The sequence below is a fragment of the Pelophylax lessonae genome (genome assembly GCF_965119305.1).
Source record: "Pelophylax lessonae genome assembly, chromosome: 1".
NCBI classification, from domain to species: Eukaryota; Metazoa; Chordata; class Amphibia; order Anura; family Ranidae; genus Pelophylax; species Pelophylax lessonae.
Window position 1 is genome coordinate 723617113 of NC_138768.1, and position 72089 is coordinate 723689201.

Consider the following 72089-nt stretch of genomic DNA (forward strand, 5'->3'; position numbering starts at 1 on the left):
CTAGTCTCCAACTTCAGCTTAGATGTCCTACTGGAGGTGAGCCCCTTTTGTATGCCCACCCTACCTCTATCTTGAACCCATTGACTCGGTTGATATTCGTTAGTGTTATATGTATTAAGCACATCAGAAGTCTAGATGATGGGGAGGCTGCAGTCCTGGTGGAGCCAGGGAGGTAGGCCACTTCTCATTATTTACTGGCTTTTAACGCTCCTGAACCTAGCTCTTAACACTGAGCTATTTGTGACACACTCTTATGGCTGTGTGTTGAGTTATTTTGAGGGGACAGCAAATTTACACTGTTATATAAGCTGTACACTCACTACTTTACATTGCAGCAAAGTGTCATTTCTTCAGCGTTGTCACATGAAAAGGTATAATTGAATATTTACAAAAACGTGAGGAGGGTACTCACTTTTGTGAGATACTGTATATTCTAGATCTGTCGATTGCCATATCTATATATACATTTAAGTGGATGTTATGCAATATTAAGTATTGTGTAATATCATGGTTTAGCTAGACTAAATAGATGCCACTAATCTCCTTACTGTCTTGCCTCTATCTCAACACTTTTAGTCCTGATGCTCTTCTTGGATCAGTTACCCTTTGTCTAGCTCCAACCCAATGGTAGCTAATTGCTTCTGCTGACCTCTCCGGTCCCCCCCCTTTTTTTTTCTTCTTTCTCCCCCTCCCTCTCTCCCCCCATCCTTTCCCTAACCACCCGATTTTGCCCTACATAACTGTGAGATAGATTTCTAAATGTCCTCTAGATTCCACATTCTCACTGACTTACCTTCTCTTGTCATCATGGCCAATCTAAAACCAATCCATATACCTACTACCCTAAAATTTATATCTATGAATGCTAAAGGACTAAATATCCCTGAAAAGCAATCTCAGTTCCTAGCAGAATTTCATAGACAGAAAGCTCAGGTAGTACTAGTCCAAGAGACGTATTTTAAAACAGGTCATATTCCAAATTTCTCCAACAAATTTTTTTCCGGTTGTTTACCATGCTACCTGGCTGATGCAAAGACTAAAGGTGTTTTGATTTTACTTGCCAAAAATGTGGATTTTCAATTACAAGACATTAAAGAGATCCTGACAGTAGATACCGGTTTGTAAGTGGAAAATTCGGTACACACCCTTGACTATTGTTAACCTCTATTGACCAAACAATAACCAGGTCACATTCTTTCGATCCTCTGGGATCTTGATGTTAGGCAGAGACTTAAACATCCCCCTTAACCCGCTGCTAGACACTTCATCGGGATTTTCTGTCCTGCCATACAGAGCACTCCGCCAAATAAATATACAACTACAGAGGCTCCAACTCCATGACTCCTGGAGGATCTTAAAGACCAGAGAAAAAGATTTTACTTTCTTTTCACCTCCACACGAAAAACTCTCTAGAATAGATTATTTATTTATCTCCCAACCAGACTTCCCCTACCTCTCATCAGTTACCATTAAACCCATGGTCTTGTCCGACCATCATCCGATAACTTTAACATTGACTATCCCTGAACACAATACAAGATGTAAAATTTGGAGACTGATTTCATCTCTTCTCAGGGACATGACTGCTGTCTCCTGAATTGCAACTAAACTGAAGGATTACTTCATCATTAATGACACTCCTGACATGGATCCTCTAACACAATGGGAAGCGCACAAATGTGTTACAGGGGAGAATTTCTATCCCTGTCTGCGGCACTGAAAAAGTCTCACCAAACCTTAGTCAATTATTTTTTCTCTCGTATCAGCTTATTAGAGAAAGCCCACAAACAATCCCTCGCGTCATCCACCCTACAAGAATTGACCAAGACCGGATCACAACTGTTTGATGTCCTTGGTAAGAGAACCCACCGACAATTTATGTTACTGTCAGAACTATTGGGGCTAAAAAGGAATCATATAAGACCCATATATATTATTTTATACATATTGTTATATTGGGCAGCCTGGCAGCCATTTTGTAATGAGGTGAATGTAAGTTTGTTGCCCTTGGGTAAGGATTCTTATAGAAAATCTTAGTGTCTCAGCAAAGACGTTTCAAGCTAATAAATTGAAGTCGCCCCTGACATCACACAAAGATAAGGTCTAGCCATGGTGGTGCCAGGCTGGGTTGTAATGAGAGTGATGTCATTTTTGTCTGGATTTTAACAATGAACAAGAGATCAGAATGTTTAAATTTTTTTAAGGCTCATTTAAAAATCTGCTTGAGGAAACATTATTATTATTTGTAGTAATTAATTTAGCAACAATATTATTATGTCATTGTATTATATGAAGCACATACACAGGTCTACTTAATTGAATAAGTTCTAGGAACGTTTTATAAATATATTTACCTTTTATAATATCCCAACGATATTCATTATATATTGGGGGGAGGTAGTCCTTGAATTATATGTGTATTATCATTGATATAGTAAGTATGAGCCTTAAATATATAAATAAGGGTTATATGTATACCATTTTTTTTTTTTTTTGTGTAAAGAGCTAAGTACTAATTCCACTTAAATTTCTTCAGTTATAAGGAATGTATAAAGAATATATATATATCTTGGTAGAGTCTGTATTCTTGACAGGAAGGTAACATGGGGGGTAAACATCCATAAGATTTAAGCTTTTCTCCAAGGCTAAGGTCAGAAGGTTATCTTTGATAAAATAGTTTAATTAAATTCAATCTACCAAACTTTTATACAGGCAAATAGTGCCCCCTACTGATATGGCAAAGTTAGAGCCATTTATAGAATAAGCCCCTATCTGATGTATTTTCATGTGGAAAACAAAATCCACGCCCGCATTCCCATAGGATAAATGCTCTGATGAGATTCTGACACACTGATGGGAGAGATTGGAAACTAAGGCAAGCTATTCAAAGTGACATCTCAGACAACTGACAGATGTTATTTGGTAAAGTATACATTTCTATATTTTCTTTAGGAAATTTGCTTGCCATATAAATCTGACTTAACCATTATTATCCTTATAGCATCAAGATTTGAATTTAGATCATTCTAACTGCAGTATGACTGGTCTATTTTTTTTATCTTGGGAATTTTAGGCTGATTTTAGCCCATAGTAAATGGCAGAGTTGAATAAAGTACTCGAAATCCATACTTGAGTAAAAGCACAAGTGCTCGATCAAAAAGTGACTTGAGTAGAAGTACTAAAGTATTCAACATTTTTTGTACTTAAGTATTGCAAGTCGTTTTTTTTTTTAAATTTTGCTACTCAAGTACTGAAAGTAAAAGTACAAGTACTGTGTTATGTAGTTATTAAAGAAAGAAGTCAAAAGTTTGAACATCATATTTTTTTTTATTATTTCAAATGCAGCTTTTATTTATACATACAGTAGCATTTATTTTTGTATGCACTGATAATACACACGTTTTGAACTTCATGAAACCTGCCATCTACTGTTCTGGCAGTGGTAATTTCTATAATTGTAACGAGTAACTATGCAGCACAAAAAAAAAATATCGGAGTAGAAGTATTGAAATCATTGAAAAAATGTAGTGAAGTAAAAATAGAAGTAGGAGAAAAAAATTCTACTCTAGGAAAGTACAGATACCACCTTTCGGTACTTAAGTACAGTAGTGAAGTAGTTCTACTTAGTTACTATACATCTCTGGTAAATGGGGCAGTTGCGATGTATTCTTAAAATAAATTAACTTAATAGAAGTTTTTTTTTACCAAAAACTATCTGGACTTCTAGCAAGTCTTGGTGCATTGTGTAACAATTTTTGTCCATGCATTTTTTTAAACATTGAGTTGTGAACATCTGTTGGCTGAGAGAAGTCACATGTCAATTCTGTCAGATTTTGTTTCCATATTTTGTGAGCTGATGGAAAGCTATTAATCACATTCCAGAAGTTATGGGTTTTTGTTACCTTGATATTCTGTAATAATATCCTTTAATTGCATTTATCACATTACCTGTGTGATACATATTATTGAGTTTTGTTCCACATTTTGCGTTTATTACCAGTCATCTTTTTGACATTATTCTGCACTGATTTTATTTAATAAATATATATATATATTTGCACAAAATTGTATTCCTCTTATCTTCAGCATGAAGCAATTGCTAAACAATTTGAAGAATAATACAAATCTCTTTACAACCTTAGAGACAAACCTTAACCTGCACCATCGCCTCAGACGAGAAAAATGCAGCTCAACACCATTTTTTCTCAATTCAGTTCTTCATTGAGCCCCCTATGTCTGAAGCACTAAAACTCGAGACCCCTAATATGGGGGAGGAGTTGGATAGGGCGATCAAGGAAATGAAACCATGAAAAAGTCCCAGCCCTGATGGTCTTACGCTTCAGTACTACTGAACATTTTCAGATGTTCTAAAGCCTCCCTTTTTGCACGCCTTCTGCAGCCTTGCAGACTCCCCTCTTAACCTCCCTGGTGGTCTAATTATGTCAGGATTTCTGTGCTAAAAGTGGTACATTGTTTTGCATAGAAATCTGTTGTTTTACATTTTAAAACTCACCTTCCCCTGCGATCCCCTGCCGTCCTCCCCTGCTGTCCTTCCGCTGTCCTCCTGATGTGTGCTCGGCGGATGCCGAAACCTGCCTTCTGGTTCCCTTCCCTGCGAGCATTGCAAATTCAAAAGTGTAAATACACTAAATGACGTGATACAAAGCTGGGATCCTAACGGATTACACTGTATCATGCCATTTCACCACAGGATTGCACCTGGTGACTTTTTCAGTGCCCTGCCTGTGCTTTTCCAGTGCTTTATGCCTGGAAAATAGAGAATGACCATGGCGTACAAAAAGCGTTCTTTTTGCGCAAAAGTGCTTTTAGACTAACTGGAAAACAGCGACAGCGAAACTGAGTTACTTGAAGAACTGAGCGATATTGATTTGTGGGAAAATTTGTCAGTGACGACAGCGACGATTTTGATGTCTCTTTCTGGGACATAGCTCCGTTGGAAATTCTGAAGAATCATTTGATATACTTCCCAAATTCCACAAGCTATGTGTCAAAAAGAGACATCAGAATTGTCGCTGTCTTCACTTTCCATACCCGATGATGAATTTTCCCACGAATCGCTATCACTCAGTTCTACAAGTAACTCAGTTTCGCTGTCGCTGTTTTCCAGTTTGTCTAAAAGTGCTTTTGCGCAAAAAAAAGATTTTTAGACGCCATGTTTTTTTTAAATTTTCCAGGCACAAAGCACTGGAAAGACAGGGCACTGGAAAAGTCACCAGATGCAATCCTGTGCTGAAATGGCATGATACAGTGGGATCCATTAGGATCACAGCTTTGTATCATGTCATTTGTGTATTTACATTTTTGAATTTGCCACCAGTTCCGCCCCCCTGCATCGCAACGCTCGCAGGGAGGAAACTGGAAGGCAAGTGCCGGCAATTGGCCTTGCACAGAGCGGGGAGAGACTGTGAGGAGGACAGGGAGGAGGACAGGGAGGATGGCGGGGAGGACGGCGGGGGAGCTCAGGGAAGGTGAGTAACGTTCTGGGGTAATCCCAAGTGTGGCTCGGGGGTTACACTCGGGAATACCGCCAGGGTGGTTAAGGCCCCCCTCTCATCTGGAGGCTCGTATCACTGTAATACCAAAAGACAGGAAAGAAGATTCGCTGGTCACCAACTATCACCCTATCTCCCTACTCAAGTTGAACGTAAAACTCTATGCAAAGATACTAGCTACCTGCCTGCTCCCCTACTTGCCTTCCCTTGTCTCTCTTGACCAAGTTGGCTTTGTCTCGGGAAGAGAAGCAAGGAATAACACTATAAAAGCCCTAAACATTCACCATTGGCTTACTTTGCAAAACAAAGCAGGTTTCTTCCTATCGTTGGACGCCGAGAGAGTGCTGGATAGAGTAGCTTGGGACTACTTGGCAGCAACTCTAGAGGTGATTGAACTCTTGGCTCAGATGTCGCCTAGCAGCTGAGCGATGTGGGTCCGCATCAATAGCCACCTATCGGGTGCCTTTCACTTGTCCAATGGTACAAGACAAGACTGCCTTTTATCCCCTATCCTTTTTTTACTCTCACTTGAGCCGCTCTTGAACATGCTTTGTTCCAACCTGAACATCCATGGGATTTCGATTTATGACTCAACATATAAGTTTGCTGCTTTTGCAGATGACATGCTTTTGTTTCTCTCCCAGCCCCATTTCTCTCTACCAAACCTCCTGAGAGACTTAGATCAATTCAGGTCATTATCGAATTTAAAGATCAACTATGCTAAATCTCATGATCTAAACATTTCGCTCTCCAATGATTGTCGAACACTGTCAGAATAATTTTCCTTTTCTATGGGACTCAGAAACACTAACCTACCTGGTATTAAAATACCACATAAACTATCAGATTTATACCAAAGAAACCATCAAAATATTTTGAGTAATGTCTGTAAAGAAATGCGATCTTGTCATTCTCCTAATGTCTTTTGGTTTGGAAGGGCTGCCCTTATTAAAATGTCAATACTCCCTCGACTTTTGTATATCTTCCAAACTATCCCTATCCGGATACCTCCAACATTCTTCTCTTCTTTTAGAACAGAATGTATGCAACTTACTATATTTGAAATAAAAAAAAAAAAACTGAATAAATTATGCATGGTTAATCGCTCCCAAACACAAAGACAGCTAGGGATTCCCAGATCTCTATGGTTATCATGTGGCCTGTCTCTTAGCCAGACTAGTAGACTGGAATGTGCACACCACAATCAATCGTTTATTGGACCCGGTGGTGCAAATGCACACAAGTTGACATGCAGCAAAGTCCCTTGATGTCACTGCACCTCTAAATCCTGCGTTTCCCTCCTGGTATGTCACCTTCTTTTTTTACGGCAGAGCTGGCCCCACCGCGACGTTCTGGCCAAACACTCTGGCCTAACTTTTCATAAAGGATCTTTACTCTCACAAGATGCCATTGACAAATTGATGAGCCCCTACATGATACCCCTTTGGACATATCTTCAATTTCGTCACTTCTTGACATCAATGGGCCCCATAGCTTCCTTGTCAAGATCTCTTAATTTAATCAAGTCCATTTGGGTTAGCTCCCATTCGCAACAACACATGATATCCACTATTTATGGTTCGCTCATAGACTTGTCCTCCATTTCTAATGCCCCGTTTTGCCGGGTCTGGGCACAAGAATTGAACTTTACCCTCTCTGACAAAGAATGGGAGAACATATGTTCCCTGATACATCAGGGCTCAGTAAATGTAACAATTCAGGAAAATGGATATAAAATCCTTTCTCGGTGGAGCAGAACTCCATCAAGGATCCCTAAATTCTTCCCAATGGTCTCCATTCTTTGCTGGAGATGTGGCACAGAAGTTGGCACCATGCTGTATGTGTGATGGTTGTGCCCCACCCTCACACCCTTTTGGAAACAGGTACAAAGCATAATTTACAAAGTTACCTCCCACAACTTAAAATACACCCCGGCACAGTTGTTATTGAACCACTCCTCTCTACCATGAAACGCCTATAAGAAATCTTTGGCCATGTACATGGTAAACACTGACAAATTATGTGTTCCGCATCACTAGCTCTCTGCAGTAACTCCATCACTATCAGAATGGTTTCATAGAATTACCCATATAGAGGAGATGGAGGAACCTATATAGATTTCTCTGGATAAGATGTCCGAATTCACTAAAACTTAGTATAACTGGTTAAGGTACAAAGAGTCCCTGGAATATAGGATACTTGTAGGTTAATAAATGTAAATACTTGATCAGGAATTAAACTCTGTTAGGCCTCCTAATCTGGATCTAACCTTTGTAATTGAAAATCCCTTCCTGGACAATCCTCAATAATAATAATAGACCAACGAAGACAAGGCACCCAACTTTCCAATCCACCTTGCCATACTTGCGTCCCACTCCCCCACCCCCCCAGCTTCCGCCACCTCTTCACCAGTCTACCTCCCCCTCCCCCCTTTTTTTTTATTTCTTCCCCCTCCTTCCTTCCCTTTTTTTTCTCTCTCCATTCTTCTCCCTCTTTGCCCCCTTTTGTTCTTCTTTCTTCTCTCTTGTAACCTCTCCACCCTGGATTTTCCTTATTTTTTGTCCTTATACTGCATAAGCCTTGATTATGGTTGCCTGGTTGGCACTTTTGAAAGAGTTATCATTTTCTATAATGGTCAAGCTCATTTCTCAGCCTGTACGAATGTAGAAATAGTGCATGACAAGACTTTAATTCTTACTTATCCAAGTCTTTGCTACCTGTCTATTTGTTTTTTATGCAATAAAAACTTTTATGGGAAAAAAAAGCCTTCTGTGTGCAGCAGCCTCCCCAGGACCCCCTAATACTTACCTGAGTCCATCTCTGTCCACTAGAGACTCGGCTGCTTGGGACTCCCCTCCTCATTGGCTGAGACAGCAGAGCAGCACCATTGGCTCCCACTGCTGTCAATAAAAGTCAGTGAGCCAATGAGGAGAGAAGAGGGCCAGGCCCCGTCTCAATCTCTAAATGAACACAGGGAGGTGCGATTCGACTCAGGTCACAGCTGCTTGCTGTGGGGGCACTCAGCAGGAGGGAGGGGCGAGGAGCACAGAAGAGGGACTCAAGAAGAGGAGGAATCCGGGCTGCTTTGTGCAAAACTACTGCACAGGGCAGGTAGGTATAACATGTTTGTTATTTTTAATGAAAAGAAAAAAAATAGACTTTAGTATTACTTTTACCTTTTTTTCAATCTTGTTTTATCTTAAGTTTTTAGCATGCAAAATTGGAAAACAAAAAAACAAAAACATATTTATTTGTAAATAATGTGGTCATGTTTTGTAGAAACACTATTTCAGTTTCATTATAATTTGGACAAATTATGGAATACTAAATATACTCAAACAGTGTTGCGCCAGATAAAATAATGTGTATAAGTATAAATCATAAAAATCACAATCCATAAATCACCATGCCTTCCATATAGTGCTAACAAAAGTCCTTGAATAGTGCAGATTATATAATGTGCAGATAAAAGTGACCAAAACAGTCCATTATATAGATCCCATAAAACAACTTGTAATATGACACCTCCATGCTCGTGTGGACACCCCCACCACCAGCTAAAGTGGCCTCTCATCTGACTCTTAGACCCAAGAGTCACCCCGGTTCTTACACAGCTGTTCCCACACTAGGATAAATAGATAAAAATGGTGGTTCCCAAAGGAAAGTGCTTTCAGGTTCCTGGCTCCACTCTCATACAGTCAGATGTACATATGAAGGTAAACAGAACAAAATCTAGTGCTCTCCGCTTGGTAATACAAGAAATTTATTTAAAGAGCTGCACTTACATTAGAAGGCACTCAGCAGTGCATGCATGTAATACAGTTGCGTATTGCTAGAGAAGTAATGTGACGTCTGATATGCAGGCTCCGCCCCCTATACGCGTTAAGTCAATGCACTCGGCATCGACTTCCTCAGTTTATTTAAAATCATGTAATACACCATATATTTTTCATCTACAGTAATCTAGAATCTAGCGAGGAAAGGATCGCTGCTACTCCAGACCAGCCCAGGTGAATAAACAATAAAGAGCGGCTTCAGCCCACATGTCTCCACCAAACCTTACACCCTGATGCTTTTTGCCCTTCCCACTGGGGCTTAGTAATAGACCCTATGAGTGGGGCGAAATGCATTACGGTGTGTGGTTTGGTGGAGACATGTAGGCTGAGGCTGCTCCTTATCGTTTATTTTTATTACCTGGACTCGATTGATATTAGGAGAAGCCTGAACCCCATGTTCTGGGACACAGGGATATGCTTTCATCTCTACTTTAAACCAATCAAAAAGGTCACACTGGTAAAAATTAGGGATGCTATGAAAGAAGTGTCCTCCAATAACCTGTTTAAGGTATGATATTGCTAACGATAAGGAGGCATTTCCAGCCCACTGAATTCCTCCTGCCCACGCTGGAGCCACGAGGCCACATGCAGCCCTTTGGCGCTTGTTATGCTGCTATTAAACCCTGGACATCATCAGGGTTTTTTTTTATAATAAAAGCACTGTAATGCCAGTGATCTCCAACAGTTTCATGTAACAAGTCTAACAGTCTCTTGAAGCATGTCTCTCTAACCACAACTGTAGCATATCTGCAATCTCTGACCATCTTCTGTCGCATTATGTATGCTGCATGTTGTATGCAGCCCCTATGGTAATGTTAGGGAAAATAGTTACTGATACCATACCTAAAGTTGATAACCATTGCTCAGTTCACTTGTACTTCTTTGAATCGTATTGCGTCCCGCAATTTTTTTTGCGCGATATTACCGCGATTCGGCAGGCGGAAATCGCGGCAACATCGCTCAGCGTTTGGGGGTCTATTGCAAATCAACGGGCAACGCACAGGCGTCCCGCGATTTGCAATAATCTCCGGATTGCGGGCGGAACTGCGGAGGTTCTGCCCGTGATCCATACGCTAACATGTGAACGGAGCCTAAAGGTTAGTCACACATCCCCAGATTTTCTGAAGTTATATGAATTTTGTTTGCAATAACTGGACTATGTACAACCAAATCTTATTATTGTTATTGATAATATTAACAGATATTGGTAAGTCCAAAAAGAAACTGCCACACAATCCAAAAATCACAATTGCTTTTATATAGTTAGAATATTGTTAGTTAATTTTCAACTTTGTTTCTGTGGTTATGTTGCTAACCTTTCAAGGCTTACTTTATAAATGTAACCTTTAAATGTATTTGTCACAGTAATTTCTGCATTTCTCTATGCTCAGAAAGTAGAAACACATTATTATTTTGTTCTCAATAATTGCAAACAAAGTTGACCTTATTATACGTTGCTTGATATTGTATACATATGTAAACTAACACTGACATAATGCTTTCATTATGCAAACATTAACTAACGATGTGCACTGTGACCCTTTAATTGCTGTGCTTTGTCTCGTCATAGTCATTGTCTTCTATTTTATCTGGTTATGTTAATTATTCTTGATTTATACGCTGAACTTATCTTTTAATAAAGAGATACCAGTTTGGTTTCTTGCTGTTTTGATAGCGAGACTTTATCTTCTGTTGTAATATTTATCAGATTGAAGACATTTCATGAATCCCTATATTCACCAGAGGAAAAAAAAAAGTACAGTATATGTGAAGAGCAATTTTACAGGATGTTTGCATGACAAGAAGCAATAATTCTGCACTCAAAATGATTCTGTATGATGCAATGTGAAGTCCTTAAAATGACCCAGTCACCAGGTTACACTTTGCAGGCTAAATATATCAATAGAATGTATGAAAATAGCACTTACTCAAGCACCTATTATTCTGCTAATTTGCTTCTCCGTTTGTGAATGAATGGCTCTAAAGTTCTCCTAAATCTCTAACCCTTACATTAATGTTGGAGGCTTTCTTAATCGGAGAGCAGTAACCGCCCTGCTGGTATTCTGCTGTAATCACAGTGCAGAGGCTGTATGCAGAGTCATGCCTAAACACATTCCGAATGATAGCAGAGACTTTATGATGTTTAGGAGCTTTCTGACTAACAAAGACAACACCAAGAAGCACATTGTGTCATCACTCCAAATCTCAAATCTCACAGTTGCAGGTGCTGCACCTTGGATGATCTTACACTGCAGAAGCACAATTATAAAGCAGTAGTAATCCAAGACAAAAGGTTAATTTCCCATGTATTGTTTAGGCACAATTAAAGTGTTACTAAACCCAGAAGCCTGCATTCACTATATCTGGTCTCCCTCAGTACACAGAACATGGAAATGCAATTATGTTAGTAAATATAAACTGCTAAATACCTTTTCTCATCAGCAGTATATAGCAGTCTTATGACTTTTATCAGTGTCTGGTTGAAGCCTGAAGGAGGAGTTTTCATACTGCACAGGCTGTCCTATCAGGATGCAGGACCCCTGACCCTCTGTCTGGACAGTGCTGATTGGCCCTTTGCTTATCACATGCACTCTCCCAAGAAGAAGAAACTCTCTAGCATTACACACCAAACTGAGCATGTGACGCTTGACTCCAGTAACTCCGTCTTATCCTGACATTTTATGGGGACAATGTAAGAAGAGGAGGATCTGTGCATACTGGATCAAACAGCCTTTGTACACAATGCAGAAGATTAACCCCTAAGGTTCCACATGAGTATAACAAGCATGCTTTACTGCATATATAGACTGATTTTACTGTTGTGGGTTCAGTAACACTCTAACAATGTATACAGAGTATAGACCATGTTTTATTCCTAGAAGTTGTAGTAATGGAATCTATGAATGGCATAGCTGAGTAGAAAGGACTGGCATAGTCAGGCACTCTTGATTAGTACCTCTCAAAGCTCCCTAAGGACAGTCATAGATGGAGTGAATTTCAATAAACTTAGGTACATTCAGCTTGGGAACATTCAGCCTGGCCATACTTGGTTTGAACCTTCAATGGTCGGGTTTTTAACGCCCACTGCACTGGAAGATTTGTTACATAGTTACATAGTAGTTAAGGTTGAATAAAGACAACAGTCCATCCAGTTCAACCTGTGTCGGCGTGCGTGGACGTATTCATTTCCCATACCCCCAAATGTTTTTATCCTTGAGATGTACGGTACGTCCAAGAGTCTTTTAAAAGTAGCCATACTCCCTGCAGTAACTACCATTTGTGGTAGAGAATTCCACAGTCTTGTAGCCCTTACTGTAAAGAACCCCCTGCATAGTCTGAGGTTAAATCGATTCTCCTCTAATCGCATTGTATGTCCTCGTGTCATCATACATTCTTTGCGACTGAATAGTTTTTTTTCTATGTTGATATAACCATTGAGGTATTTATAAATTGCTATCATGTCCCCTCTCAGGCGTCTCTTCTCCAGAGAGAATAAATCAAGTGCTTGTAAGCGCTCTTCATAATTTAGGTCCTCCAATCCCCTAATTCGTTTAGTTGCCCTTCTCTGGACTCTCTCCAGCTCCAACACATCCCTCCTGAGGACTGGCGACCAGAACAGGACAAAATACTCCAGATGCGGTCGGACCACAGTTTTATAAAGTGGCAGAATTAATTATAGCTTTGTCTCTGAGAAACATCCCCTTCCTTATGCATGCCAATATTCTGCCGACTTTGGCAGCTGCAGCTTGACATTGCATGCTATTACTAAGTTTATCTTCTACTAAGACTCCCAGATCTTTCTCCATTTTTGATTCCCCCAGGTGTATTGTGCTTTTATGTTTTTTGTCCCCAAATGCAAAACCTTACACTTCTCCACATTAAACCTCATTTGCCATGTAGTTGCTCACTCTGCAATTTTTTGTTAAAGGAACCATGGTGCTAAGCAGAAGGAACTCTCCCTACACACACCAAAGTGTCATAAAGCAGATTTCACTCTGCCTTCTAGAGAGATAAATATTGAGTTTTTTCATTATTTCATTACAAGGGCAGCTGGCTTTTTTTGGAGGTGACAGGGTGGTTATAAATGTCAGCTCCTCTTAGGATAAATATATTTTTAATCATTAACATTATTCATTTACATGCATGCATAACTATTCACACATTCAGTTATCAATGATGCTGTTTTGAAGGCAGACACACAAAGTCAGAGCTCAAATTTATAACACTCATTAATTATTATGCGTTATAGCAGCTATTAAAGTGGTGTAGAAGGATATTAGATGATAGCAGAAGATGAAACAGAACATAACTAGAAGAGTGGGGGCATCACAATTTAATGAGGTCCTCTATGAACAGCATATGTGTATGTCTATTTTTGGTAATTTAACTAAACAGAGCTTTAAAAGAAAAAAGTTGTGTGGAAATTAAGAAATATGGGCCTTACTGAACATATGATCAGAAATATATGTATGGATCAGGTCAATTGCAGTTTACATTATGCAAGCATTGTAACACATACGTTTGTAATACAGGAATGATCACATTGCCTTTACTGTGATTATTAAAGAAGTGAAAACGTATTGTGTGCGCTGTGTACATAAGCTGAAAAGATATTGAAAAATGTAGAAAATGTATCCTGTTTACAGAATGGAAAATTACAAACATATATAACACAGCATGGCTTTATTAGGTACATGTAATAAAATAAATGGATATGCTACTTTCTCTTATACAGTTAGAAAAAAGCCCAACCAGAGGAGATCATATTCCAGGCCTCGCACTGACAAAGGGAGATTGATTGTGTGATGCTGAAGTGGGAGAAAATGTGGGTTCTAGTGATCACCAATGTCTTTGATTATGTATTAGAACAAAATCTGAAAAATCATACAAAAAAGAAACATTTTTCATTTCAAAAGGACACATTTTACCAAAATGGGGAATTTCTAAAAAAAAATAATGAAAAGATTGGAGTAAAAAAATAGGAGTCAGTAATCAGTGGACATTATTAAAGTCCACCATCCTGAATGCTAATAGATTACGTATCAAGCAAATTAAAGTAAAGAAGAAAAAAATCAACATATGAGAGATACAAGAGAAAAAAGGGTACCTGACAGAGAAGTGTATAAAACAGACAAAGCATAGAAGTGTATAAAACAGATAAAGATAAAAAAAAAAAAAAAAAAAAAAAAAAGCATGACGGACAGTACTCAATTGTGAATGTTGACTTCCATATCCAGTGCTTGAACAAAGCAAAATTAAGGAATGTGGATCCCCAGAAAGCTGATTATAGTACCTCATCTATTACAAGGACATGGCATTACTTTTTTTTTAGCTGGATGACAGAGTCTCTTTAAAAGAGAAGTATGGGGTTTGTGGTTATTGCATATTTATACTTACCTAGGTGGATGCAGCATCGGTACGATGCTGCATCTGCCCCCCGTCGCCTCTGCACTGAAAACCGAGTGGTCGAACACCGCCGACCGATCGGTTCTGGCAGCTCCCCGAGCACGACTCCATGGTCGTGATGACTGACTTCTGTGATGTCACTAGAGAGCGGACTTCAGCCCGCTCTCTGCTGAAAATGGGTAACTCCTGTGATCCATAGGAGATATACAGCCATATACAGCCAAACAAGCTTTGGCTGTACATCTCCTTTAATCAAGTTATTTTTTAATTAAGAAGTCATTATAAATACCTGAATTTATTTATATTAGCTCCATATAGTTTGCTGCACACCAGTATTCAGGCTGAGAGGAGATGGGCCGGCACTGTCAGACTGTTGCAGTGTACATTGTCAAACACAGAAGGTTTGGCTACAGAAGGTTCGTGCAGAGGGATGACATTTTTATTGTTATGCGGCTCCTAAAATGTCCAGTCATCAGGCTGGGGTAAAGAGATGACAATGAAGCAAATCGTAGCCATTTTTTCCTCTTTTGGGCTTTAGTCAAAGGAGGGATTAACAATGTTTTTGAAAAAAAAAAAACAATGTCTGGGGGAAAGGGAATTGAAGTGTACATGTGAAGAACACTTTCTGCTATGACAGTAGACCATACTGTAAAAGTCCAGCATAGTCATTTTTTGGCCTTTTCACTTTAAAACAGAACTTCACCTTCTCAATCAATGCTGAGTATTTGTATTTCCTCTCATGCTAGCATTAGTCAATACATAGGAATGTATATTATATTTACTTGTTTTAAACTTTTTTTTTTTTTTTTACATTTCTTCAGTTACTTCCTGCTTCCAGGCCTAGGCAAATGATGAGTTTCCAGGATGTAAATGAATCATATTTAAGATGTCCATGGCTGGAATTGCTAGGGGGGTGTTTATCAAAGTGATTTCTCAGCAAAATAAAGCATGGAGACATGGATGGAGGGGCGAGTTTGCTTTGAATATTACAAATGAATTCAATAGTGTTTTCTATTTGTGGTTTTAAGATGCATTGCAGTTCCACTTTAAAGAATCATATTTATTGGCATATAACATGCACTTTTCCCCCTGAAAACTGAGTGCAAATAATGTGTGCGTGTTATCTGCCGATATTTTCTATTGGGCTGCCTCGGAGAGAAAGGGGGGGGCGAGCACCGCCGAATTACACAGAGCGGGGATCTCTCGCCTGCTCTGTGGCCGCTGTTTTACGAAGTCCTGCCTCCTAGACCGGGTCCTATAATAGACAGCACACTGGTCCAATGCCGAGACATGTGCTGTCTATCATAGAAGCCGGTCCAGGAGGCGGGACTTCTTATAACAGCTGCAGCCGAGGAAGTGGGAGATCCCTGCTCTGTTTAATCAGGCAGCTCTAATCTCCTGAGGCTGCCAATGGGCACCAATCAGGCTGCAATGATGGGCAATGGTGAGGCTGCAGATGGGCACTGATCAGGCTGCAATGATGAACAATGATGAGGCTGCAGATGGGCACTGATCAGGCTGCAATGATGGACAATGGTGAGGCTGCAAATGGACACTGATCAGGCTGCAATAATGGGCAATGGTGAAGCTGCAGATGGTCACTGATCAGCCTGCAATGGTGGGCAATTATGAAGCTGCAGATGGGCATCGATCAGGCTGCAATGATGGGCAATTATGAGGCTGCAGATGGGCACTGATCAGGCGGCAATAATGATCAATGGTGAGGCTGCAGATTGGCACTGACCAGGCTGCATTGATGGGCAATGGTGAAGCTGCATTGATAGGCACTGATCAGGCTATATTGATTGGCACTTGTGAGGCTACATTGATGGGCACTTGTGAGGCTGCATTGATGGGCACTGGTGAGGCTGCAATGATGGGCACTGACCCTTATTTTGCTTCAAAGTTATTTTCTAAAATTTAAGTTGTGTTCCTGAAACTTCCCTCTTAAAATGAAGGTGCGTGTTATATGCCTTTGCCTGTTATACGGTATATCTATAGTTAGAGCACACATTTTATATTTTATAACATCAGCATTGTAATAACAACACAATTTTTTTTTAATATTGATAATCCATTATAAACTTACTTGAAAATTCTTCTTTTTCAGGCCTAGGCAAATGATGAGTTTTTAGGAGGGGAAGAGGTACTTTCCCAGCTTAGAAAATCCACCTGTCTGCATTCTTGAGCTAAGGACAGGTGGATTCCAGGATTTTAATGAATCAAATTCAAGATCTCCATGGCTAGAAATGCTAGGGAGGTGTTTATCAAAATGATTTCTCAGCAAAATAAAGCATCGAGACATGGATAGATGGGCAAGTTTGCTTTGAATATTAAAAATTAATTCAATAATGTTTTCCATTTGTGGTGTTAAGATGCATTGCAGTTCCTATTTAAAGTATTGTATTTATTAACATATAACATGCACTTTTCCCCCTGAAAACAGAGCGCAAATAATGTGTGCGTGTTATACGCCGATATTTTCTATCAGGCTGCCTCGGAGAAGGAGACGATTGCTGATTACACAGAGCGGGGATCTCCCGCTTGCTCGGCGGTCACTGTTATACATAGTCCTGCCTCCTGGACCGGCTCCTATAATAGACAGCACACTGGTCCAATGTCGAGACATGTGCTGCAGGCAGTCCAGGAGGCGGGATTTCATATAACAGCAGCATCTGAGGAAGCTGGAGATCCCTGCTCTGTTTAATCTGGCAGCTCTAATCTCCCGAGGCTGCAGAGGGGCACTGATCAGGCTTCAATGATGGGTAATGTGAGGCTAAAGATGGGCACTGATCAGGCTGCAATGATGGGCAATGGTGAAGCTGCACATGGGAACTGATAAGGCTACAATGATGGGCAATGGTGAAGCTGCACATGGGCACTGATCAGGCTGCAACGATGGGCAATGGTGAGGCTGAAGATGGGCACTGATCAGGCTACAGTGATGAGCAATGGAGAGGCTACAGATGGGCACTGATCAGGCTGCATTGATGGGCAATGGTTAGGCTGCAGAAGGACACTAATCAGGCTGCATTGATGGGTAATGGTGAGGCTGCAGATGGGCACTGATCAAGCTGCAATGATGAACAATGGTGAGGCTGCAGATGGGCACTGATCAGGCTGCAATAATAGGCAATGGGGAAGCTGCAGATGGGCACTGATCAGGCTGCATTGATGGGCAATGGTGAGGCTGTAGATAGGCACTGATCAGGCTGCAATGATGAGAAATTGTGAGGCTGCAGATTGGCAGTGGTCAGGCTGCATTGATAGGCAATGGTGAAGCTGCATTGATAGGCACTAATCAGGCTACATTGATGGGCACTGGTGAGACTGCATTGATGGGCACTGGTGAGGCTGCATTGATGGGCACTGACCCTTATTTTGCTTCAAAGTTCTAAAATGTAGGTTTTTTTTCCTGAAACTTCCCTCTTAAAATTAATGTGCGTGTTATATGCCTGTGCGTGTTATACGGGATATCTAAAGTTAGAACACACACTTCCATTTTATAACATCAGCATTGTAATAACAACACAACATTTTTTTTATTATTGATAATCCATTATAATCTTAGTTGAAAATTCTCCTCTTGTTGTAAGTGCTGCCGGTCTGCTGGCCATCTCTTTCCACAACTTCCTCTATTCCCTGCATGCTTTGAAGCTTCTTCTCTGCTCACTCTAAATTGACTTTCAATTTCTAAGGACTAAATGTCACATGGTACTTTTCTGCCTTCAAATTTGCATTCCTCTACTGACTCTGCTTCCTGAAACTCCTCGTTTCAGCACCTCTGTAATTCAGAAGGCAGGCATATTCTATGACACAGCAGTGCCTACCCACAGGGCATAGTAAATATGTGTCACAAAATTCAAGGAAATAAACGTGTGAGATTCTTCAACTAGTATATTTTCAAATTTCAAGATCACTCAGATTAATAGAAGTAAGCTAGGGATAATTTAAATACAAGGTGGAAATGAATATATTATTTTATATTTTTTACCATAGATATACAGTACTTTCATGCATTTGCCAAATGTCTCTTATGCATCAATAACAGATATAAATATTAATTATCAATGTAAGTTGTAAGAACATGCTGATATTCACAGTACCAAGTATAGTTCCATATAGGCTTTAATTGTTCGAATGTATTTTCTGAAATGTCAGACAAATTTCTTGTTACTTTTCTTGTTTGTTTAAATAAAATTCTAGGCTGGAATTTTCATATTTGTTTTATTCTTTGCCTAAAGCAATGAAATTTTACAAGTATTTTAGCTCAATACTTTTGTTAAATAAATAATGTATTCCCTCACATAAACTATTGAACATCATATTCACACTGCAGTGTTGTAGATCCACAAACTGCGTGGTATGTCATTAATACAGAAAGGAGTTAAAAATAGCACATTGTACAATAATAATTTCTGCTCTCCTCGATTAATTATGAAATTATAAATTGACTTTTTGATTATAAAATGACTTTCCTGATTTTATTTACAGTCAACTCTTAGAAACAAACGTGAATAGAAAAAAATACTTCTATTTGATATTCTAGTCCCTGCTGTGGCAAAGCAAAAGAAATTATTAAATATGGATTGGTGGGAATTTGAATTCCAGTTGCTCTCTATATAATATCTGTTTCATTTTTTTTCCTTGACAGTAATTGCAACTTTAGTGTTGAAATAATTTTATTGAGAATTATGTTTACCTTGTAATAAATATATTAGTGATTTTAAAGGGGTTGCCCGCTTCTTCTAATTTGCTTTTGCTATTTAGACTTTCTATGAACCAAAGAAAAGGCACATGCCATGAATTATCCAAATATTGGTCCCACTGCAGCTGCAGAGTCTAAAATTCTGACCTGTATTATATGTGATTAGACAAGTATTAGAGGAAGAATTACAGGTGTCTGAATTTCCCCCTTGGATGAGGAGCTAAATGAAATGAAGCTAACGACCTTCATTTTGTAGCTAGGTGCAAAAATTTAAATTGTATCTTATTTACTTCATTTTAGTCTGTTATTTTTACATTTTGGTACATTTGGCAGCAATTATAACAAATGCATATAGATCCTGCAAAAAAAACCCTATGCACAATACAGTCTCATCTCAAGTAATGTTATCGGCCCTACCAGCACTGTGGACTACAGAACATCCTAACATATGTTCTAAAGGTGAGGGAGGGTGGTGGTGTGGGGGATTCATTATTTTTTTACCTACTTTCTGAACTAAAGGAACACCTGTGCTCACTAACCTGTGTAAGAAAGATGTATATTATTTTCTATTTCCAGGCAGCTCTGTTCTGGTCACGTGATCTCCCCATGTCAACTAATGATGGCTGCAGGGGAGAGGAGAGAGAGCTTTACAACAGCTGAAACCTGAGAGCATGATAGCACCCATAGGCTCCAAAGGCCCATTCATTATTGGCGCTCCCCTCCCTCTTTTGTAGCCGCCACTGGCAGACACAGGGGAGCTGGACTACATAACTGGACCAGAGCGGCCTGAAAATAGGTAAGGAAATACATCTTTCTTTCACATGTTAGTGAGCATAAGTGTTAGGAGGGGGGAGAGAGCATGTTTCAGATTAGTTAGGTGTAGTCTGGAATTCCCCTTTGAGGAAAAAAGCCTGAAAAAGAAAACTAATGCAGCAACCATATTTAACTGCTTTTCACCCTGCTGCTATCTATAAACAGCTAGTCAGGAGCTCCATCAATCTGGAAGGACATAACCATAAATCCTCCCACCCACAAGCTTCATACACAGTCATTGGGGCACGTAGTGGAAGAACCTGTGATTGTTGTGACCCTTGAACACTGCACATAACAGATTAAGGCACAGGGCCAATGAAATTAAATTCCCCCTAGTGCAACTGCCCCATCAGAGCAGCCATCTGCAGTGCCCTAATTGCAGCCACCAGTGCAGCCATCTATCAGTGCCCGGATTGCAGCCACACAGTTAACCGTCACACCAGTGCAGCCATCGGCAGTGCCCTGATTGCAACCTCACCACTGCAATTGTCTCAACAGTGCAGCCACCTGCAGTGCCCTGATTTCTGCCGCCAGTGCAGCCATCTACAGTGCCCTGATTACAGCCACACAGTGTAAATGTCTCACCAGTGCAGCCATCTACAGTGCTCTTATTGCAGCTACACAGTGTAAATGTCTCACCTGTGCAGCCATCTACAGTGCCCTGATTGCAGCTACACAGTGTAAATCTCTAACCAGTGCACACATCTACAGTGCCCTAATTGCAGCCACCATTGTAGCCATCTATTAGTGCCTTGATTGCAGCCACACAGTTAACTGCCACACCAGTGCATCCATCTGCAGTGCCCTGATTGCCACCACCAGTGCAGTCATCTATCAGTGCCCTGACTGCAGCCTCGCCACTGCTAAGGTCACACCAGAGCAGCCATCTGCAGAGCCCTGATTGCTGCCACCAGTGCAACCATCTACAGTGCCCTGATTGCAGCCAAACAGTGTAAATGATAAAGAGAGGTGACCAGCGCTACGGATTTCAAATTATGAAATGGGGGGTGAAGAAAACAAACGCAAACAAAGTAATAAAGGTGTAAGCTGCCCCAATCAAACCTTAGATGAAGGTGAAAGTGATAAATAAAAGTGTGATGATTGGTGTTGGCGCTACCTTTGCAAATGCCCCAAATAACGTGAGTGGGGATAAAAAGTTGTGATAACCCACAAATAGTGAAGTGTGCCAAAAAATATTGTAAGTGATAGTCAAAATGCATATACGAATATTTATTCACATAAGGATCAAAATTAAGTCACAAACAGTGCAATAAACAAATACCGTGAGTGTAATAAACCCACTACCACAAATTGTGTGAAATGAACTTAGTGGTAAATAAATAAACGTGCCACACAAAGTGTGATAATAAACTGAGAAAGACTTTTTGTGTGTAAAGTCCGTAGTGGCCACTGGGTGGCGTTTTGTAAATACAACCTGTATGATGATGAGGGGTTCCCCTTCGTAATATGATGCAATCAATAGCCGGTGGCGGAAGGCCTAGATGCTCACAGAAGAAGAAACCCCATGGTGAATAGTAAAATCATACAGAACAGAAAACAAGGCGTAGATAACTCACTCGTGAGATGATCGAGATCAGAATGCAGTGTGCGCCGGGATGCTTCCGCGTTCCACGGCCGACAACCGGAAGTGACGCATGACGTCGGAGACTCCGCCCTACGCGTTTCGTCACAATGACGTCAACTGGAGCGGCGTCAACTAAGCGTACTCCCGGACTTCTTATAGCCGCCCGTATCCAAGCAACGGAGGGGACGGAACAACACCGCCATCTTGCTACTCCCGCTCCGGAAGCCATATTGCTCCACCACTGGCCTCTTACTATGGATGTGCAGGGGAACGGCCATACTTCATCATATCTGATCAACCGAGTGTATTACGAGCCTAAAATATTTTAACCATTTCTTTATTAATAACATTAAAAAAGTCTCGTAAAAAAAACAATTAAAAATAAAAATTAAAATGTAAAAATATAGGTTTATATTCCGGTTGTCACTATCCCCTCATATTATATCAAAGAATACAAAAATATTATTTCAAAAGAATTTTTTTCAATATGGTTGATATTCAGCCTTCTCATCCAGCATCTTTTTTTATATATAAAACAATCTCCCTAAGTCACCCTTTCCCTATATTCACCAAAAAATGTAAAAAAACTTTCTGTAATTTTTGTGCCTTCCCATCCAACATCATATTCATAGGCACAATTGCACATTTACACATATTCTTGCTTCCTTACGTTTATTATCACACTTTGTGTGGCACGTTTATTTATTTACCACTAAGTTCATTTCACACAATTTGTGGTAGTGGGTTTATTACACTCACGGTATTTGTTTATTGCACTGTTTGTGACTTAATTTTGATCCTTATGTGAATAAATATTCGTATATGCATTTTGACTATCACTTACAATATTTTTTGGCACACTTCACTATTTGTGGGTTATCACAACTTTTTATCCCCACTCACGTTATTTGGGGCATTTGCAAAGGTAGCGCCAACACCAATCATCAAACAGTGTAAATGTCTCACCAGTGCAGCCATCTACAGTGCCCTGATTGCTGCCACCAGTGCTGTTATCTATCAGTGCCCTGATTGGAGCCACACTAGTGCAACTGTCACTCCAGTGCAACCATCTGCTGTTTCCCTTAAATAGATAGATAAGCAGGAACTGTATGTCTTTTCCTCTATCCATGAAGACACCTCAGTGGAATTCCAATGAAGGCATGGTGCAGTCTAAAAAAAACTTGAGTGCATATATGACTGCAATCAGTTCCTAGGAGGTGTAGAATATAACAACCAAATGATGCAGCAATGCCTAGCCACCAGGAGATCAATCCATTTGTACAAAAAAGTGTCCATATACCTATTACAACTAGCCATATACAAGTTCCGTGTCATCAGTCATAAGTCCACAGAAAGGTCTGGCACCTTCCTACACTATCAAGAGAGATTGTAACAGCTCTTATGTATCATGGAGGCCCAGCATGGGGCCAGAAGAGAACTGTATGGGGGGGGGGGGCAGGAGAGAAATTGATAAGCGCTATCAATTTCTCTCCTGGCCCCCTATACTATTTTCGTTTGGCCCCCTGAACTATTCTCTCCTGCCCCCCATACTATTCTCTCCTGTCCCCCCCATACTATTCTCTCCTGGCCCCCCTGGCATCTGTAGTGGTTTACTGTGAACCTCATGCAAAGTAGCTCAGGGAAGCTGCTGGATTGCAATCACAATCTGCCATTCATCACAATCGCAATCGTATCTCGCGTGCCGATTCTCGTCCCTCCCTCCTCTCCCGTCCGTCTTAAAGGATTCAGCAGGTTGTTTTGATATTCCCAAAACCTCATAGAGGGAGATAGAGAGGTAGGGGAAGGATACAGAGGAAATAGAAGAGGAGGTTCAGGAGAGAGAAATGAGGGATGCTTCAAATGTGGGGAATTAGGACACTTGAGGAACCAATGTCCACAGTCCGTGGGGTGTACTTCAGGATTATATCCTGGAAACAACCCCCTACATTTTACTATAAGGGACTTATTAGGCAAATTAGAGAGCAGAATAGAGGTAGACCCTAAAGGTGGCATACACATGGAATCACCGTATTGATTTCTAGCAGCTGGTGATGGGCAGGTATGGGCAAAGGACAAGTTAGACATAGGGTTCATTGCATGCACACCTTATAAAGCTACACCGAAGCCCTACACTATTCCTGTGTACCAGAAACAATACCCTTTGTCAAAAGAGAAAAAAGAGCGAATTAGGGCAATAATTGAATCCTTTTTAGCACAAGGTATATTAAGGCCTGTGATATCTCCCTACAATACACCAATAAATCCAGTGAAGAAGCCTGGTGGCTCTTATAGATTTACCCAAGATCTTAGGACTATTAATAACTTGATAGTCCCAGTTGCACCGATTGTCCCAGATGTACCATCATTCATTACCTCTATTTCCTGTACCACTTAGTACTACACTGTGCTAGACTTGTCAAACGTCTTTTATTCCATCCCAGTGGAAGAGGAGACACAACTAATACCGAGTTTCATGTACGACTCAAGGCTACATAGACTCACCTGCGGTGTACTCTATGGCCCTCCGTGCAACCTTACAGGGTTGGCCCCCACCTCATGGTTCATGTTGCTCCAGTATGTGAATGATATTCTTTTGTGCAGCCCAAGCAGAGAGGCATGTAGGCAGGATAGTAGATCTCTCTTAGAATACCTGTGTAATGAAGCACACATGGTGGCAATACACAGAATGCAATATTGCCAGACATCTGTTCAGTATCTGGGTTTCATGTTAACAAAACACACACGCAAAGTGAGTCAGTCTAGGATCCAAGCCATTCTGGGTCTTCCCCGCCCAGCCACTGGGAAAGACACGCAATCCTTTCTTGGTATGATAAACTACTGTAGGCAATGGATACCTGACTGTTCTTACTATGATCACATACTCAGAGCAGCAACTAGGGTTGAGGCACCTCAACGAACTTATGCCTCGTTTCCACTGAGCGGAACGGTTCAGGTCGGTACAGTTTGGAAGGGTTAGAATGGTCCGGTCTATTCAGGTGAGCGTTTCCACTGCAAGTCGGGCCACCAGGAACCATGCGGGGTTTACACCAAATTAGGTGTTTGTTTTGCTCTTTCATTTGACGTGAACATTGAAGTTTTCCTGTCCGCCAATCAGTGGAATCTATCGTGTGACACCAGTAGCTCCGCCCTAACCGTACCGTACCATTTCCTATGGCCCTACATCTGAAGCAGGACCAGGAATGGTGCGGTTTGGTTCTGTTATATGGGCCACTTTCATAATGGAAACACTCAAATTAGCGTACCGAACCGACCCGAACCGATCCGCTCAGTGGAAACGAGGCATTAGTGGATCCAAGAGCTAACAGATGCCTTTAAAACCTTAAAGTACTCTTTAGTTTCCTCTCCTGTGCTGGGCTTACCTTGTTATACATCACATTTTCATGTGTATGCTCGAGATAATTGTACAACCATGGCAGTGGTGGTCGCCCAGGAATACTGGGGGGCTATGAGACTTGTAGCCTATTTTTTCAGAGTAGTTCCTCTACCGATACAAGGCATGCCGGCATGTCTACACGTACTTGCTGTTTGCGCAATGGGGGTGGAAACATCTATGTCAGTAACACTGAGACATGAAACTATTTTACATACTACTCATCATGTACTACATGTAATAAACAATTGGCTACTCAAACATGATGGCCCAACGAGCATCTGGTTATAAAGTTATTTTGACTTCAACCAGTAACTTGTCTATTAAATATGCTTCCCCAACTTCAGGCCCCATAGCTATTCTTAATGGAATGCTGGGTGTTAAGAATGAAGAAGTTTCCCCACCAGAAGAACATTACCGTATACAGGTTATTCATGAGGATACCACACCCAGTGCAGACATGATGCAAGATCCTCAACCAGGTAGTATAGACATTTTTGTAAATGGCTTGTGTACTAGACGAAATGATAACACATACTTAACTGGGTATGCTGTAGTACAACTCCCAGACATTGTGTGGGAAGCCAAAGCCATTTGCCATTGTTCAGCAAAAGTCACAGCGTTGATTGCTTTAACCTGTGCATGTAATTTATTTGAGGGGAAAGATGTAAACATTTAGATGGATTAAAAAATATGCTTTCGGGATGGTACATGATTTTGCCAAAATATGGCAAAGAAGAGGGTTTGTAGCAGCTGATGGTAAGTAGGGATGATCGAACGGTTTGGGTCGACCATCGGTTCGACCCGAACATTGGCTGTTCGAGGTTCGGCCGAATTCCAAACTTTTTGCTGAAAAAGTTCGGAATTCGGCAACCAGAACCGACCAAAATGCAATGGTTCAGGAAATGGGCTTTAAAAGCCCGTGATTGGACCAGAACCATCAGTAAAAGCCAATTGAGGGGGCAGGAGAATGCTATCAATGTGATTGGAGTGACTAGGGGGTCCATAGGCCAATCATTAGTGAATACGCCCCCCAGTATATAAGATAGCCCCCGCCAAATTCCTAGCATTGTTATACAGGGACATGGAAGAGAGTGGAAGCAGTTCTGTGACTTCTGTTACAAAGTGTCATTTAGCAATTTTTAGTGTGAGAAAAGGGATATCTTGTGTAGTTAGTGTAGTTAGGGTGCTATTTTCCACTATAGTTAGCTTTAACTATTCAGTTTCTGTAGGGAAAGTGTTAAGTGTAAGGGGACCGTAGTGTAGGGTAGGGTTAACTGACTGTGACTGCTATGGCAGGGTGACAAAACCCTTCCATATCAGGGTGACCGCTATAGAGAAAAGATAATTTCTCTTGTGTCACATTCAGTGCACTAATATGGCTTCTCACCTGTGAGCATTCTTTTTGCTGCAGGCGTTTATAGGGATTATTTGAGGAGATGTTTGGAGTCAGGCATGACATCTGAACATCTGTGTAGGTGTATATATACACCCATGTCTGTATATATACACATACACATATATAGGTGTGAAAGTAGCAGAAACATATGCTTGCGCTAATTAAATAATTAACAGGCATATGGCTCCGCTCCTATAACACCTATATGTGTGTATGTGTATAAATATATACAAGTGTGTGTGTATATATATATAACCCTATACAAAGGTTCAGATGTTTTGCCTGCCTCCAAAGACCCCCAAAAAATGCCCAAAAAAATGCCTGCGCCAAAAAAAAATGCCCAGGTGTGTTCTTGCAGGCGGTTTTTTTGGGCATTTTTTTGGGGTCTTTGGAGGGAGGCTAAACATCTGAACTTCTGTATAGGGTTATATATACACACAAACTTGTATGTATTTATACACATACACACATATAGGTGTTATAGGAGCGGAGCCATATTAGAGTTAGCGCAAGCATAGATTTCTGCTATTTTCACACCTATATATGTGTATGTGTATATATACATACATGGGTGTATATACCCCTACACAGAAGTTTAGATGTTTTGCCTGCCTCCAAAGACCCCAAAAAAATGCCCAAAAAAAAATGCCAGCGCAAAAACACACCTAGGCGTTTTTGTAGCTGGCATTTTTTTGGGCATTTTTTGGACGTCTTTGGAGGCAGGCATAACATCTGAACTTCTGTGTAGGGGTATATACACCCATGTATGTATATATACACATACACATATATAGGTGTGAAAATAGCAGAAATCTATGCTTGCGCTAATTCACACTAATATGGCTCCGCTCCTATAACACCTATATGTGTGTATGTGTATAAATATATACAAGTGTGTGTGTATATATATAACCCTATACAGAAGTTCAGATGTTTAGCCTCCCTCCAAAGACCCCAAAAAGTGCCCAAAAAAACGCCTGCAAGAACACATCTGGGCATTTTTTTGGGTCTTTGGAGGCAGGCAAAACATCTGAACTTCTGTATAGGGTTATATATATACATACACACTTGTATATATTTATACACATACACACATATAGGTGTTATAGGAGCGGAGCCATATTAGTGTGAATTAGTGCAAGCATAGATTTCTGCTATTTTCACACCTATATATGTGTATATATACATACATGGGTGTATATACTCCTACACAGAAGTTCAGATGTTATGCCTGCCTCCAAAGACGCCCAAAAAAAAAACGCCTGCAACAACACACCTGGGCATTTTTTTTTGGCGCAGGCATTTTTTTGGGCATTTTTTTATGGTCTTTGGAGGCAGGCAAAACATCTGAACTTCTGTGTAGGGGTATATATATACATACACCCATATCTGTATATATACACATACACATATATAGGTGTGAAAGTAGCAGAACACTATGCTTGCGCTAATGAAATAATGAACACCAATATGTCTCCGCTCCTATCACACCTATATATGTGTATGTGTAAAAATACATATAAGTGTGTGTGTATATATAACCCTATACAGAAGTTCAGATTTTTTGCCTGCCTCCAAAGACCCCAAAAAAATGCCTGCGCCAAAAAAAATGCCCAGGTGTGTTCTTGCAGGTGTTTTTTTTTGGGCATTTTTTGGGGGGTCTTTGGAGGCAGGCAAAACATCTGGTTAATGTCTTGTGGTAATCTGATGCTTTGATATATATTGGCATTACATATCTAGAATTTAGAGTTCTAAGCAAGCGCTATATTTGATCTTCCATTGAGATCATACATATTTTAATCACTCCCCATAAATACAGCAAGCTGCTAATTTTGTTTCTTTCAGCCAGAGTCTATTAGATAGTATTTATACCCACTATTTTTAAACTCCTTGGCACGTGGAATATACTTTGTATATAATTTTTCAGTAAAACATCTGAACTTCTGTATAGGGTTATATATACACACACACTTATATGTATTTTACACATACACATATATAGGTGTTATAGGAGAGAAGCCATATTAGTGTGAATTAGCGCAAGCATAGATTTCTGCTATTTTCACACCTATATATGTGTATGTGTATATATACAGACATGGGTGTATGTATATATACCCCTACACAGAAGTTCAGATGTTTTGTCTGCCTCCAAATTCCCCAAAAAAATGCCCAAAAAAACGCTTGCTACTAAACCGGCAAGGTGTGAAAATAGCGGAGCCATATCCCTGTTCTATAAGTGACCTAATACAAACAATCTTTTTTTTATGGTTCTGGACATGATACAGAGCTGAAACTTCACAGGTACACTTTTTAGACCCCCCAGACACTAAATCCAAAGTCAAAATCCAATCTCTATCAAAAATTACAATTTTTAAGAACTTTTTTTTGTGTGATTAATAGTCCCTGGGGCATGACCCAGAACCCTAGGCACTTTTTAGGGGCATGACCCAGAACCCTAGGCACTTTTTAGGGGCATTTATTGGGTTTCAGGGCTTCAAAATGGTGTTTTTTGATTACCGAAGTTCGGGTCCCATTAATTTCAATGGGGTTCTGAAATCCAGGCCGAACTTTCGGGAAGTTCGGATGTTCTGGCCGAACCGAACTTTTGAAAAATTTGATCATCCCTAATGGTAAGGGAATTTCACACACTGCATTGGTGAATGATTTGTTAGGGGCTATACACAAACCCCATACTGTTGCAGTGATAAAGTTTAAGGCACATACTAATTCCAATGACTCTGTTGCCCTAGGTATTGCTTTGGCTGACAAAATCGCAAAAGAAGTTGCTTTTGTTGCCTATGCAGGTTCCCTTGAACCTGCATAGATAGAAATCTTACCTTTGTTCTTCTAGAGCCACCCATAATTCCAGAACACCAGTTGTTTAAAGAACTACAGCCACTGAGGAAGATGCAGCATACTGGAAAAAAAAATTGTTACAAATCAACTATAGCTATGCACAAAAGTCAGGGTATGATAAGTGTTGTTTTTTTTTACTAAATTACACCCTAGTACAATGAGGATTCCTTTACTGGCTGCGCCAGTGAACATCACTTTTTTTTTTAATTGCACCCCTGCAGTAAGTATACAAGACATATCAGAAGTCCAGGGAAATTAATACATTTCCTTTCCTATAATCACTCAAATTTACCCCCCAAGCTGGTGTTTTAGACTAGGAAATAAGTCAAATAGGAGAGAGGAAATGTGTCACAAGTTACAGTTCAACATATCTTTAAACCCGGGCCTATCTTCTATCTTTATCATTTCTAGCAAAGACTTAAATGCCACAATTTGGTCCATAATGAATGAAACACACCCACTACATAATTCAACTGGTAAGGTTTTGTCAATACCTACTTTATCTAGTTATTCTGATCAAGTAAAAAAGGCGCTGGGCTTGCGCCCTTTCACATTAGATAATAGTTTGTTTAGCTTTTGTGGTAAGGTATGTTTTCCATGGATCCCTATACAAGAGCGAGGATGGTGCTATCTGGCCTCTCTTAATCCAGTTATGGAGATCATTTTGAGTGGGGGTCCTTGCCATGTATTACAAGCAAGTAAACATCCAAAATATATGTAAATACAAGAGAACTCTTTAATAAAGGCAACATGGCATGGGCATGGTTCCCATCAAGGACAGGATGGGGAATTGAGTTATTGAAAAGATTAACCAAGTATTCAATTATAATGGATGAGGTATTAAATAAAACTTCAGATGACATTGCCTTGACTAATCGGGAACAAAGGGCCTTACGGAAACAGTTAATGTTACTTGAGCTGGCAATTGAATCTATGGGAGCTGCACTTACTGGTCTCTGTGAAGTAACAGAAGATTATGAGTGTTGTACATGGATTCATAATACGAGCATGGAAGTGCCTGAATATTATAAAGTACAACCCAATTCTAAAAAAGTTGGGACACTGTACAAATTGTAAATTAAAAATGGAATGGACTAATTTACAAATCTCATAAATGTATATTTTATTCACAATATAATATATGTAGCACCCTCCAAGGTAGATGCTATGCAAACACATAGAGTGGCTCTTTCTGCTTATCAGGAGAACCTGATCTGTTAGTTTTGGCTGTCACATGTTTCCAGGTGTGATTCACTGGGTCTGAGGGAGTGTCCCCACTGTGGCCAATGAGGGAGCTTGTTGGACAGTGGAGGAAACCTAGCCAGTGACACATCGTGTTTTATGACAGTCCCAGTAGGAGGGCATTGCTGCAATGCATCCTTGGATTGCTGATAAATACGGAGGGAGCATGTGACAGGGTGTCTTTTGGCGGGAGAAAAGTCCCAGGAGGAGGTGAACAGCTGTCTCTCCTCCTGCAGAGTGTGGAAGGTGGTCCAGGCAGTCGGCCTAGGGACCAGGGGTTGAGCTGTGCTGCAGAGGATCCAGTGTGCTGACCAGTGAAGCTGCAAGGCAGAAGACTTCAGGAAAAACAGGGGTCTGCCTAAGAGAGGGGGCCACTCCAGAGAGGTCATGGGGATCCCGGAGCCAGCTAAGCCAGAGTGTTACAGTAAAGGGAGTGCCAAGTAGTTAAGCCCTAAAGATTAGGGATAAAAGGGGGCGCCAGGAAGGGCCCTGAAGTTGTTCAGCAGTACAGTCTACCTCAAGAAATAGCTTGCCTTAGGACAGGATTACCTCAGGAAGCTTAAAGAGAACCTTTCACAGCCAAGGGCAAAGTGAAGCAGCGGCCTAGCCGTGACTAGCTCAATTTCAGTGTATTCAGTGTTACTCAGCGTTAACCAGCATTTATTCAGGTCGTCCCGGCCTATTGTGCATAGTTCAGTTCAGTTGGAGTATCCCACTCATCCCTTCTCCTATCCAAGTTCCTAATAAAACATAAAAGCCAGGGGGGCTGGACTGCTCTTTGTCTGAGGTAGAGACAATTGGAAGCATGTCAGAATGTTCTATTGTTGCTAATGGTAACCCAGGGGAACCGTCGCCAGCAGCTCCCTTGGGAGTGGTGCTACATATAGCTAACATATCAAATGTTGAAAGTGAGACATTTTGAAATGTCATGCCAAATATTGACTCATTTTGGATTTCATGAGAGCTACAAATTCCAAAAAAGTTGGGACAGGTAGCAATAAGAAGCCAGAAAAGTTACATGTACATATAAGGAACAGCTGGAGGACCCATTTGCAACTTATTAGGTCAATTGGCAACATGATTGGGTATAAAAAGAGCCTCTCAGAGTGGCAGTGTCTCTCAGAAGTCAAGATGGGCAGAGGATCACCTATTCCTCCAATGCTGCGGCCAAAAATATTGGAACAATATCAGAAAGGAGTTTCTTAGAGAAAAAATGCAAAGAGTTTGAAGTTATCATCATCTACAGTGCATAATATCATCAAAAGATTCCAAGAATCTGGAACAATCTCTGTGCGTAAGGGTCAAGGCCGGAAAACCACACTGGATGCCCGTGATCTTCAGACCCTTAGACAGCACTGCATCACATACAGGAATGCTACTGTAATGGAAATCGCAACATGGGCTCAGGAATACTTCCAGAAAACATTGTCAGTGAACACAATCCATCGTGCCATTCGCCGTTGCCGGCTAAAACTCTATAGGCCAAAAAAGAAGCCATATTTAAACATGTTCCAGAAGCACAGGTGTTTTCTCTGGGCCAAGGCTCATTTAAAATGGACAGTGGCAAAGTGGAAAACTGTTCTGGGGTCAGACGAATCAAAATTTGAAGTTCTTTTTGGAAAACTGGAACGCCATATCATCTGGACTAAAGAGGACAAGGACAAACCAAGTTGTTATCAGCGCTCAGTTCAGAAACCTGCATCTCTGATGGTATGGGATTGCATGAGTGCGTGTGGCATGGGTAGCTTACACATCTGGAAAGGCACCATTAATGCTGAAAGGTATATTCAAGTTCTAGAACAACATATGCTCCCATCCAGACGTCATCTCTTTCAGGGAAGACCTTGCATTTTCCAACATGACAATGCCAGACCACATACTGCATCAATTACAACATCATGGCTGCATAGAAGAAGGATCCGGTTACTGAAATGGCCAGCCTGCAGTCCAGATCTTTCATCCATAGAAAACATTTGACACATCATAAAGAGGAAGATGCAACAAAGAAGACCTAAGACAGTTGAGCAATTAGAAGCCTGTATTAGAGTACAGAATGGGACAACATTCCTATTCCTAAACTTGAGCAACTTGTCTCCTCAGTCCCCAGATGTTTGCAGACTGCTATAAAAAGAAGAGGGGATGCCACACAGTGGTAAACATGGCCTTGTCACAACTTTTTTTGAGATGTGTTGATGCCATGAAATTTAAAATTAGCTTATTTTCCCTTAAAATTATACATTTTCTCAGTTTAAACATTTGATATGTCATCTATGTTGTATTCTGAATAACATATTGAAATTTGGAACTTCCACATCATTGCATTCTGATTTTGTTCACAATTTGTACAGTGTCCCAACTTTTTTTGGAATCGGTCTTGTAATTGATCAACATCGAAATGAGGTAGCAGGACTTTAGGCAGAAGCAAGGAAAATTGTTAATGATGGGTGGAATCCTTTTAAGGGATTGGGAGATTTTGGAGATTTTTTTCGATCTGTATTATCATGGTTTAGACAAGTCAGAATGTTAATTTTAATGTGTGTATTGCTTTTTCTCTTTATATATTTGCTCATAAAGGTAGGCCAATTCATTTTTAGAAAAGGCAACACGATGATGCATATTAGAGACAAGATTTATAGTTGTCACTTTTGTGACAAATGGGAGGGAATGTTAGAATTATGCTTTATTTAAATGTTATATAGTCATGCTTAATTAAATGTTGTAGTTATACTTCAACTTATAATTCTACTGAAAATCTCTCTCTTTGCAACTTAGACATTTTTGCTGTTGAGGATATAAATTTCCTCCCATTGTTATCTGAGAACATTTTTTGGTTGCATGGTATTTTTGCTATTCTGAGATGTTTCCTTAGTTTGCTTTCCTGTTATGTATACATCTGTTTCCAACTATGTATATGTTATGTCCATTGCGCCTAAATATTATATGTATATTTTTAGTTGGTCTGGGAAACTAATGTCACATCCCCTTTATGAACTATATAAGCTGTCCTGATCTGAGTGCCATCAAATGCAGACTGAAAGACCATATCTGAGTCTGATGTCTTATTTCCGAGTGCTTGTGCATTCTTTATAGGTTGAAGGGAGGTTGGCCAGCAGAAGTGTACCTACAAAGGGGTATTACCTTTCAAGGAGCAGAAACTGCTGTAGGTTAAGCTACACAAGTGCTATATTTCCTGACTACTTGTACAGAGCCGGCCATTATAGTACATTGTTTTCTATGCAGTGATCACTTTCTAATTGACAACTTTTCATTTTCTTTCCACATTTTCCAAAACCTTGTGGCAAAAAATAACATATTAAAAAGTCTCCTTATGCCTTTTGAAAAACACCTTGGGTGTTTGCTTTTTAAAATGTGGTCATTTTGTTAGTGTTCCCACTGCCCAGGTGCTTCAGACCTTTACAAATGTGATAGGCAGTCAGGAAATTACATGTGTAATTTATGCCCCTAGAATGCTTGAGGGTGCCAGTTGAACCTCTCTATGTGGCTAGATTGTGAAAAAGTCTCACACATGTGGTATGGCTATACTTAGGAGGAGAATGTTTTGAAGTGTAAATAAAGTATGCCTGTGCTGTGTGCTAGAAATATCTTATGAATTGGCAAGTTTGTGTAAAAAAAATACATTTTCATTTTCTTTCCACACTTGTAACAACATTTTCCTGGTGCTCCAAAAGTGTAACAGGATGCCAGAAAATTAGATGTGTACTTCATGCCCCTAGAACAACTGAAGGTGTTCCCTGGGTTTAACTTTTGAGTCCCTCTATGTGGCTTGGATTTGAAAAATTCTCACCGCTGTGATTTTGCCATACTCGGGAAAACAAGTACAGCTTCAAAAAAAAAAATAGAATTAATAACCGCGCTAGTGGAAAATAAAGAAAAGCTGCAACTTCAAGTGTGACCACACCCCAGTGAAACAATATATAAATTAAGTCACGCTAAACATTAGAATGGAACAAATAAAGTCCATATAAAGTCCATAAATTTGTAGATAATGCAATTCGTGATTCTCAAATCAGGCTCCTCATGGATATATGCTTACCAAAAAGGTGAGCAATAATGATAATAGTGATAATGATGTGATCGTTGGGTCATAAATAATGTAAAAAAGGAAAAACGCAATAGCATAAAACCCAACAAAAATTGGTATATTTATTATGATGACACCAATGTGATTATCCAGTGATTAGAAAAAAGAAATGGTGCTCAAATGGTGAAATGAGTGAAACCTGCACCAATTTTTGCGCTGCTTACCAGAACACAAAATGGGTGTGCACAAACAACACATCAGTGGAAATTAGGATCCCATATAGAAAGAACACCTATAGGTACTCCTTACCAAAGATCAGTAATGGCAATCACATAAACACCCAAGGAACAGTGCTGTCCTCCACCAAATAAAATCGCCTCTTACCAAGCAAATAAGTAGTATACACTTGCAGGCAACTCAAGCTCCAAAGATGAAGGCACTTGTATCTAGAACTCCTCTATTTGTTGCAGGCTCCAAACCAGATAGCTCCAAGGAATAACCCCAAGGTAATCACCGCCATAAAGAAAGAAGAAGCTTCATAGTGTAAAACCGCATATAATTTTATTTAAAAAAAGGGGATAAAACTCACATTCATGAGTACAAGTGATCGTTTTGTATAAGCCACCGGCCGGACGGCTCCACACATCAGCTCTTGATCGCAGTAAGATGACATCAGTACGCCGTGTCCTAAAAGGTACTCATCAGTTTAAATGTACCAATTTTTGTTGGGTTTTATGCTATTGCGTTTTTCCTTTTTTACATTATTTACGACCCAACGATCACATCATTATCACGAGCCTTATTTGGTTTCTTTCTTCTATCAAGTGGACAAGATTTTGGTCCAATAATTTGTTTTATTTTTCACCATTTTGGTAAGCATATATCCATGAGGAGCCTGATTTGAGAATCACGAATTGCATTATCTACAAATTTATGGACTTTATATGGACTTTATTTGTTCCATTCTAATGTTTAGCGCGACTTAATTTATATATATACAGCTTCAAAAAACCAACTTCAGGATTCATCAATTTTATAAACACTGTACATATATAAATCACAGTTTGTCGACTCTATACCTAAACTAAATATTTTACGCTCATTTTGGTTATTTTTACTAAAGAAAATGTAATAGAAAACATTTTGGCCTAAATGTATGAAGAAACATTTATTTGCAGAATTTAAGAAAAATAGAGGATTCTTTTTATTTTTTATTATGTTTTTTTTTATCCCCCTTAATACAGTATAACAAGAAATAAAAAAAAAAAAAAAAAACTGTGCTGATTAAATACCAACAAATGAAAGCTCTGTCTGTCTCAACAAATTATAAAATTTTTATTTGTGCACAGTTTTGCATAACTATGAGTAATTGTCATTCAAATGTCATTGAATACTGGAAAACATGACAAATGTCTTATGCAGGAAAGGGGTGAAACAATCTTGTCTTGAATTGGTTGAATTTTTTTGTTCTCAGATTTTATTAAATTTTACAGATTCGGCTTTATTGTTAAATGGTAATTGCAGACTTACAGATTTACAGACTGCATATGCAATGTGTACCAAATAAACTATATTTTACATTTCTAGAATAATAGTACATTATATTTTAGCAAAAGGCAAAGTTAGAATTTTACATTCTGTTCTGATATGATTGGGTTACAGTGGGAAGGGCACATCCAAGCCATGAACAGAAATTGGTGGTCAATTATCCAGGTGTGATCTGGATGCCTAAAGGTATAGCTATTGCTTAAAACAATTGAGTGAATGGAGGGGACGAGGGAGAAGGAGACAGAAGGGGCAAGCAGCTTTTCTCAGGAAAAGAACAGCAATCTGACATGGTTTTCAAATCTGTTTTATTGATCTTTCCTCCCAAGAGTGGCTTGTTGGCAGTTGTCTGCTGCTACTATAGACATGAGGTCCGAGCTGACTCAAAACAGACAAAATGGATGGAGATCATCTCGTATTTATAGCCAGCTTTGCTATATAGCTTGTTTGATTTTTTTCAAGTATTATAAAGAAACAACACTAAAAAAAAAAAAAAAAAGGCAAACAATGGAAACATATGTACGTATTCAGGCTTTAAACTTATGATTGCACATGTCCTATAATCACACTGATTTTTTAAATCACTATAGTAAGCATATCAAAGCAGATGACATCAGTGATTTAAACGAAACAAAATATCCTAAACGTTTCCTGCCCTACAAACTAATATCATTCACAACATAATCTCAAAACAATGTAGAGTCTGTTTGAAATTAGGATAATGTATTTTTCCTGACACAAGGATGGTTCCTTCCATTAGGGAACTTCAGGTGGTGTCCCATAAATGGGGTATTAGTGGCTCTTACCTTTTCTTATTGTCACTTAGCCGTTTTTTGTAATAAACAATTTTGGGATGCTCACCCTCCAATGCTGTACTGTTTTCTGTAATGAAGAATGGCTTCAGTCAGCAGTGTACATGGTCTGATACTGGTTTAATACAAAGGGATGCTTCTGGTGTTGTGACTCTGAGAGCTCTTATACAGGGAAGGTATCCTGTAATTTATCCACCCCTCTTTTCCCCTTGTCCATTCACAGAATGCATTGTATTTTGTGAAGCATTCATAGTTTACAAGCTTTTCTGTGACTGGACATGGGTAGAGGAGTCGGTGAATGGATGTCAGGATCGCTTCCCTATATACACTGAACAAAATTATAAATGCAACACCTTTGTTTTTGCCCCCATTTTTCATGAGCTGAGCTCAAAGATCTAAGACTTTTTCTATGTACACAAACAACCTATTTCTCTCAAATATTGTTCACAAATCTGTCTATATCTGTGTTAGTGAGCACTTCTCCTTTCCCGAGATAATCCATCTACCACACAGGTGTGGCATATCAAGATGCTGAATTAGACAGCATGATTATTGCACAGGTGTGCCTTAGGCTGGCCACAATAAAAGGCCACTCTAAAATGTGCAGTTTTATCACACAGCACAATGCCACAGATGTCGTAAGTTTTGAGGGAGCGTGCAGTTGGCATGCTGACTGCAGGAATGTCTACCAGAGCTGTTGCCCGTGAATTGAATGTTCATTTCTCAACCATAAACCGTCTCCAAAGTCGTTTCAGAGAATTTGGCAGTACATCCAACCGGCCTCACAACCGCAGACCACGTGTAACTACACCAGATCAGGACTTCCACATCCAGCATTTTCAACTCCAAGATCATCTGAGACCAGCCACCCAGACAGCTGTTGTAACAATCTGTTTGTATAACCAAAGAATTTCTGCACAAACTGTCAAAAATCATCTCAGGGAAGTTCATCTGCATGCTTGTCATCCTCATCGGGGTCTCGACCTAACTGCAGTTCATTGTCGTAACCAAATTGAGTGGGCAAATGCCCACATTCGATGGCGTTTGGCACTTTGAATAGGTGTTCTCTTCACAGATGAATCCCGGTTTTCTTAGATCTTTGAGTTCAGCTCATGAAAAACGGGGGCAAAAACAAGTGTTGCGTTTATAATTTTGTTCAGTAGTGGAACACCTCTCATAGTCATAGTGCTGGCAGTACAGTGCTTGCTGTAGTATTAGTTGCATACAAATGAATTAATTTTACAGTACCAGTCTGAACATTTAACACACCTAAAGGCTAAGTTCACCTTTAACCACTTGCCGACCAGTCACTGGGACTGTACTGCGGCAAAGTGGCTCGATTCCGTCCAGCGACGTAGACCTCCCCTTCTGGCCGCCGCTCTTCCCCGCCGCTCTTCCCCACCGCTCTTCCCTGATCGTCGGGGAATCGAGTCTGGAGATCCGCCCGCTTGTGTAAACAAAGCGGGCGGATCTCCTAAGTGACAAACAGAGACAGATTGCAGGGTTCAGCATAGCTGAACATGTGATCTGTGCCTGTGTCACTCAGTCACCTCCCCCCACACACGTCAGTAAGCACCAGGCATACATTAACCCCTCCCTCTCAATAAAGTTAACCCCTTCCCTGCCAGTGTCATTTTTACAGTAACAGTGCATATATATAGCACTGATTACTGCAGTAATGTCAGTGGTACCCCCAAAAGTGTCAAAAATGTCAGTCAAGGGTCTTATCTGTCCGCCACAATGTCGCAGTACTGCAAAAAAAATCGCAGATCGCAGTCATTACTCGTTAAAAAAAAAAACACCAAAAATGACAGAAATCTTTCCCTTAGATAGTAAACGCAATAACTTTTGCGCAAACCAATCAAAATACGCTTATTGTGATTTTTTTCTACCAAACATAGGTAGCAGAAAACAAATTGGCCAAAAATTTTAAAAAAATTTGATTTTTACATTTTTTTGGGGGGGAATTTCATATAAAAAAATGTGAAAAATATTGTTATTTTTTCAAAATTTACGCTCTTTTTTCTTTTATAGCGCAAAAAATAAAATCGCACAGGTGATCAAATACCACCAAAAGAAAGCTCTGTTTGTGGGGAAAAAAAGGACATAAATTTCATTTGGGTACGGCATCGCACGACCGCGCAATTGTTAGTTAAAGTCGCACAGTGCCGAATCGCAAAAAGTGGCCTGGACGTAAGACAGCAAAATCCTCCGGTGGTAAAGTGGTTAAAGTGATACTAAGCAGAAAATGTATTTCATTCACATAAATTATATATATTATGGCACAGTATTTTTTTTGTTTTTGTTTTTAACTCCTCCTTTACTTTATTCCTGCAGTGCTGTTGTTTATTCACATGATCTTTACCTGTTCCTTGACATCTGCACGGAAAGATCCTTGAGAGGGGCTTCTATTACTTGGCTAGTGTATGTTCTCTACAGTTTGAGTATGCCTGGCAAGCCCTGTTTCAGCCCTGTTCGCCTGTAAAATATAGAATCTCGGGGCATACATAATTTCCGGTTTCCTCCGATGTGAACAGCGCCATTTTTAAAAATGAAAAGGGACTTCCGGTTCCGGCGCCGCATGACGGGGTAGCTCTGCGCTACAGCTCCCGCGCCCGGACCGTTTAAAACCCGCATATAAAGCCACCCCTCCGCCTCCTCTAGGTCCCGGACCTCCCTTGCACTGTCCGCAGACACTATGGACCGTTACCTGGAGAAAAGCGGCGCTCGATCGCTCCCGCCCGCCGCTCAAATTGAGACCGGGGATGCGGCCTCCTCCTCCACCAGCTCCGAAGCGCCTGCAATGGAGGTGAGTGGTGGCTCCTCCCCCACTCCTCCGCCACCAGGGGACATGAACCACCAAATGATTGCCCAAGCAGTGGCTGCCCTTCTCACCCCTACAATTACTGCTTCTGTGGAAAATGCCATATCAACAGCAATGCAGCTCATTAAAAAGGAGCTGGGGGAACATGCTTCACGTTTAAATGAAGTGGAAACTAGGCTGTCCAGCATTGAAGATGAACTATACCAGGCTCAGGCAACTGAGCAGAGTCAAGATAAAACTAATCAGTTCATTTTACAAAAGCTTGAAGACCTGGAAAATAGGTCCATGCGCAGTAACCTGCGATTCGTGGGCGTTCCTGAATCGCTGCAGTCGTCTGATATCCCGCATTTCTGCTCCCATCGCATCCCTGAGGCCCTGGGTCTCACAGGCCCTTGCACCGTGGAACGCGCTCACCGACTGGGATCCCCTTCCTCAGAACGCACCACTCAACGTCCCATCATCGCAAAATTCCTTAACTATGCTGACAAATCCCTCATCCTGCAGAAATACCGGCAATCTTCTCCTTTACTTGTGGATGGCGTCAAAATTCTAATCTTCGCCGACTACTCCAGTGAAGTCTCAAAGAAGCGGAAAGCATTTCAACATATATGCTCCCAATTATATCAACGCAATATCAAATTTACACTGGCGTTCCCTGCCATCTTACTCTTTATCCGCTCGTCTCCACTCAAAATTAACCATCATCCCCAGAGACCTGAGACTCAATTTTATCATCAGAAATACGGTAATAGCCTGGAGGGAATCACGTAGATGTCTTCGACTTCCCCCCTTTATTTCTAAACACACCCCTATCCAAGGCAACCCTGGATTCACTCCTGGACTGGATTATGCTATATTCTGTGACTGGCACAAATCAGGTCTTACTAAATTTTCTTTTTTGTGTCGGGAAGATAACGGGGCCCCACTTCCATTTGCAACGGTTGCTCAAAAATTTTCTTTGCCGATATCCCACACCTTCCACTTTTGGCAATGCTCTAATTTTATACGTTCATCCTGCTCATCCGGAGGTCACCGCTTCAAGTCTTGCTTCCTAGACAAACTTCTCATGGAAGGGTCTTACCACATTTCAGCCATCTACAAACAGTTATCTAAGGCTGTCTGTCCTTCTCTATCCTTCCTCTCAGCTAATAACTGGCATAAGGACTTTCCTGATCCTAACCTTATGGAAAAGCTCCTGTTTGGACTCAACAAAACCACCCAGCTCATCCCATGTGAACAATGGCGGGAATCTCAGTTGAAAATCTTCCATAGAGCCTACATCCCTTTCCTTTTGGACAAGGATAACCCGAACTCAGCATTATGTCCATATTGCAAATCCTCGAGACCTACTCTCACTCATCGCTTTTGGTCTTGCTCCTTTACATCAGCCTTCTGGGATCAAGTCGTGTCCTTCATCCATAGTGTCACACTGCTACACCTCCCAAAGGACCCGCTTTTACTAATTTTTGGATATTGGGACAGACAGCTTTTGACTTACTCTCTACTATCTCAACCCTACCCCAAGGACTGGATTCTTCTATGCCTCCTTACAGCTCGGAGGCTTATCCTACGGCACTGGACTTCGTCATCTTGCCCCTCTATTCCCCTACTCATACAGGATCTCACTCAACTGCTCCATAAGGAAAAGCTCTATACGGACTTTAATCATCCTCCGTCATATAAACGTTTCAGTAAACGTTGGTCTACCTTCATTGAATCTGTTCTTCCAGGCCAAACTTTGGACTCCTTCAATAGTTCTTTTGTTTATCGCCTATGATCCCTCGAGTTGTCTGTTTGACTACATGGACCCATGTGAGCTCACTTTCCTTTTCTCCTTCACCTTCATCGCTCCCTCCCCTTTTTTCCCTTCCCCTCCCCCCCCCCCCAGTATTATTTGATCCACCCAGTATTATTTGATCCATCCAGTTATTCTATCACCTTACGGGATATCCTGTGTACTGGTTTTGTGATAATTTCATTGCACTGTTTACTTATCCTGTATTCTCTTTGCAAAAAGTCAAAAAAAATTCATAAAAAAAAAAAAATGAAAAGGACTTGATTGCAACGATCTTGGTGGGATTACATGCTTTTAAGAGCAGAGGAGGAATCTGGGGTCCTAAAGACCCCACATCTCTACATAAGGAGTACCTGTTACTGCCTACTGCTATCACAGGGGATACTTTTATTCCCTGTGAAAACATTAAAAGTGATACCAAATAAAAAACAATTAAAGGGAGAGTGTAAAAATAATAATAAAAAAAACCAATAATTTGCTCACACGCAAAGGCGAAAGCATGCATCGGTCCCCCATGCATGCAAACGATTGTCCCACACATGTGAAGTATCACCATGAACGTCAGATCAGGGACACTAATTCTAGCACCAGACCTCCTGTGTAAACTTAAAGTGATAACCTGTAAAGGCTTTTAAATCATTGCCTATAGGTAATAAAATGCCTATAGGTAAAAAACTTAATTTGTCGTTGTTGCATGGGAGTGTGCACTTTTAATGAATTACATGATTGGTATCTATTTACTCAACGTAACATCATAATTTAAATTTTACCAAACAAATGGGTATTATGTGTTTCTGTGCATTAAAATAAAAAAAAAAATTGCGTTTGAAAAACAGCTGAGAACTTCATCACGCACCAATTTATTCACTAGAGTCTCTGCTTTAAAAATATATATAATGTTTTGGGGTTCTGAGTAATTTTCTAGCAAAAAAAACAGACTTTTACATGTAAACAGAAAGTGGCAGAAAAGGCTTGGGGGTCAAGTGGTTAATATGGTGTATGCAGAGACAGAGATGGTTGACAATAGCTTTTATTTTGTTCAGATGGCATCTGGATCCAAGGCTTTTTTATTTCTTACTTTATACAGTAGGTTTTTAGCAATTGCATTTGATATATTTGATAGTGATTCATAATAAAAGTAAGCTTTTTTATGAGTTTCTCTATGTATGTAATCAATCAGCATACAATATCCCACCCCCATAGTGGTTAGCAATTAGAGGACATGGAGGATGGAGGGAGGAAGGGGGATGTCATTTACTACTGTGTATACACCCACATGTGTGACTCCATAGTCACGTGGGCTGCACAGATAAGAAAAAGGAGGAAATTAAGAGCTTAGAAGGAAGAACAAAAGATTCTGCGCTAGGATATGAGGTTATTGTTATAAGCAAAAATGGAAATGCCTTCGCCCGCCTCTTATCTATAATCCAGAAGGATATATTGTATGATAGGGGGAAAGGGAGAGGCAATGGCACTGCCTAGAAGTGTCTAATGAATAATGCTGTGAGCAAGGTGACAAAAATTTAAATCTAAAATGCAAACATGTAAGTTGCCTAACAAAGTTGGAATAAACCAAAGGGAAAGTGTCTTGTGGTCAAATAGAATGCCTAATAAATTTGAATGTTAAGATGTGAAATAAAAAAATAGATAAGTTGTAAACTTGTAGTTAAATGGTAGTTTTTAGGGAATCGGATCTGGTAAATTTAACAATAATATGTCATAGTGGATAAAATTCAATATGAAAGTTCTTCAAATCAAAGGTATCGAAAAAATATTGCATAAAAAATGTTAAATATATAATACCATAATGAGGAGAATTGGATCCGATAATACATATATAATATATTAACCACTTAAGCCCCGGAAGATTTTACCCCCTTCCTGACCAGGGTTTTTTTTGCGATTTTTTACTGCGTGACTTTAACGGACAATTGTGCGGTCGTGCGACGCTGTACCGAATTTCACGTCCTTTTTTTCCCACAAACAGAGCTTTCTTTTGGTGGTATTTGATCACCTGTGCGATTTTTTGATCACGCGCTATAAACAAAAAAAGAGCGTAATTTTTGCAAAAATAACAATATTTTTAACTTTTTTTTATATGAAATTCCCCCCCCAAAAAAAAGTAAAAATCAAAATTTTTTAACATTTTCGGCCAATTTGTTTTACGCTACCTATGTTTGGTAAAAAAAATCGCAAAAAGCGTATTTTGATTGGTTTGCGCATAAGTTATCGCGTTTACTAACAAAGGGAAAGATTTTTGTCATTTTTGGTGCTTTTTTTTTAACGAGTAATGGCGGCGATCTGCGATTTTTTTTGCGGTACTGCGACATTGCGGCAGACAGATTGGACCCTTGACTGACATTTTTGACACTTTTGGGGGTACCAGTGACATTACTGCAGTAATCAGTGCTATATATATGCACTGTTACTGCAAAAATGACACTGGCAGGGAAGGGGTTAACAGTATTGGAAAGGGAGGGGTTAAGTGTGTCCTAGGGGCGTGCTTCTAACTGTGTAGGGACATTGCTATTGGTGTAAAAACAAAGATCAACGGTTCTACATAGTAGAACCGTCTGATCTTCATTTTTACACAGGGAGAACTGACAGGCGGCTTGTTTACATAAGCCGCTCTGTCTTTCTCCCGCTGTACCGGCGATCATAGTGTGACCGGCGGACATCGGGTCCGCCAGTCACACTCCCGCACTCCTCCGTGAACGAGCCGAGCCCGCTATTGGCTCTAGAAGGAGTGACAGGCGAGCGACGTAGACCTACGTCACTCTGCCTGGCCGGGGCTGACTGCCGCAGTAAATATACTGTGAGCAGTCGGCAAGCGGTTAAAATTGCACAATTTCATAAAACATTAAATAAATATAAAGTGCAAAAAGTGACAAATGGTGCAAAGTGAATATAAGAAACTCAAGTAATAGTGTCACACATACCCAAAAGTATTAGAGTGACCGGAATGTGATTCCGTATGGATCCGAGAAGTATAGCTGAAAGAACTAAAGTGATGAGGTGCTAATAGACCAAGCAGTGTGCTTATTCTCCTATAAACAATAAATAATCAATAATATGACTCACACTTTCAAAAAAGTGTGGTGTGAATGGCTTACACAACCATAGTGAAAACACTAGGTGAAAAAGAAATAGATGTTGGTGTGTATTAATAAAATATATAAAGTGACTGGTGCTAGAAAAATCGCGACTGCAATTTAAAATCGCACAGAAGGAACAGTCCAATTATCCAAAATCGCATGAAAAGGTGGTTCCAAATATTGAAGCATAAATCAGTCCAAAAAGGTGTTATTCAGGTGACTAGAGGTGCTGTGGACTGCTTCAAGGGACTCCAGGTGTGGTTGATGCGATGGGACAGGGTGCTCCCCTCACTCCCAGGGCAGCACTTACTGGAAAAAATCACCCCTACAGGGGTAACAGGCCTGGAATCTTAGCTGGACATGGTGTTCACTGACCCTCTATCTCTGGTGCCTGGGTTCCTATATGTAGCGTGGCCACTCTTAGTCCAGGGGTATTCAGGTAATTGTGTATATGGAGGAAGAAAACTCGTATAGTGTAGTTCCTCCAGGCCTTTTTTTTGCCTCAAGCTGGTGTTGCTTCTAGAGCTCTGCCTCCATCCTCCAGCTTGCAACGACATCATTTACTGCAAGCTCTGCTGCTAGATGGGCATGCTGTGCTGGTACATGCACAAATAAGACTTACCATCATTATATCAGCATGCATCATCAACAAAGCCAATTGTCAGATACACCAGCTACAAATAGGGGAAGTGGGAGATATATGCAGGCATTGGCCTTCTGTGCTGCTACAGGGAGAAATCTGAAGAAAGAAACGTATATACCTGTAACTCTAATGGAAAATTCCTTTACATCTGTTATAAAGAATCATCTGGATCCTTCAAATAGTGAGCATGACTTGTCATTACTGTCTTCCAAATTACACCACTAAGAAGAAACCAGAAAAACACCATATTCAAACAAAATAATATATTTATGCCTCACAAAAAAACAAACTAACAGCGCAATTAATAAACACGCGGGACAGTTATATTCAGTGTGTTAAATGTTGAATGTAATTTATTCACTGTATGCTAAATTGCCAAAGTATAAAAAGCAAAAATATTTCATGTGAAAATGTGAAGTGTCCAATATGTTTTCTGGGAAAATATTTTCAAATCTTGTGCTGTCTGCTGTTAAACATTTTATAGTCTAGAAAGAAGCAGATAAGGCGCCTTCTAAAAATATTCCCAAAAAACTGGATATAGGCCAAGAAATCCAACAACAGATCTCATATCACATGTCTTGAATGGTTTTAATCATATATATTTTTTTCTTCTATATCACAGCAGATATAATACTACTGATTACCTTTTACTTTGGCTGCATTTTGTATTCCAAATCAGTGGAAGGTAGGGTTTTAAAGGCAGACCGGGGGAAAGTATGCTATTTTATCTACTCAGTGAACTACTGCATGACTAACTGATCTGTTTCAGTGATAAATTCTCTTTATAGGAATTAGGGCTACAGTGGTCTCAGGCATAAACCAATGATAAAACTAAAGACTTCTCCCTTATTATTTTATACCACTAATGGCAGTTTGCCATAGCTCACAATGGTAGACAAAGACAGCCAAGGGGTATTTAGGGGGGGGGGGGGCTTTGTGTAAAAAACGATCTGGCTCCATCTCCTATATAAGAGTTGTAGCAGGATTCCCAGCCATTTTGCTGGTTATGGGTCCGCCAGGGTTACTGCTAACAACAACAGCACATTTAGGCATGTTCTCAAAGTGTGAGCATTGAGACAAGGAATAGTCCAGTATCTTTGGGTTTTTTATATTTATTGAGAACTTGGATGGGAGCAGGGATGCGTGGGACACTCCTCTGGCTCAACTATGCACAATTTTAGTGGAACAACTGAAAAACGCCAATTAACGCTGACTTGACGCTGGCTGGATGCCGGTTAACGTTGGATGACACTGGTTAATGCTGACTTGCTGTCTGTTAACGCTGAACTGAGTTCCGATACTCTCATGTGGCACAAAGTCCTAGTTAAAACTTCCTTTACCTCTCTTCACTGAGGTAGCTACTTATAAGACTGCTGCATTGCTTAACACTTCAGGGCCCGCACCGGCACCCTCTTTCACACGCACTTATCTTCAGGGCTTAAGCACTGGCACCCCCTTTCCAAGCCCCCTTTACTGGTTAGCTGGCTCCTGGATCCCTCCGACCCTCTGGAGTGGTCCCCTATCCTAGGCAGACCCCTGGCCAGTTTAGAGTACTCACGACACTGCTTTGGTGGAAAATTCTGCCCCAGCAGCTCCACTCCTCTGCACACTGGATCCCTCTCTACAGCTCAGCTCAACCTTCTGTCCTTCAGGCCGACCACCAAGGACACCTTCACTACCGCTGACAGGAGGAGAGACAGCCATCACCCTCCTCCTGGGACTCTGCTTCCTGCCTAGCCAATGTTTTTGCGACATGTGTGTGCTTCCCGCCAATGACACACCGTCACATGCTCCCTTTAGACTTATACCCCTTCCCAGGATGCATTGTGGCAGATTCTGCCCTCTGGGATAGATACAAGCCCTGGTGTGCTATTGGCCAGGTTTCCTCCACTGTCCAATGAGAGCCCTCATTGGACACAGTGGGGAGACTCCCCAAGCTTAACAGGCACACCTGGAAACACATGACAGCCAAGCGGAACAATCAGGCCCCCCCTGATAAGCAGGCAGGGCCACCTTTATAGGTTTTCCTAGCACCTACCTAGGAGGGGGCTACAGAGTTAATAGAAAATGAATAACTCCCCGCAAGGAGAGATAGTGGGAAAAAAAGGCATTTTAAAGGTGTCTACAAATAGTATACTTTTAGTAAAACATAAAATGTAACCAAATTCGTTATTACTATAAAGTAAAAACACAACTTCATAAAAGCATGTTATATCAACACTCTAGACATAACCATTCTGTGCCTCAATAGATAACGTGATGTATGGATCGATGCGTTTTGCCCAAATGGAAGGCTTATTTAGGATCCACTTGCAGTACTGGTAAATCTAATATCTCATAAGCAATGCAGACAGTGTATTAATTTCATGAAATAAAAATGAATAAATTATCTATCATTACAAAGTAAGTACATAACATATACAAAATTATTCATGTGTATACATATCATAGACAATGTCATATCTAATAGGCTATAACTAACAAAGAAAAAAAAGGGGGGGAGGAGAGATAGGGGGATAGGGCCCATGTCTTGAAGTCTGAAATCACGTGAGAGATGCAAAAGAATTAGCATATCGGGGGAATTTAGGGTCCCCTACCGAAGAAGTCACCGCTGAACGCGCTGATGTAACTCGTATAGGGGGCGGAGCCTATGTGCCGAACGTCACATCCTCTCTGGATTAATTGCGGAACTGTATCTTACATGCACTATCGAGTGCCTTCCTTGTAAGTGTATTTGCGTTAATAAAATCTCCTAAGATTACCTAGCGGAGAGCATTTGATTTCTTGTGTCTTTCTCTTCCATGCCTGGGATCTTTTCTTGTGGGTGAGTGGAACCTGGTCCTGGAAGACCCTCCGGTATCCTGAGTGTGACCTCTCCAACCATCTTTTAACCCCTGAGCGGTATAGCGGCATCTGACCCTGGGTTACTCCTGGGTCAGAGTGTAAGGTGAGAGGCTATATTTTTTGGTGGTGGTGAACTGAAGCACATTCACAGAGGTGCGGATCTGGACACTTGTGTGATTATTGGGACTTTATTATCACTACTCACATGGGTCTTAATTACATTATTTGATACATTTTTTTATTTGATACTTTTTTTTGTTTTTGAGTACTTTTTGGTTATTTATTGCACATTTATGATCTGGCACAGCACTTTTTTGGTTTTATATAATTTCATTGTGGAGTGGGAACACAGCTGGTGTTAGCAGCTGGACACCGTTATCTTGTTTGATATTCATTCTTTATTGTGGTCACTGTATGTATTTATCACTTTGCATTTTTTTTGCAATTTATTGCGCTGATAGATTTTTTACACTATTAACATTTGGCCTCTTAACCATTTGACCTCTGTATGATTTACCCCCTTTTATGACCAGGTAATTTTTTGTAATATGGCACTGCATTATTTTAACTAACAAATGTGTGGTCATGCAAGGCTGTACCCAAATAAAACATGTCAATTTTCCCCCAAAAATAGACCTTTCTTTTGGTGGTATTTGATCACCACTGCGTTTTTTATTTTTTGCTCTGTAAACAAAAAAAAAAAAAACAATTTTGAAAAAAAGCCCAATATTTTTTACTTTCTGCTATAAAACAAATAAATAAAAATATCAAATTTCTTCAAAAATTTAGGCTAATATGTTGCCAACATGTTTTGGTAAAAAAAAGTATATTGATTGGTTTACAGAAATGTTATAGCGTCTACAAAATTTATGGTATATATTTATGGAAACTTTTTTTATACTAGTAGTGGTGGCGATCAGCAACTTTTATCGGGACTGCGATATTGTGGTGGACCATCGGACACTAACTTACACTTTTGACACTTTGCAGAAACCAGTGACACTAATACAGTGATCAGTGCTAAAAATATTCACTGTCACTTTACTAATAACACTGATTTGGAAGGGGTTAAACATCTAGGGCGATCAAAGGTTTAACTGTTTGCCTAGCCAGTGTTTTTGCGACATGTGTGTGCTCCTTTTACTAAGGGAAGAAATGGATTTTATTTGCTGTTCTCCAGGGGACACAAAATTAATCCCTTCCCCTCTGTCACAACGGAGATCTACCTTGTTTACATAGGCAGATCTCCGCTCTTTGTGTTTTACTGATGACAGCAGGTAATTAATCACAGCGCCCCCTTGTGGGTAGAATATATATACATGATCCTGCACAGGAGGGCTGCTCTGTAGCAGTAAATCTGCTATCGGGCAATCAGTAAGTGGTTAAAGTATACGTATGTATAGCCAAACTCTTTTTTTTCTTTTTCGCTTTAGAAGAGAAGGGTTAAAACACTGTCAGGTTATCCTTTGCTGTCTGGGGGATTTACTTTCATATCCGGTTCAGATGCAATTAGAAGTAAAAGAAAATCTCCCCAAAGTGGAGTAAGTTCCCTTACTAGACTATTGCAATTGAAACAAGTCTCCTTATTGGATGATTTCCTCTTGCCTCTTGTTCTAATAAAAAAGGTTTAGAAACTGCCCCTTAGTTTGTGTTAGTCACCAGGACCAATAGTTGGGCAGATATCCTCAACAGGGACACAGAGTTCAATAAACACTTGACAGAGTGATTATCCCTTTCACATTCTATATAATACTTAAAAAAAATTGCCTTAAGATATACTGTAATATGAATTTAAAAACTAAAAGTAACAGATTACCTAGCAATGGTGATTTTTATAAAAAAAAAACAACATTTTGAATAAAAAAATTGTACAATACAAACGCACAAAGGCAATAATATAAATACACACACAAAGGATACGACTATACAAAGAACCAAAGAAGGGAAATACCACAGCTAATTGTCCTGTTGATCACATAAATTGTTAGCGAATCAAACAGCTGACGTCCTTTTCACTTGCCAAAATAGCGAGTAAACATCAGAAAATCGTGACAGTACAAATCAATTCAATTTTGATACCCAGGAAGGGGGTCATTAATAAGATGGTAAACCTGTTCCAGGAGCTGATTTTGTGCTTTCCAGTTATACGCTGTTGTCCATTTTGCAGCCCCCAGGATAAATGAGATTGATTTAAAATTTACCTTTAAAATTGTGTTTTTTATGTATTTTTTGTATTTTGGTGAGTTTTAGACAGTCACCTATACGGTGGGCAATATCCTAATGAATGAACACTGTTGTCCTTTTGTCATAGATAACATTGCCATGTCATACGTTCCTAGAAATGGCAAACAAGTAAGCAGGTGCTGTAGAAACTACTAGCTGGAGACCGATAACATTATAAGCAAGAGTATATAGGCCATGGTGTGCTGGCAATATATACTCTTGCTTTGTCCTTTTGGGCTCATTAGCTGTAGACTTACAAGTCCAGCATGGTACTTTGAGCTATAATACTAGCTCAACACTAAGAGCGATCTTATTCTTAAACCAAAATTTAGCTAATTCTGCAGCATCACCATTTCATTATTGTTGTTTCAATTAATTTCATTTTAATAGAATATTAGGTGTAGAATGGTGGCTGAATATTAATGCCATAACACAGGGTTAATGCTTATAAAAAGGTAATATGTTTTGCATCAAATTAAGATAGAGTCAATTTCAATTACTAGGGCAATGCAACTAATGAAAACATAATTAATAAGCTGTCAGGGTGTCAATACATGTTTTCCATACTGTTAGACATGGTCTAACCATTTAAATCAATAGACCATCAGCGAACTGTAATGAATCCCGTAGAAATAGATTGTTTTATTGTTTGTCACACTTACTGTCAGGCAGTGGTTTTCTTTTCTAAACTAAAAAAAAATGCACACATATATTATCTGACATTTTCATAATTTAAATAGAATTCCCGATAGCAAGCCTCCTTTGGCCCTGAGGCTGAGCGTGACACATGTGGCTGTTAGGAATGAGCAAACCTGCCTGGGTTCAATTTGTGGGGCATTCGTCATATCCTGCTTGAAATACGCTGTGAAGCTACTGATCCCCCAAGCTCTTTTTTTTTTTGTTTATTTTATTTTTTTTCTTTACTTACGTTTATCTATTTTTTAAAAATGTTCTGCTAGGTTAAAATAATGGGTTGAAGTTAAGCCTTTTTCAGGTTTTGTTTGTGGGTGGACTATTTTATTTTCTTTTGTTAGGGTATTTTTATTTTTTTTAATTATTATTTCGTTGTGAGCTGTGTAAACTTGTTACTGATGCAGGAAAAGTTGTTCTTAATTGCAGCACTTCACCACCTAAGTGTTCATTAAAGCACCTCAGATTTATTGCTATTGATATATTTCTTGCTTTAGCTGCCAATAAATCTGTGCAATCCCCTTTATTAAAAAAAATGTAAGGAAGGTCCATAGTGAGAGACACATTTTCTGCATGGGGATGTAGTAGGAGGCAAGCAGGTTCTGCAGAACAAAGTGGTGGTCAGGACACACCATCTAAAGGACGGGCACATTTCTGTCTCAGAGTGACTGTGCTGTACAGCCACAGCACATGCAGGAGGTAGATGTGTGGTTGACAAAGCCTTCCTCTTCGTCTTGCCCCCAGGCTCAGAGCAACTAGTTGTCTGGAACTGCTGTTTATGTGCCATCTTCTTCCTCCTCCTACTTTTCTTTTGCCAATCACACCATAGCCTAGAAGATTGTCAATGTGGAGTTGGCAGGATTATTTGATCACAAGATCTCTGCCTTGCTGCAGGATGATTATTTTGGTCATGCACAAGCATTCGTCCTTTCAGATATTGAGGAAGATTGTGCCATGACCATAGAGGGACAGGACAGTGAGCATGGAGCATAAAAGGCAGTGATTAAAATGGCTTGAGCTTATGACAAAGTGGGCTTTAGTGATGAGGAGGGGTTGAATGTTAAGGTGGGTGCCACAGATTGGACAGGAGGAAAGTTCTGAGGGAGAATCAGGACAGCAGCAAATGGGTTTTTGTCCAGGGCAGAGCACTGAAGGGAGCAGCAAATGATGAGATGTGGTCAATAATGTCACCAGGGTCACTGGCTGGTTTATTTGTTTTTGTCTGGGGGTAAATTTAGCAGAGGTAATGCCGCATACTGACAGATCTCTATCTGGTTTGTTTACAAACAGAAGCTGATCAGTAATCTGTCTTTACTGTAGTATTGGTGGTGTTACTATTGCTAAATGACAGATCCCTATATACTGTAAACAAAGCAGTCACTTGTAAATGCTTAATTCATACTGCTCCAAAATTTTTTTAATATTTGTGTATTTGTAATGTTGACCTTTAACCACTTAAGCCCCGGAAGATTTTACCCCCTTCCTGACCAGGGGGTATTTTGCGATTCGGCACTGCGTGACTTTAACGGACAATTGCGCGGTCGTACGACGCTGTACCAAAACAAATTTGGCGTCCTTTTTTTCCCACAAACAGAGCTTTCTTTTGGTGGTATTTGATCACCTGTGCAATTTTTTGATCATGCGCTATAAACAAAAAAAGAGCATCAATTTTGCAAAAATAACAATATTTTTCACATTTTTTATATGAAATTCCCCCAAAAAAATGTAAAAATAATTTTTTTTTAACATTTTAGGCCAATTTTTTTTTTTTACCATATGTTTGGTAAAGAAAAATCGCAAAAAGCATATTTTGATTGGTTTGAGCAAACGTTATTGCGTTTACTAACAAAGGGAAAGATTTTTGTCATTTTTGTTGTTTTTTTTTTAACGTGTAATGGCGGCGATCTGCGATTTTTTTTTTGCGGGACTGCGACATTGGGGCGGACAGATCGGACCCTTGACTGACATTTTTGACACTTTTGGGGTTACCAGTGACATTACTACAGTAATCAGTGCTATACATATGCACTGTTACTGTAAAAATGACACTGGCAGTGAAGGGGTTAACTTTTTTGAGAGGGAGGTGTTAAGTGTGTCCTTAGGGGCGTGTTTCTAACTGTGATTGGCTGTGGCTTGATGTGTAAGAACAGTGATCAACGGTCCTACATAGTAGAACCGTTTGATCACCATTCTTACACAGGGGAGACTGACAGGCGGCTTTGTTTACACTAGCCGCCTGCCTTTCTCCCGCTGTCACGGACGATCGCGAGTGCCCGGCGGACATCGGGTCCGCCGGGCACACGCGCGGGGGGTCCGTGATGGAGCGGGAGCGCGCATCCGAGGGCGCGGTCGCTCCCAAAACCCTTACAGGCTAACGACGTAGCCCTACGTCACTTTGCCTGTGAGGGGCTGACTGCCGAATTAAATAGTCGTGCGGCAGTCGGCAAGTGGTTAAAGTGTTACTAAACCCAGGACCCTGCATTCACTATACCTGGTCTCCCACAGAACAGGGAAATGCAATTTATTTTAGTAAATATAAACTGCTAAATACTGTGCTGTTACACTTATATGTTACATATAATGTAATGCATAGTTATGGAAATCTCTATATAATTGGTTATTATACTGCTATCTTGTGGTTGTTTTGGTTATAGCACCATCCTTTTCTGTGCCCTCCTGTCCCCTCCCATTTTGGGATGTACTTCCTTTTCCTGTTCCTTCATTATGCTTGTAGGAATAGAGATGGCCACTTCTATCTAGGCCTAAGACTCCATTCACACCTGAGCGTATCCTTTTAGGTGTTTTTTTGGGCGTTTTTCAGAAAAAAAAACTTAAAAAAAAACCTTTAAAAAAAAAACTGAAACTTCAGAGATAAGCGAGCCTAGGGCCCTGTTCATATCATAGCCTTTTTAGCTTGTAAATTGCTCATCTATGAAGTTTCAAAATGCCCAACAAGCAAAATCCCATTCATTTCAATGGCCCCTGGTCACATATGAGCATTTTGTCGCCTGAAGCAACCTGAAGCTCAAAAAAGTACATGAGCTTCTTTTTTGGCAGATTACAAGTGTTTTTGTTAGATGTAAATGCATGCCTCCAAACATCTGCAAAAAAATGCATGAAAAATCACCTGAAAAATGCCTGAAAACGATGTGCTCAGGTGTGAATGGAGCCTTGTGAAATCTGCTCTCATCCGGGTATTTTTGACCTCGCAAAATACTGTCTTTCAATCATCTACTGCATCTTGTTGTCTGCTCCAACTGCTGTGGTCAATAAAACCTACGTGTTTTGGTGAGTTCAGCTATCTGATGAAAGCTGTCTGCAGTGATTATATCTGCATATTCAGGCCAGGCATAGAGGTCTCAGCAAGGCATAAGTCACTATTACAACAGTTGGAGTCAGAATAAATATCTTTTTTCACCAGCAGTATATAGCAGTCTTGTGACTTCTATCAGTGTCCAGCCGAGCACTGGTTAAAGCTTGTAGAAGGAGTTTTCATGCTTTTCTGACTGTACTGTGAGGCTGCATGACTTCTGATCCTCTGTCTGAACAGTTTTGATTGGCCCTGTGCTAAACACATGCACCCTACCAAAAAAAAAAAAATATTGAGAAACAAGTCAGGACTTTGAGTAAAAGACATGACCAGGCTAACAGGAAATAATTAAATGCATTTATTGGTAATCACAGATGACAAACGTTGGCATGATAAAATGCAGAATATTGAAAAAACTGGTATTCTTCAAAATAGTAAAAAGACTGGTAGGTAGTCCCTAGATCCAGTACACATAAAAACGAATATGACAGTTGGCAAGAGTAATCAGGTAGTTGGATGAAATCACAAAAAATGGACTCAACATTTCAACAAAGTAAATAGTATGGTATGGTCATAACATCAATGATCTCGACGTGTTCCGTGGACTGTCTGTACCACTTCTTCAGGAGTAGATGTCTGATTCATATCTATAAAAGATATATATATATATATATATATATATATATATAAACAATAACAATGGTAAAATGTGAAGACTGGGTAGGGGAAAAAAAGGGGGGGGGGGGTGGAATCCCCAAATTAGCAAACCTTATGTTGCAAATCCAAGAGGAACTGGTGTTGGAGGTAGGGCATGGCACCAGGTTAAATGAAGTGAAAGTGATGCATATTAGCAGCAACAAGAACATCTTTCAAAATAAATATATAATTAATATATAAATGTGTAATAAAATTACGTGAATAGGGTAGGAGTATCAAGTGCTGCTTGCCAAATATAGATGTGAATGAATACAAGACCGTAGTGGGAGTGACACCAGAAATGAAAAGGAATGAACCGACGATGTGTAGGGCTGATAGCCAGATATGAATGAAACCAAGTGGTGAAGGTTTAATGACCCCAAATAAGTGTAGACTCACCAATGTGGGTATGACGTGGTGCGAGCATAGATAAAGCATAAAGAAAGGAAGAAAAACCTGGAGATGGAGCCAGATCGTCGGCGCAATGGCGCCAATGGTGACGTCATGCCCCAGCGCAGGGCGTGGCACCGATGTGCGGAGGCCCCGCCGACCAGATCCCCCGCGCCAGAGAGGGTGAAGGGAGAAGGGGGCGTCCAACGTTGCATTGCAGCTCCTGGTATAATCAGCCAGCAGCCAGCCCCCAAAGTCAGTATCTACTTGAGTGCAACATGAAAGTATTTCAAAAGTAATAATGTTGGATAAATATCAGATTGCAGCATGTAGAAGGTAGACAAAACCCCCTACTGGTCTGAGGGGGATTTGTTTGACATAGCATATAAAGGCTGGGAAATGTAAAGAAGCCTATTGCATGCAGTCAGACAAACAATACCTGTTCGCCAAGATCATGTCTCTCCATCCCTAATCGCATAGAGGAAGAAGGTGGGAGTTTAGGACTTTAAATGAGAGGGGGTTTTGTGTACCTTCTTACATGCTGCAATCTGATACTTACCTAACATTATTACTTTTGAAGTACTTTCATGTTGCACTCAAGTAGATACTGACTTTGGGGGCTGGCTGGCCGTCGGCTGCTCATATCGGGAGCTGCGATGCGTGTCGTACGCCCCCCCCCCCACTTCTCCCTTTGCCCTCTCTAGCATGGGGGATCTGGTAGGCGGGGCCTTCGCACATCGGCGCCATGCCCTGCACCGGCGTGTGATGTCATCATTGGCGCCACTGCGCTGACGATCTGACTCCATCTCCAGTGTATATTAGGTAACCCTCGGGATGGTTTGCCCTTGGTGCTTACCGTCCTCGTGGCGATCCTATTTCCACACTGGCGTTTTTTTTTTTTTCTTTCTTCTTAATTTCTCTTAGGCTCTCACTTTTGGATGCTCTTCCCATCACTCATTGTCATTCGGTTTTGGTTTTTCTTCCTTTCTTTGTGCTTTATCAATGCTCGCACCACGTCATACCCACATTGGTGAGTCTCCACTTGTTTGGGGTCGTTAACTCTCCACCACTTGGTTTCATTCATATCTGGCTATCAGCCCTACACATCGTCTGTTCATTCCTTTTCACTCCTGGTGTCCCTCCTACTACAGTCTTGTTTCCATTCACATCTATATTTAGCAAGCAGCACTTGATACTCCTACCCTATTCACATAATTTTATTACACAATTATATATTTATTATATATATTTTTTGACAGACATTCTTGTTGCTGCTCATATGCATCACTTTCACTTCAAATATTCTAGCCCACACTCTCGGTGTGTGGCGTTTTTGTCCTCGCCCGCCTGCCCTGTGTGCCCTCACCTCCCGTGGGAGACACCCATTGCCATGCCCTACCTCCAACACGAGTACCTTTTGGATTTGCAACGTAAGGTTTGATAATTTGGGGATTTTTTCTCCCCCCCTTTTTTCCCCTGCCCAGTCCTCACATTTTACCATTGTTATTGTTTTTTTTACATATATATATATATATATATCTTTTATAGATATGAATCAGACATCTACTCCTGAAGAAGTGGTACAAACAGTCCATGAAACACGTCAAGATCATTGATGTTATGACCATACCATACTATTTACTTTGTTGGAACGTTGAGTCCATTTTTTGTGATTCCGTCCAACTACCTGATTACTCTTGCCAACTGTCATATTGGTTTTATGTGTACTGGATCTGCAGACTAACTACCAGTCTTTTAACTATTTTGAAGAATACCAGTTTTTTCAATATTCTGCATTTTGTCATGCCAATGTTTGTCATCTGTGATTACCAATAAATGTATTTAATTGTTTCCTGTTAGCCTGGTCATGTCTTTCACTCAAAGTCCCGACTTTTTTCTCAATCTTTTTTTTTTGGTAGGGTGCATGTGTTTAGCACAGGGCCAATCAAAACTGTCCAGATCAGATCAGAAGTCATGCAGCCTCACAAGACAGTCAGAGAAGAATGAAAACTCCTTCTACAAGCTTTAACCAGTGCTCAGCCAGACACTGATAGAAGTCACAAGACTTCTATATACTGCTGATGAAAAAAGATATTTATTCTGACTCCAACTGTTGTAATAGTGACTTATGCCTTGCTGAGACCTCTATGCCTGGCCTGAATACGCAGATATAATCACTGCAGACAGCTTTCATCAGATAGCTGAACTCACCAAAACACGTAGATTTTATTGACCATAGCAGTTGCAGCAGACAACAAAATGCAGTAGATGATTGAAAGACAGTATTTTGCAGGTCAAAACATGGTAATGTGTTCCTGGATGCGAGCAGAACAGGGATGGAGACGTATGGCCCATCCCACCGTGCGTCTCATTTAAAGTCCCAAACCCCCCCCCCCCACACACCAAACTGAGCATTGTCAGAGTGCCCCCAAGGCTCTGTACTTTCAGCAGATGGACTGGGGACAGTAAAAGAAGGGGAGGACCAGAGAAGACCAGATCAAACAGCCTTTTTACAAAATGCGGAGGATTAACTCCTTAGGCTCCATAGTGAGTATAACAAGCATACTTTACTGCATAAACAGACTAAATTTACTGTTGTAGGTTTAGTAACACTTTAGGCCACATTAATGGCCCTTACTCTCTCCTTGCTGAACAGTACAGTATATTAAAAACATTTTTTGCATTGGTACATACTGTATCCCTCATGACAGTGCACAGCAACCTATGCATTTTTTAAAGCAAAAGCTTGCAAAATTAGTTTTGGAAAAGGTCAGAAAAAATAAGGTTAGACTCCCATAGACTTTATTGGGTTTGGTGCTATGTTCAGAGTTTTTTAAATTCTTGCCTGTGTTATCAAACTTCAAGCAAACTGAACTTTTCCTGATCCACTCATCCCTAGTTACAATGGCCCTAACCTTTCGGCCACCTTTCACTTGGGAAAAATCAGAGAAAATATTGCTAGCTTGGTAATTTGGTGGCAATTCATAATGAATTACTTTAGCTTCAAAAAGGTTCTTAACCAGGCCAAAAAGGGTTTGTGGCCACTTTAGGTCATACCCAGCCACAGATCATCTGGCAGACATGCAGTGTGAACATCAGCTGCCTAAAAAGATCAAAAGCTGCCTGCCAACTAAATCATCTGTGTCATTGGCACTTGATGGAACACAACTCTGGCCATGCTGCAGAGGCTGCACCACCAGCAGCAAGCCATCAGTGAGTATCGGAGTGATCATACTATAAGGACAGGCTCTGGGGAGCTGGGATTCTTTTCACAGCATCAATGGCTCATCATTCAGGATGCTGGGAAATGTTGGACCATTAGAAGAGGCAACAAAAAAATTATGAGCCACAGCAAGGTGGGGATTAGTGATACAATTCCTCTTGTTTTCCTCTTAGAGCATGCACTGCATATCCCAATAGACTGGGCATTACAGCAGTGGGAGAAAAAGGAGGAAAATGTTCTGCTTTCTCAGGGTCAAAATGCATCTTTGCTTACTCCATCCTCATTATCCCAGGCAAAGCACAACATGCTGCACTTTTAAAAGGTATGGTGCATAAACCTCTTTGCTGCATTTACTGATGGTGACGGAATTCCCAACATGCCTTAGGTCCTCTAATTCTTGAAAGGTAGAGCAATAGTGACAGTGGCTGCCTTAGCAGAAGTTTTCAGAGTTTTTTAAACCACAGCTGCTAGCCCAGCTGCAGGCTGGCAACAAATTAATCACATAATTGCTGATTATGTTGGGCAAAGATCTGATGTAGACATTCCTTGTGGTGATGACCACATGGACTTCTGGGTGTCCGGGTTCAATCACTGGACATGTATTTTGACTTACCCTTGTTAGTGCGCTGTCTGAGAGGGTGTTCAGTGTAGCAGGAATTTTTTTTTTATAGAGTAATGAACCACCTGTCCTTTGATAGTGTAGGCTGGCTCACTTCCATAACAATAAAACAGTCTTGGAATACCATGAGGGTTGGGGAATCCTATTGCCAGGTGGAGAGGCAGGTAGAATAAAACCTACAAACAGAATTCTAAGGCCATAGGCTGCTCAAAACAAAAACAATTGAAAGGCAAGTCTATAAGAAGAGGCAGAGATGTTGCCTCAAGGAGGTAGTAGTTGGTGAACCAAGGGTTGCTAATTTCACTTCTTCCTCTATATCATTTTTTTTTTGTAAAATATAAAAGATGAGGTAGTGCTGATTAAATATATACACATGTCAAACCTAAAAATTGCTTGTGTCCACAATACTTTAAAAGCCCCTATAGGTCATCAGTTTTGAGGAGCACTGGTTCTTAAAATTTTGCTCTCAGTATAGCGTGCACACTGATACATAACATTTGTAGGACAATTGCTGTTTTCATACATAGGTGCCCCAACACATGCATTTTTGTAGGTGTGGGTGTGTGGAGGAGGGGGGGGGGGGTGTCTAAAAATGTCTTTTTTTTACATTTTTTATATGTCTCCTTATATTGTAGAATATTGTGGTTGATGATGAATATCAATCAAACACTCACCCTGCGCTAGTGGTCACTACGAGATACTAAATAGTTTCTCAAAGTATTGGTATGCAACACAATACTGGTGTTTCTCAAAGTATTGGCATGCAACACAATACTGATGCAACAATAAATATATAAATAAATAAATAAATATATATCTCTGATTAGCAGCCGCTGTGAATAAACCATAAATGTAAATAAAGTGCAGTTAATACTGTGTCGATACACAAAATCAATAACACTCAGCAGCGTTATACTTAAAGTTATCCACTCTGAGTATCAAAAACATCAAATATAGGATAGAATGAGCTAGACCATCATATGAATGTAAGTGTCCAAGTAATATACATAGAGCAGTCTCTATTGCTCCCCAGAGAGGTATTCTACTGACAGAGTGACATGGAGTCCATAGTCCCAGATCGAATGAATTGTGGTACTTCAATCAGGGTGAAATAAAATGGGTCCACCACCACACCTCCAGTGCTCCCCTCTAGATTTAACACTCACCAGACTGACAAAGATCAAAAGCCTCTATGTTATTGCCTTTCGGTTGTCTCTCCAAGTCCCTGGTTATTAGATAGAGATCACTGCACGCTGTAGCTTCCTGTTTCCTGCTCGGACTCTCCAATAGCATGTGACCCAATTTGACCAATGGAAAAAGAACCGTTCTCTGTTGAAGTCGTTTTACGATGAAATGCGCCAGGACGCCAGCACGCCGCTAAGAAGACGCCAGAAGACGAATGTCCTTGCCGAGAAGCAGTGTCTTCCATAGCAGGTGTGGGAGATCTGCGGGGAGCTGACTGAACGGCCGGATTGGGATACATACTGGCGGTATTACATTAGCTTATATGCTGAATATCCTATACTTGAATGTAAGCATTTTTAAACGGGGGGGGGGGGGGGATTGATTGTTTTTGAGCAATAAATAGTTGAAAACGTTATCACACTATCCGAGCCCTACTCTTGTCTCTTTCAATTGGTCAAATTGGGTCACATGCTATTGGAGAGTCCGAGCAGGAAACAGGAAGCTACAGCGTGCAGTGATCTCTATCTAATAACCAGGGATTTGGAGAGACTACCGAAAGGCAATAACATAGAGGCTTTTGATCTTTGTCAGTCTGGTGAGTGTTAAATCTAGAGGGGAGCACTGGAGGTGTGGTGGTGGACCCATTTTATTTAACCCTGATTGAAGTACCACAATTCATTCAATCTGGGACTATGGACTCCATGTCACTCTGTCAGTAGAAGACCTCACTGGGGAGCAATAGAGACTGCTCTATGTATATTACTTGGACACTTACATTCATATGATGGTCTTGCTCATTTTATCCTATATTTGATGTTTTTGATACTCAGAGTGGATAACTTTAAGTATAGCGCTGCTGAGTGTTATTGATTTTGTGTATCGACACAGTATTAACTGCACTTTATTTACATGTCTCCTTATATGCTTAAAACATTTTTTGGTTTCATTTTTATATATTTATTTATTGTTACATAACTTTTTTTGCTATCACATAGAGGACCAATGGCCCCCTATGTGATAGCTTATAGGTGACGAGTTCTTTATATGGAGTTATCCAGGATCTATTAGAATCTGGGTGTCTCCTCTCTAATTCACTGCAGCTAATTTAACAAGGACCATGTTTCATCAGCTGCTTACCCCAGCACTAATCCAGGAGAATGACTCCAGTCCAGAAAGTGACATCATACACGTCAATTCCTGGCAGTGTTGCCAACCTAACAGATCAAAATTTACTGACACAACACCAAAAATTTACTGACACAGTCAAGAGTTTACTGCAATTTCCAAAAGTTAAAAAACTACAGTTTTAAGTGCAACATTCAGTATTTAGGCAATAAAAACAAGTACAATATGCAATTATCAATGTGATTTAAGATAGATATTAAGACAAAAAATGTTTTTATTTAATTTTCGATATAGTAAGTAAGTAGCTCAGGGACGGGACTAAGGAGGGCAAGAAATTAGAATGGCTCTCATGGTGACACTGATGATGATGACTTCTGACCGACACAACATGTCCCCTCCTGAGTCACAGTGACAGCCTCTCTCTATGTCAGGTGGTCCCTTCAGTCCACTCCAGTCCAAACAGCACTGACAGTTTGGCTCCCAGCTTGCCTTGCTTCCGTCCCACAGACCCACACACGAAGCTCCAGCCACTCCACTCGGCTCCCTTGCACCATGATATCACATGACAAGCTCAGACACCGTCTCTGCCAGACTTGACCCCTGCCGGCACCGCCGGAACACACTGTATTGTATGGAACACACTGTAACACGCAGATTGTCTCGACCAAGCAAAGTGTCACAGCCATATTTTTAACTGGCAACCTTTTCATGACACTTTTTACTTGCTGCCTGTAAAAATACTGACAGTTGGCAACACTGCTTCCTGCTCTGTGTACAGAGGGAGGCTGAGCGGATGGAGGTCTGCTGAGCTCCCGCCGCCCTTCCTAGCGACAGCCGCCATGACAGCACCAGGCCTGCAGGTGGGACAGTGGAGCCCAGTGAACATAGCGAAGGATTACGTGGGGGGTGGTGGCATATGGTGGTGGATATGATAGACAGCTTCACAGCCACTTGTATCACTTCCACATGAAAGCCTACAGTCAGCTTTACTAAACTACACACACTCCCGGGCCACCACAGCTATAGTGTGTAAAAAAAACACATCTGCAGCACTGTAAAAATCTGAATCCCCAGCAAGTGGGGATTGCCTGGCACCCTAAGGCAGCTGAACCAGCCCTGCCCTTATTCCATCATGATATTAACAATCTTTTCATGCTAGTGTTTTGCTGGAGAGGAAAAAAAATGTACCTAACTGGTGAAAATAGTCCCCTTCTAGTTCATGCCATGGGCAGACTCACTTTAACATTTCCCCACCCGCCATTGCTATTTTTTAAGCATTATTTACAAAATTCATTATTTTATGCGTGTAATTTTTTTTTTCTTGTAATGCCTCGTACACACGCAACGATTATAGGCCGACCGATCGTCCGACTTTTGGCCAGTGTTGTTGTGTTGGTTGAAATGTGCTCTAGACTGCACACAAATTTTCTCGGCCAACAAAAACCAACTTCAGAAGTGATGTCATGTGCTGGTTTACTTTCCGTGTGTTTTTTCTACTCTGAGCATGCCCAGTCTTGCTCATCAGATTTTTGTCTGCCGAAATCTGTACTGACTGACGGAAAATCGGCCGCTCTGTTGACGGCCAACAAAAATTTTATAGCCTGCACACCAGATTTTGTTCGGCCGAAAAGTCGGAGTCGGTTGTCGAAAGCATCATACTAACAAGCCGTAAATCGGGCGATCGGACGTTGGCCGAAAATTCACGGCCAACTATCGATGCGTGTGTTCGAGGCATGAGGCTATTCCTGCCCTGGTCAGATAAACAGGGGCAGAGACAGCAAGGCTGTAACTGAAACACTAATACTGTGAGCTACTGGGTATAAAGGACATACCACTTGTTGGTGGTGGCCCAATATATGCTGGATTTACTGGCCTTCCCTGCTGGTTGTATCATTTTAGCGGGGGATGTTTCAGTGCAGTGTGTGTATGTATGTGTATGTATGTATGTGACTGATGCAAAAAACATGACTGATTTTTTTCCAAGTGAATAAAGGGTCAACAAGTTACTGCCATTGTCATGAGGGACAAGCAAGTTAAGGCACAGTTCAGTTCACCTGGAAATTTGGTAAACCAGGTGGGAAATTCAAAAACCCCGAACATAACCTTGTCCACAAAACTGCCTTACTGTTGGTCATTTTTTTGTGTTTCTGAGATTATGTATTTGAATTTTTAGTATACCAAGACTCCTACAGTGTTTGTGTTTAGTCTATCATACTTGGTCACATACACGTACAGTCCTGGCGCTGGCCAATTTTTACTAAACTATGTCTAAGAGCTATAGCTATGATTTTTAGAAAAAAGTGTTTTTACATTTTATTTTTTTCAAAGCATGCTGGAGTGGTGCTGTGAGAAAGGTAGCACCCACTGTCCAATGCTCTTTACTCAGCCAGAGCTAATAGCTATCATCCTAAAAAAGGGAAATTACCCCAATTAATACCAAAAAGTATAAGTAAGATCTTGATAATTGAGGAACTTGCTATCAATCGGTTGTTGCAGGCAGATATTGGTTCTTAAAAAGATCTGTGGCACAGACAAAGCAGATAAAAAATATACCTCAAAACTGCAATTCAAAGTACTTTAGCATAGTTTGTTAAAGTATATGTAAACCCAACCACTACAATTCCATACAGTATAAGCTTTAACATGATGATATCACTTGGAAAGCCTATTTTTATTTTAATTGCTAGCTTTCATGAAAAATAACATCTGGTGATTTTATTACAGGTTTTTATATAGAGCCAACAATTTTACATACTGTTCACTTACAATCTATGGTCCCCATATCTCATACACATATAAACTCACAGTAGGGCTAATTTGGAGAGAAGCCAATTAACCTATCAGCATGTCTTCAGAGTGTGAGAGGACACCGTAGTACCCAAAGAAAAACCCAAATACACTACACACACACAAACCTAATGTAGATAGCATCCTGATTAGGGCATGGCCCTGGGACTCTAGTGTTGCAAGGCAGAAATCCTAACCACCAAGCAACTGTGCAGATACCCACATAATGCTCCTTGTTTTGATACTTTGTGTTATGGGGTGACAACACTTTGTCCCTGTCTCCCACAATCTCCTGCCTTTTATCACCCTGTCACAGGCTCTTCTAAAAGAAACTATACACTTCTATGCTGACACACATTACCTAGGTATATTTCACTTTTGTCATCATTCCAAAAAAAATTGTGAATTTCCCAATTCAAAAATAGTGTTGCACTGTCAAACAAAATCAATAAGTGCAATGAATAGCCTATAGTGCATATATTTTGATCAATAATAAAGTCCAGTGTTAAATTGATTAATCACTTAAGCCCCGGAAGATTTTACCCCCTTCCTGACCAGGGCCTATTTTGCGACTCCGCACTGCGTGACTTTAACGGACAATTGCGCGGTCGTGCGATGATGTACCCAAAAAAAGTTGACATCCTTTTTTTCCCACAAACAGAGCTTTCTTTTGGTGGTATTTGATCACCTGTGCGATTTTTTGATCATGAACTATAAACAAAAAAAGAGCGTCAATTTGCCAAAAATAACAATATTTTTCCCATTCTTTTATATGAAATTCCCCCCCCCAAAAAAATGTAAAAATCAAAATTTTTTAACATTTTAGGCCAATTTTTTTTTCTGCTACATATGTTTGGTAAAAAAAAATTGCAAAAAACGTATTTTGATTGGTTTGCGCAAAAGTTATTGCATTTACTAACTAAGGGAAAGATTTTTGTCATTTTTATTGTTTTTTTTTTAACGAGTAATGGCGGCGATCTGCGATTTTTTTTGCGGGACTGCAACATTGCGGCAGACAGATCGGACCCTTGACTGACATTTTTGACACTTTTGGGGTTACCAGTGACATTACTACAGTAATTAGTGCTATACATATGCACTGTTACTGTAAAAATGACACTGGCAGTGGAGGGGTTAACTTTATTTGAGAGGGAGGGGTTAAGTGTGTCCCTAGGGGCGTGATTCTTACTGTGATTGGATGTGGCTGTGTGAGTAACAGCACAGATCAACGGTCCTACATAGCAGGACTGAATGATCTGTGATGTTACACAGGGGAGACTGACAGGCGGCTTTGTTTACATTAGCCGCCTGCCTTTCTCCCGCTGAAACCGACGATCGCAAGTGACCGGCGGACATCGGGTCCGCCGGTCACTCGTGCGTGGGGGGTCTGTGACCGAGCTGGAGCAGGAGCGTGCCTCCAGCGGCGCACCCTCGCTCCCTAGACCCTCACAGGCTAGCGACGTAGACTTACGTCGCTTTGCCTGTGAGGGGCTGACTGTCAACGTAAATCGTCATTAGGCAGTCGGCAAGTGGTTAATAAAGTCCATTGTGAGTGAAAAAAATCTTCATGTATCCATTATTCCCCAACCACAATGTGATTATAAAGCTGCTTACCAAATACTTAGACTCAACATATTAAGAGGTCAAAATCAGTATTTAGATGATAACAGATCACACTTGGATGGATGGATGGATAGCTCCAGCTCGCTTCCTCTCACAGCCAGCTATGCCTCAAGCCTCTCTCACATAAATATGGCATGCCTCGTAACGGTCTCTGGATCTCTTCCCATGTACTGTTCTCACCACCACAAATACATACCATGGAAAGACCAAGGATATCCCATAGTGAAGTACTGAGCAAATGTATTAATAATAAATCCAAGTAAATTACTCAAAAACAGAGCAGTATTAGACTGGGTTCACACTAGCTGCGGCCGCAGCTCACAGCAGGGGTTCAGTGCGTCCCTGTTCTCCATTTCAGGTGCGAATCAGGTCCGAATTTTTGGCTGAATTTGCACCTGAAAACAAACCAGAAGAGGCACAGGACCCTTTACTAGTGCGGACTGTGGCCACCCCTGGAGCTGTGTGAACCAGCTCCATTGAGAACCGGTAACACTCTCCTGTCATGAGAATTGGATGCGGAGAAACACTCATCCGATTCACATCACTGTGAACCCAGCCTAAAAAGCATATCACACATCACCGCCAGTGGCAGGCGTGATGTCTTCACCGCTAAACATCCCCCTACATATGTTTTATCCAAAGGAATGTCTTCCAGGGGCAACGGTTGCTGGATATATGTATTATCTGGTAAATTCCCACCAGGATCACCAAGTTCACAAACCTCGAACATGCAGAGTTTAGCTCATACCCATGCACCTCAACCTCATCTGTAGCTGCAGGAGAATGACACCAAGTTAAATTCAGATGCTGCTTAAATAAAAATAAATACATTTAATAATATTATAATGATTACAGAGCCACATTTAGTTGTGTATTTTACTGTATATTTGCCTGTACTTCAGCCTTAACGTGATGCAAACCCCTAAAATCCTATATTTTTATGGCAGTAATGCTACCAGAGAAAATATGTTAATCATGTTATGCAATAAAAACATTGGACCTAATTTACACTATTCCAAATAAACATTGCAAATAAACCCTAATAGTACAGGGACCTAGCAAGCATTTGTCCCCTTCAAACATCCTCCGGTATCTGGAAAATGTTACAATTTGGAAAATTGTGTTTTTAAGCAAGTACAGTTCTGCTAGACTAGTGAAAGATAGTAATTGCTTCAATTTCTTCACATAGGTACCAGTAGGGAAACATTCTTCATATGTAATCAAAAAAATAAAAATGGGTAACACACAACATATTATAATCACACAAACACTCGAAAAATACTGGCCAATTTTTTCCACTGGCCAGCATTTTATGCTAACAGTACAATTTCCTCTTTAGTGTGGGGTCTACATAAACAAATCAAATGATAAAGAGCATGCAAAGGTGTTCATGCTTCAGCAAGCTCACACAGAAACTCATATTGTTTTGTTACCACATTGCAGTTTTACAAGTGAATAATGACATTTCATTAATTGTATCATCAGAAGTAATATAGGAAAGATCTTGATTTCACTTAAATAAGCTAAGTGTGAAAGTGTTTTCTATTAACAGGCTTCAAAAATGTCGTTTTATGCAAATTACTCTGCAAACTGTCCAATATTGCTACATATCCTAATGGGATTACATGTTTTTTTTTTTTTTTTATTATTATTTTCAGTATTCATGTAGCACATAATGCAACACTCTGCATGGTACATAAACTCATTCACAGTAGTCACTATTCCCAAAAGAAGCTAACAATCTAATGTTCCCACCACTCTTGGGTTAATTTGGTAAACAGCCAATTCAACAATCTGCATGTGTATAGATCAGTATGTGTTCTCGCTGATTGACAGTCAGTTATTACAATATAATAATGCTGTAGCTGCACACCTGACCTCAATTAGAAGTGCTTAATAGTTAAGATCAGGCATGTCCAACCTGCGGCCCGGGGGCCGCATGCGGCCCTGAACCGCAGGCACAATTTTTTTTTTTGCTGGGGAGGAAGGAAGTTGGGTCGGGGGCATGGCCACAGCGGCTTCCAACTAACGGTAGGCAGAGGAGAGGAGGGGGGGGAGCGAGCATGTACAGTGTTTCTGACTCCTACCACCATATAACTGAAGTGGTCATGGTGGTTAGAGTATTTCTTTATTATCTCTCTGTATACTCATTCAATTTCATTTGATCATCCTCTAGTTGTGTTAAATTAGTGCGGGGGGTGTGGTGGTAATTTATTACTTTTATACCTTAACTATAGTATATATTTTATATGCGGCCCGAGAAAATTTCTCTACACTCAATGTGGCCCAGAGAAGCCAAAAGGTTGGACCCCCATGGTTTAGATCATTCAGTCAGTGTGTAAGGGTCCTTTCAACACGTGCTTTCCGCCCGAGGGACTCCGTGGGATCTATCCGTCGATCCTGGCTGAGCAGGTGGATGACAGGTTCATCTCTGCTCACTGTGCTGAGACAGACCTGTCAGATCCACGCTCTCCACTATGGGGAGATCGGATGAAAACGGACCGCCTGTCCATTTTCATCTGATCCTATCGATCCAATTGCCCATTAACATGCACTTACATGGTAAACACAAGAAAAAGACGGAATGACGAAACGCGTCCATGGCGTTATCACGTGGCCTCTGTAACCAAGTGACGAGTTGAGTGTGAAGGTGGACTCGGAGGAACCCGGCAATCACCAGACTTGCAGGACATCAGCAAGTATCAGTGAGATACTCCGTTCATGACGATCACTGAGACTAGTCCATTGCTTGTATCTTGTGTTTTTCTCTTCTCCCTCCCTCCCTGCAATCTTCTACAATTTTTGAAATTATTTTTTTTAATTTTTTTTTACAATACTGCTTGGGGGCTTGGTTTAAACTGACCCTGTAATCTCACCTTTAAAATAGAGAAAAGAACTGAGGACACGGATTCTTCAATTCCTTTCTCTGCAGCCTCAAGCTGCACTGCAGATAAATGAACAGGATACAGAGGCTCCTGTTCATTCATAAACGGAAGCATAGTAAACCCAGTTTACTATGCTTCAGTTATAAATTAACACTGTGAGCGATTGACCACTCACTGTGTTAATTTGTTGAAGATAGGGGCTTACACATTTACTGGCCCCTTCCCCACTTAACATTATGCACATCCCCCTCTGTGCCCACAGCAGCCAACAGGAGAGGAAAGCTGGCAGTGCTGCAGGGGGGCACACAGCAGGCCTGCAGGAGGAATCAGATGTGGGCAGGACAGGGAGGGGGATTGGTACCAAGGGAGAGGTAACTACTGGAACACTGCCCTTTGTGTCGCTCCTTCCAGCAGCTTAAAGCCAGTAGAAGGGAGAGGGGGAGAAGCTGGCTATTAGCTGCTGCAGAGAGCTGCACATGACATTAATATTCCTGTAATTGCTGTGGTACCGATCATCCGCCCTGTCCTGCCCACATCCAATTCCCCATGTGCCCGAGTCCCCCTGTGTGCCCCATACAGGGGGACAGATGGTAACCCCTTATCGGTGGCCCTGGTAGTGTGAATGCCTCCTGAGCCAACCTCCAGCCAATTTAACTACATTTGGTTCTCCCTATTTATTCAGCTGCCCCGCAGTGACACAAAAAATACCCCGCTTCCAGTGATAAGTATTTGAGAAAGGAGAAACTAGAACAACCAGAGGAAACACGAGCTGGAGATACAACCAGACTTTGTGGTTGATTGAAGGGAAGAAAAAACACTGAGCCAACATGCTTTTAAATATGAATGGTAAGTGCTTGATTTATTTGTGTAATTGTTTCTGCAAAAAAATTATACACTTTATAATCTCATAGTTAAAATGATATTTTTCCACATCCCGTACATCAACATACAATTTTAAAATGTTACTTGTGTGGAAAGATTACAACCTCTGACAGGATTTCACTGCTGTTTCAGTTTAAATTAAGACTGTGAGGTTGATTTACTAAAACCGGAGAGTGCACAATCTGGTGCAGCTCTGCATAGAAACCAATCACCTTCCAGATTATTTTGTTAAAGCTTAATTGAACAAGATGAAGTTAGAAGATGATTAGTTACCATGCACGACTGAATTTGATTTTGCACTCTCCAGTTTTAGTAAATCAGCCCCTGCATGCTCATGTTATGTCACAGTGACTCTCTTGGACAAGTGCAGTTAAAGTATTCCAACAATTACCTAGATAACAATAAAAACTTTACAGATGTTCTAACCCTCCCTCTACAAGGAAATTATGTTTTTTGCTGATAAAGTAATATTATGGTAAATACTTGCCTAGATAAAAATACTGGTAGGTATATACAGAATGGGCCATAAGGGTAGGTTAGGTCTGGGTCAGGAACGCTCACAAAATTGTACACGTTCACGACCCACAGGCAGAAGATGCTACTCTTTAGCAGATGTGAGGGGGTGCCATTATTTGGTAATATCTTTTCCATTACTTCCAGGCATCGAAAAACATGGAACATTTTCATGTGCCAAATCGCCATTTATAAAAGTTAGTTAGAGACGTTGTTCCCTGCATTTCTGCAGGTAGGGCAGCCCTTTGAAATGAGCGGGCTGCCTACAAGCAGAACACATCCTAGCCTAGGGACCATAACCTAGCCTAAATGTAACTAACCCTGATTTCCTTCCTGGTCAAAGGATCCTATTTTTTTGTTTCTCGCTTCTAATTTTCTACCCAACGTTGACAATTCACAAACAAGAATCTTAAAGTGGCTCTTCAGCCATTTTTTTCATCTTTCCATCTATTAAATCTTCTGCTCTTGTTGTTTTAACCATGGATAGTAAAACATTTTTTTCTGCCAGTAAATACCTTATACAGCCCACTTCCTCTTTCTTGTCTGGTCATTAGCCTAGGCTAATGACATCATGCACAGCTCTCTTTCTCTAACTCTCGTGGGAGTTTGCCAGCAAAGGAGGGAGGGATGAGTCATAGGAGGGCCAATGAGAGCTGCAGAGCTAAAGGGGACTGGACGAGGGTTGAGATAACAGGAGACTGCAGAGATCCATGAGTATTCATCAAGAGAGGAGAAATGTGCACCCAAGCAGTGGTGTGAGTGTGTCTGTCTGTATATATGTGTGTGTCTGTGTAAATCAAGGAAGTGAACAGCTTCAGCTGCCCACGGTTAAAATGGCTGCAGCCCTTATTTCTCCTGTTCACTGTTTCTCCCTGTTTCACCCCCCTTCTGTCACCGAGAGGGGCTTCAGTCGGTGGTCCTACTAAAAAATCTCCTGATACGTCCCACGTATCTGCATGACTCTCCCCCCCCTCCTAACCCCCCCTCCTGTTCTGGTTATGATAATTTTCGTTTACATGGGTATAGTTTCATCAGTTGCTTGTAGGTGACCAACCCAGTGTATTAGTTCATTGTAACTGTTACCCTTTTGTACTATGTTGTTAAAATCTTGAAAAACCAATAAATGTTTCTTTAAAAAAAAAAAAATGGCTGCAGCCAGACTTAGTGGAGGGGAATTTTTGCAGCATACTTGGCAAGCACAGAATTACAGTAAATATAAAATAATATGCAAAGTGGTTGGAGGAAAGCTTCAGAATGGCAAATATGATTTTATTACAAATTATGTGAGCAGACTACAGTTCCTATTTAACCAGTTCAGGACCGCCCCATGTACATTTACTGCAGCAGGGCAGCCTGGCTGAGCAAAATCACGTACAGGTACGTGATTCACATCCGCAGATAAGGGATGTGAGCACTTGCTCTTCCCATGGCGGTCTGATTTGCTTCGGAACTGATCAGTCAATCGGGCCAATGATTTATGGCCTGGATCTGCAGATTGGTGCTGACCAATGGGAGAACCTAATGTGCCTGTGTAATATAAACACAGACACAGGATATGATGTATTCTTGTCTCCTGGTGCCCTTTT